At 33.4% G+C, this 60,948-nt stretch overlaps 7 protein-coding genes and 1 non-coding gene across 13 annotated transcripts; 2 read left to right on the top strand and 6 right to left on the bottom strand.

The window, feature by feature from the left end:
• Positions 1-222: 222 nt before the first annotated feature.
• LOC120161835 (glycosyltransferase BC10-like) lies at positions 223-4,499 on the bottom strand. Of its 2 annotated transcripts, none has more exons than XM_039172041.1 (11): positions 4,325-4,499; positions 3,345-3,868; positions 3,045-3,143; positions 2,771-2,871; positions 2,610-2,681; positions 2,399-2,489; positions 1,948-2,028; positions 1,789-1,848; positions 1,576-1,698; positions 1,446-1,484; positions 223-451 (listed from the first exon to the last, which is right to left on the bottom strand). In XM_039172041.1, exons 2-11 carry the CDS (start codon positions 3,726-3,728, stop codon positions 320-322), a joined length of 1,182 nt encoding a protein of 393 aa, XP_039027972.1. In that variant the 5' UTR covers positions 3,729-3,868; positions 4,325-4,499; the 3' UTR covers positions 223-319. The 2 variants fall into 2 exon arrangements, with proteins under 2 accessions (XP_039027972.1, XP_039027973.1); XM_039172042.1 differs by having other exon boundaries at positions 3,345-3,830.
• A 2,183-nt stretch (positions 4,500-6,682) lies between these two features.
• On the bottom strand, positions 6,683-8,513 carry LOC120161605. The gene is made up of 2 exons (XM_039171829.1): positions 8,300-8,513; positions 6,683-7,323 (listed from the first exon to the last, which is right to left on the bottom strand). The coding sequence occupies exons 1-2, from the start codon at positions 8,465-8,467 to the stop codon at positions 6,796-6,798; spliced, it is 696 nt and encodes a 231-aa protein (XP_039027760.1). The 5' UTR covers positions 8,468-8,513; the 3' UTR covers positions 6,683-6,795.
• Positions 8,514-12,780: 4,267 nt separating this feature from the next.
• LOC120162574 lies at positions 12,781-12,911 on the bottom strand. The gene has a single exon (XR_005519557.1). It is a non-coding gene; the product is annotated as a small nucleolar RNA snoR77 (small nucleolar RNA).
• A 3,699-nt stretch (positions 12,912-16,610) lies between these two features.
• LOC120161808 (proteasome subunit beta type-6-like) lies at positions 16,611-38,070 on the bottom strand. Of its 2 annotated transcripts, XM_039172019.1 has the most exons (10): positions 38,064-38,070; positions 21,748-21,752; positions 20,132-20,274; positions 19,951-20,027; positions 19,773-19,828; positions 19,386-19,458; positions 18,962-19,073; positions 17,214-17,287; positions 17,037-17,111; positions 16,611-16,945 (listed from the first exon to the last, which is right to left on the bottom strand). In XM_039172019.1, exons 3-10 carry the CDS (start codon positions 20,238-20,240, stop codon positions 16,811-16,813), a joined length of 711 nt encoding a protein of 236 aa, XP_039027950.1. In that variant the 5' UTR covers positions 20,241-20,274; positions 21,748-21,752; positions 38,064-38,070; the 3' UTR covers positions 16,611-16,810. The 2 variants fall into 2 exon arrangements, with proteins under 2 accessions (XP_039027950.1, XP_039027949.1); XM_039172018.1 differs by lacking the exons at positions 21,748-21,752; positions 38,064-38,070 and having other exon boundaries at positions 20,132-20,320.
• Positions 20,502-23,280, top strand: LOC120162175 (probable U3 small nucleolar RNA-associated protein 11). Its single transcript, XM_039172352.1, has 7 exons — positions 20,502-20,513; positions 20,587-20,691; positions 20,808-20,899; positions 21,017-21,110; positions 21,188-21,267; positions 21,921-22,004; positions 22,901-23,280. The coding sequence occupies exons 1-7, from the start codon at positions 20,502-20,504 to the stop codon at positions 23,004-23,006; spliced, it is 573 nt and encodes a 190-aa protein (XP_039028283.1). The 3' UTR covers positions 23,007-23,280.
• Positions 25,030-25,909, bottom strand: LOC120162167. Its single transcript, XM_039172340.1, has 4 exons — positions 25,829-25,909; positions 25,355-25,575; positions 25,285-25,289; positions 25,030-25,220 (listed from the first exon to the last, which is right to left on the bottom strand). The coding sequence occupies exons 1-4, from the start codon at positions 25,907-25,909 to the stop codon at positions 25,030-25,032; spliced, it is 498 nt and encodes a 165-aa protein (XP_039028271.1).
• Positions 26,291-30,604, bottom strand: LOC120161807 (uncharacterized protein At2g24330-like). 2 transcript variants are annotated; one of them, XM_039172017.1, is made up of 6 exons: positions 30,474-30,604; positions 30,052-30,326; positions 29,502-29,646; positions 27,919-28,028; positions 26,901-27,324; positions 26,291-26,759 (listed from the first exon to the last, which is right to left on the bottom strand). In XM_039172017.1, the coding sequence occupies exons 2-6, from the start codon at positions 30,310-30,312 to the stop codon at positions 26,491-26,493; spliced, it is 1,209 nt and encodes a 402-aa protein (XP_039027948.1). In that variant the 5' UTR covers positions 30,313-30,326; positions 30,474-30,604; the 3' UTR covers positions 26,291-26,490. The 2 variants fall into 2 exon arrangements, with proteins under 2 accessions (XP_039027948.1, XP_039027947.1); XM_039172016.1 differs by having other exon boundaries at positions 30,052-30,352; positions 30,474-30,603.
• Positions 38,071-47,790: 9,720 nt separating the features above from the next.
• On the top strand, positions 47,791-56,843 carry LOC120161723 (ubiquitin carboxyl-terminal hydrolase 26-like). Of its 3 annotated transcripts, none has more exons than XM_039171937.1 (15): positions 47,791-47,966; positions 48,326-48,422; positions 48,546-49,142; positions 49,923-50,178; positions 50,387-51,114; positions 51,292-51,421; positions 51,951-52,129; positions 52,334-52,618; positions 52,704-52,908; positions 53,380-53,451; positions 53,651-53,869; positions 54,634-54,894; positions 55,667-55,808; positions 55,953-56,135; positions 56,496-56,843. In XM_039171937.1, the coding sequence occupies exons 2-14, from the start codon at positions 48,343-48,345 to the stop codon at positions 56,045-56,047; spliced, it is 3,249 nt and encodes a 1,082-aa protein (XP_039027868.1). In that variant the 5' UTR covers positions 47,791-47,966; positions 48,326-48,342; the 3' UTR covers positions 56,048-56,135; positions 56,496-56,843. The 3 variants fall into 3 exon arrangements, with proteins under 3 accessions (XP_039027868.1, XP_039027867.1, XP_039027869.1); XM_039171936.1 differs by having other exon boundaries at positions 55,953-56,147; positions 56,514-56,839; XM_039171938.1 differs by having other exon boundaries at positions 47,792-47,966; positions 51,313-51,421; positions 55,953-56,147; positions 56,514-56,833.
• The last annotated feature ends 4,105 nt before the right edge of the window (positions 56,844-60,948 follow it).

Raw genomic sequence — 60,948 nt, 5'->3', positions numbered from 1 at the left:
GATCGGTGACTACTCTTACCCATTTATTCACATCGAAACTCAATTCCGAACCCAACCGAAAAACGATCGCGATACTAATTTAAATAAGGTTGATAATATAAGGAACTTTTAATAAATAAGCCAAAAATTTACAGTCGGAATGAATATATATTAGTGAATTAAATGTCACGTCACGCATGCCATAATTGATGAATAAAAGACTTCAAAAACAAAAGCCCCTTTCAATCAAAATTCGTGATCCTATTATCGTTGATCTGAGTCTGCTCATCCAATCAAAGAATAATAATATTTAATTAGAGCAGCAGAGAAAGAGGAAAGGCTACAAAGACGGCGTCGTATAATTAGAGAAATGGTTCATCAACTTCCCCAAAGTTTCCGGATAAAACTTTCTGGCGAATAAATAACAAGGTCGCTTTATTCCATTCCACATGCAAGGTCCGGTAAGCACCCTCTGCACCCACATCCAAACCTCAATTAAACACAAACTTTTTTGTGCCATAGATACATATATTCACGTATTTTCTATATGTTCATTCGTTAATTTTGAGCTGCCATTAAACGTTAAAATTAACGGTTACACTGATGAAAGAAGTTAATCGATACGATCCGAGCTGACATTCAGAACCAAAACTAACAGTTACACTGATAGGAGTTAATCGATACAATAGGAACGAAACTAGGATGAAGCTTAAGGGGATAAATAGAAATGATAACAAAATGGGATCAACGTGTAATTATTAAACTACCAATATAAAATTTGAAATTAACAAGGATCTAAATAGTATTTAAACCAAAAAAGATCTGACTTAATTTGCCTAATAAATAGGGACCTAATTAGCATTTAAACCGAAAAGATATTAATTTTTCTTGTTTCAAAACTAAAAAAAATGGCTGTCCTTTGTTCTCATATGTAATGGGATAAGGGGGAGATAAGATAGTAGGCTACCTCCAACGCTAGGTTGAGAGCAGCTTCCGTAGAAGACCTCCAAATTATGAAATATCCTCTATGGGACTCGATCCCACGACCTCAAGGTTAAGAACTTTGTGCTCTACCAACTGAGCTGGATGGTCATTTCTTGTTTCAAAACTATGAGAGACCTTAAAAGTAATTGGACCTAAAAATCGAGGAGAATACTTAATTTTCTTAGTTTCAAAAATATGGGACCTCAAAAAAAATTGACCATAAATTTCTTTTGTGTTTTTGTTTTTTTTTTTTTTTGGGGGGGGGGGGGTTCGCAGCCCCTCCCACACATAAGGTTGCATCGTCCCGGGATACGATACTACTACTTTGAAGTTTATGACTAAGTTAGAATATGAACCATATTTTAAGGATATATAATGCAATTAGTCCATTAATTTGTTTATTTTCCTTCTCTATATACGGCCCTAGAAAATTAGAATATTCTGAGACGGTTAAAGAAAACCAAAATAAATAACATCTTTACCTTTGAATCACTTGTGATATGTACGATGTCGTCAATGACCTGCAAAAACACACGATGAGTTTCTTCCTTAAATCTATACTACCACCACATCGGCGGATCATATATGTACCGTAAATCCGTAATAATGTACCGTAAGGTTCTTGAGGAACTCCAATGTAATATCCTCAGGCTTAAACGATTTCGGATGCCATTTCCGTTCTGACCAGTCCACATATGTTACCGACCAATTCGCTATTCCACCGGGATCAATCATCTGTATGTAAGCATGCACACATAAATCATACATCAGAATCAAGGCAAGTATTATTGATACAGGCAGAGTAAACAAGTTTGATGTACCGACATTAAAAAAAGTCGGCAAGTAATGCTCGTCTGCGTAGCAGTTGCGGCCTTCCATGTTCGGCTGTCGTGACAAACATAACATGTACGTTAATATAACATGCATCAGTTTTCCAAAACACCATATATGTAGCAGAAATGGTAACTCCAATAAGCAGATTACCTTGCAGTAATACTTAAACTTTGTGTAATATAGGCTGTCTGCCATGACTATTATAGCATGCTGCCGTTTCAACGAGAACCACTGAAATTAAATACGAACCGGAACCGATTTATTAGCATCAAAATACAGAAAAATTAGCACATTTATAATCACAGAAACGCTGATTGTTTCATTGATGCACAAAGCAAATCCCAGAATATTGTTGACCACAGTTATCTATTGTCTCAAACCTGGATGACCCAATGGAGGATCCAGGATTTCGATATATTGAGTACCGAGCTCCGAGTCATATTATCAATCGACAGATTTGACAGCGCTGTTCTAACGTATGCCAACTACAAGGACTGGTGATAGCTAAACATATATGCATACAAAAACTTACCCACAAGTTCTGAAATGAAATATCAATGCTATATGCTCAAAGCCACATTGTTACGGTAAAAGGATTTACCTGTGAGCCTTTCCGAAAATCCTTCCTTTCGACTTCGGGCATCATATGCTCTGAATACCTCCCAGATCCATGTGGACCAAGATCCACAAAACTGATGAGAGAAGATCAAACGCAGGAAAAGTAGATTACAACCTCGATATTTACAACAAATATAAAGGCTTCACAGTATGTTACATGACGGGATAAAACAGACGAGTTCAATGTCGGTTACCAGTCGATAAAGCTGACATTAGTGAGCGTCAAGTAGTTGTAGACGTAGTCAAAGTTCTGTAATGGTATGCAACTGTAGAAGAAGGTTTAAAGAAAGGGAAAACTTCAGATAACTAATTATCAAGAGAAATATTAAGAAATGAAATCCTATACCTCGATTACCTTTCTGACAGCAACACAAACTGCTGGTTATCAGGGTCTAAAAGTGCTTGCGCCAACAGTCTCCGCTCGGCATCAACCATGGAAATTTTCCCCCAAACCACCTGCATTTTTAAAGCTGTTTCTTTAGGTGATATTCAAGCAGAAATTACATGTGCAGACCCTCTCGGAGTAAGTTTCCATCACGAATATCTCGACATTTTGGATGCAAACTTTTCAGTAGCTTAATGTGATATTCCTAAATATAACGATGTATAAAATGATTAGTTCCACCTACCGATTCACTGTGAATGTCTCGACCCTTAAAATACTGACTTGTATGTACTGGCTTTTCTTTCGAAGCATGAACATAAACAGAAAATCTACCCTCATGGCCCTGCAGGAAATAAAATTAAATAAATGTGATTTTCAATACAATTTAGTGTAGTGTGTATAATCCAATCCCCTGGCAAAGGCATATATCGGTATATCCACGTTTTGATATAACTGGTTTGCCTACTGAAAACTAAGGCACCCACATAGATTGGAAATACTTACTAAAACATAGCCGAATGATGAGCGAGGAAAGAAGTCTTACCTGAAAGAACTTAGCCCACAATGCCTCAAAAGGGAGTGTCCCTGGAGTCAAAAACAGGAAAGCTATTTTTGGATTGTTGGATTCAACAGGAGGTGTCCTTAGGATTTCACTAATTACAACCTGAGAGATTGTCTCGCCGTCAGTTAATTCCCTAGCAGGAACTTTTGGAGCCGGCGGCTGCTTGCGGAAAGTCAAAGTACAGTCCGTGGAAGAAAACACGAAGCAGGCGACTGAAGTCGTCGGAGGGTAAACGTACGCAGCAATCAGGAACAAGATCACGAAATTCACCAATACAATAATCCACACAGGCCTCTTTCTTGAACCAGACATGATGGGAATATCCTTTACATTTAGCTGCCAGTGCCACGCAGGAGTTGCCTTCATCTATATTGAAGGCAACATGATCAGCATCTCAAAGCATCACTCACTCCCCTTAACTTCGCCATCTTATTGCTCCCGAACCGTTGACTTTAAAGAGACCTTTTACTGCATGCAATTAAAGTTTTTTTTTTTGGAATCAGACCCTAATCAGAAAAGGGCAAATGGTGGACAAAGACAGCATCGAATTAATGGATACAAGACAACAAACAAGTATGCTCAACCAACCTTAAAAAGCACGTTTCAAATGTAATACAGGGACCCTACTGTTATTTTGAGTAACACACAGACATACACATAAATCATGTTAACAAATGCAAAGATTAAGCAGAGATTTGATGCATTGGTTCGTACAGCAGAATCCTGCAAGTCAACTTCAGCAATCTAATAAGCTGATTGAAGTGAGGGAAGCAAATAGAACAAATTGAGGGTTTGCAGATGTGATTCAAATGCAATAGGATTGAACAATAAATACTGAAAAAATGAACAAATGGGGTAAAAAAAAAGGGATAAATTATTACTATAAACTCAGGAAAATGAATGAAACTGGTGAAAAAAGAATGAACCCACAACAATGAAGTGATCAAGAGGAGCACAAGTACCTTTTGGGCAAGGGATTGGTTGAAAATGCAGTGTAATGAGAAGATATGGGAGAAAGAGTTCCAGATCCAGATCCAGATCCAGCTCCAGTAGTAGCTATGGAAATCTGAAAAAAGTCTTGAGGAACTAAAGAAAACAGAAAAAAATTATTTTTTATTTGAAAAAAAAAATGACTTTCTTTTGTATCTTTCTGTTTTGCAAGATTCGCACTTTGTCCAATTCAAAGTTTCCAACTTGGAGAAAATAAATCATTCAATCACTATCTACAGTTTTACATATACTTTATTGGCCATGTGGTTTGATTATGCGTTATTGCTGATAAAAGAAAAAGAAAGCAGAGTCAGACAGTTCAGTCCTAAATACATCTCATCCGTTGATCTCTGAGATGTGATTGAATACAGAAAGACATCAACTTTGTTTCTGTTACAAAAGAGTTTACAGAGAGGGTAACCTAGATATCCATCACATTAATGTATGTCATGTCTTAGAGATGTATGAGAACATTAACCTCATGTAAAAAAAAGTAAGAATTTTGAAAACTGGAGTAATATACATCTTATCAAACATGACATTAATGGATGAGATACTTTAAGATTAATGGAGACAAATGAAAAAAAGAATGACATGGGCTTTCCATAAGAAAAAGAAATGGGTTTAAAGTGGAGTCAAAATGAAGAATAATGCACTTTGTGCCATATACGCAAGCCTTGGCCATTGGCCATGCCGGAGGACAAGGGTGTTGAAAAACAAAAACAACTATGGTGGAGGCATAGCAGAGCAGAGATCTTTATAGATTTTTAGAAACACAAGGCATGCCTTGTCTCAATTATGTCCTCCATTTCTCCCAAGCTCTTTAGTGATTTGATGACGCAAAACGATGCAAGAACCCTTGTCCTATGCTATGTAGAGGAACATCTGTGGTGTTGGTGGGTCATTTTCGCCGCACGAGTGGAGCCATCCAGAGTTGTAGTTGAATCAAGGTAAGAGGACATCAAAATTTAGAATTCCACGTTAAATTAAAAAAGAGTAAATTACTTCTTTAGTCACCCACTTCTTACTTCATTTCTGTTTTAGTCATTTGACTATTATTATTATTTTCTAAAATCACTTAATGTTATGTTTATTTCTGTTTTGGTCTTTATAGTTAAAAAATTAACAGCGATGCTGACATAATATTTTTTTATTCTCATATATTTATTCTTTTATTACGTAATAACTTTTTTATATATTCATTAGATTGTTAAACGTAGTAAAAATAAATAATTTACAAGTGAATTGGTTTATTTTTGTTTACTCTTACAATTCAATTCTTTTTTTTAATATTTATTATTAGATGCTCAACTTCTATGTTTGTCCTCTTGCCATCATAATCTCATAAATGGATCTAACAATTCATATAATACATGTTCACGATATGGCGGCTTAACCGTTGAGCTGTGGAATAAGTCCGAATCATATAAGTTATAGCACGAGGAGTAATTGTTGGTGAAATTGTATCCATGTAAATGCCAGTTTACTAGTGATAGGCATGCGTGGTGTTATTAGGATAAGCATTTGATATAAACTCCGCGTACCCTAATCCGATGTTATAAAGTTATGGGTTTTTTAGAAAGCATTGAGCTTGAATTAATTATTTTAAAGGATAAAATTTAATTAAGATTTAAGATAAGAAATATCTAATATACTATAATGTTGAATGAATATTCTTTTGAAAAGACTATCTTTCATCCCAATTCCATAATGAATTAGTATTAGATTTAATTATTAATAAAACAATAAAAAAGAGGATGATTTTAAATCTTTGTTATTAATGATAATAATGTGTTATGTGTCGGCTATAAATAATTCATTCCCTTTGATTTGGACGAGAGACTGTAACTATAGTTTATAGTGATGGAAGTGAAAGAGGATCGATGAAAAAGAAATGTACAGAAGAAGATGAACAATTTAAAAAGTTATCTCATTCTCTTTAGCATGAGGGTTTATATATTAATCCTTATTACGTGTTGATGTCATACTTATTGTCAATATTACTATTCGTAGGTATGCAGAGCAGACAAATAAATACAATCGTCTTGAGAATAAATTTGACCCTAATAGAACTCATAGGTCTATCAGTAGTTTTGTAAAAGGATTATGATTAATTAGAGGATATGAAACTCTAAAAACTTCAATTAATAGAAGGATTTTTTTCATAAACTTTGATAGATAGAGTTGTTGCTCACATAGAAATATTTACAAGGAAGGATAACAAAACTATTATTATTTCATGATTTTTACAAATATATACAATCATAATGACCCTTATTATTATTTATAATATCCAATATAATATAAATAATTAAGATTTTTGTCGATGAAACACTTCACTTATAATTACACGAGAGTGTAACTATTAAAATAATACACTTTCATATAATATCACACGCACCACAAAGCAAGAAGGCATTAGCTTATATCTATCTTAGTATAATTACACTGATTCACAGTCACATCCAACCTCCATTGGCTTGTTTCTCCTAAACACAAAGTCAAGATTGTAAAGCAAAGAGAGCATAGTGACGGAGCAGAAGAAAACAAGCACAGGCCCAAAGATCCATAGCAGGAGGGGAAGTGCAGCGTAGAAGAGCCTGTTGCCGACAGTGTTCAAGATGAACCCTTTTTCAAGCAGCTCCGACAGGTAGTCGGGGCCGACGACGGAGGCGGGGTCTTGGGAAGTGTTGATAAGGATGTTCACCTGGTTTATGAACCTGATGGACAAAGAGTGGCACAAAAACGAGAAGAGGAAAATGGTTAGGATCGTCACGTACTTGATTGCCACCATCACCTCCCCGTGGGCACCGAATATGGAATCGTCAAGCGGCTTCTTGACGCTGTAAGTGCTGCTGATGACGGATGCTAGCCCAGCGCATAGCAGGATCGATGTTGTGGCCATTAGGGTCGATCCCATTATGGAGTTTCGAAGCGTTTGGACCGCCAGGATGTTCTTTTTCTCGTTGTCCTGCATGCATGTCACTATCATATTATTGAATATATTATAATAATTTTTAAAGTTGCTATGGTACTTAATCATATCTATAATTTTTAAGAAACTAACTACGTCCACAACAATCGATATATATTAATTAACGTTTGTAATATTTATAATGGCAATATCATGACTACATCCATGACAAACACCGCAAGTATAATCTAATATTATAATCATTATCTCGTACTCTTGTTCTTCTTGGAAGTGGCAATAGGCAATGCATTTAAATCAAGTAGTGCTACTGATATTTTTTTTAATATAATTAATTAGAGGAGAGAATTAAGATGCTAATTGTTTGAGCCTTTTGATTTATTTAATTGTGCTTTGTGAATGGACTTAAAGATTAAAGCCACGACAAAACCACTAACTCTTGTCGGTAATAATAAAACACACCATTTGTCTCATATTGTCAAATTAAAAAAATGATATCACTCATCAATACTGTACTTTTTATTAGAGTTTATGGTTTAAAATTCATGTTATGATTTAAAAAATATGTGATACGATTTTTTAGTGAATAAATAATTTGAAGAAAATGAGAATTTATATTCATACAAATATATATATATATATATAAGGTTTAAAGAATTATTATATAATTTTCACGGTATTAAATTTTCTTAAATATTTATATTTTTTTATTTTTACGTAAATTTATGTATTTTTATATTTATTTATTATCGGTTTGTGATAGTTTACTCATCTTTATCAATAATATTTTTATACAACGTTTAAATTATTCAAATCATCTAAATTCTTAAACAGAGAGATAATATACATTTAAACATGTTTTAAATTACTTTTTAATGAACAATAGAACAATAACAATATTAACTTACCTAAAATTGAATCGACATTTCATGCAAATTTAGCAACGCTTCTCTTTAAGGATGATAGGTTAGATGATCAGATATAATGCATGAATAAAAATGATGGGGATGAATACCTTGATGATGTCAGAGACCCAGAATCGTCGTCCGGCAGCGTTTGTTCCGATGATGGTGGTGAGAGGGTGAGTCCGAACCTTAAGCCATAACCAGCAATGATAAGCAATGGTGAGGAGAATGCTTAGTGGCACCAAAATCACATCCAAATAGCATTGCCTCCACTCCATCTCTCAACACTCACTCTTGCTTAATTAGGTTAATTCTCCAAACCATCTGGCACTTTTATAGCAATTGCAGGGGTTCATTTTCATGCACTTGGACTTGTTGGAACGCTCCATTCAGACTCAACTCAACACCTACTCCACAAATTTAAAGTTTTCTCTTCTTTCTTTTTTTAAAGAGGAATCCTCCTTTAAAATAATTTAAAAGCAAATCCCACTTCTCTCTTTAAAAGTTATATTTTCCTATATTTTTTATAAATTAATATATTATTAAAATAAAATTAAATAAATTTATTTTCCATATATTTAAATATATTATCATTTGAGTCAAGATATATTAAATATTATTATTTTATATCATATATTTATATATGCGTGATGACACATTTGTCATTTACTAGCTGCGAGAGCCATATTCATAGTCATTCTCCACTATCATATTTTTATCTCCTTTAGAGCAAAACGATTTTCCTACTTTTGCTTGCACTGCACGCATCTATTCTCTGCTCATGTTTAGTCCTTTCTCGACATACCTTTATATACATAGAGAAATAATGTAAAGATTTTAGTTGTATACTTCTACAATTTAAGTAAAAATTAATAATTGAGATTATTTTTTTTAATTTTTTTTGTAAAAGTTTCTTATTTATTTTTATTAATTTTAATTATTTAACAATTCTAAAAACATATAATAAGAAATAAATTTATATTATGTAAACGAATCTTAATTTCTCTGTATTGTCAAATGTTTTGATGTATTTTTTACTAATACATGGAATGTTGTCTGAATATGGATATGTAGTATAATTACTAGAGGTAAAGGATAATATAAAGTGCGAAATTGCATGAGCTGTGTCCATTATAACAACAGTATGTTGTAGGAGTTGGAGAGGGTGGGGGAGTGGGTTCCAACTTTGAACTTACAACAACGGCCCTTTGTTTGCCTTTTGCTTTGCATTTAGGTTTTTAGTTAGTGCTTTAATTGAGATGAGGTAGCCACGAATTATTTGAGTTTGATAACATTTAAATTAAATGGACTTGATTCAAGTTTGAACTTGAAGCGAGTTCTTAATGAATTGAATTGAACTACTTGATACCCGACTTGAAAAGCTCACGAGTAACTCGAAAAATATTAACATTTGTAATTTTAAAATTAAATTATTAATAATATTAACATTTATATGTTGTTTTTTTTTTAAGGTTTAGGTTTGAACTCGAGTTTAAGTTTCAATTGAGTTAAGTATGAGAATGTTTTGAGTTCAAGTTTTTTCAAGCTTGAATAGAGCTTCAATTTTTTTATTTCGATTCGAGCTCGAAAATTTTAAACTCATGAACTTTCGAATCAAGTCAATCACAACTTTAAAATTTTCAGATTGAATCGAGTTCAACAATACTCGAACAACACTCGATTTGTTTACAGCCCTAGTTTTAGTATTGGTTACGAAATGAATTCCACATAGGACCAACTTCATTTGTGTTAACATTTATACTGCTGCCCCTGCTGTGTTGGTGCTTATGCATAATTTTCCAAGATAAACTCTCCACAATATATACACTTAATTGAATCAAGTGACTAATCTTCTTTTAATATCTTAACATAATCTGAATTCTTTTAAGGGTAAACTACACGTTTAGTATCTAATTATTATTTTTGTTTTATTTTAGAACTTAAACTTTATTTATTTTCCAACACCATATCTAACATTTAGTTTAGGTTTCATTTTGGTACATCGCCATTAAAAAATTAACATAACTACTGATGTGACATTTTTTATTTTTTCAATGATGGCATGACATTACCTTATCATGATACGTTAACATTATTGTTAAGTTTTTAATGGAATGGTACCAAAATGAAACTTAAACTAAACCTTAGGTATGATTTTGGAAGAAAAAAAATTGATACCAAAACGAAAGAAGAGTTTAGATACTAAATGTGTAATTTATCTTTTTTAATCGAGTCAAAGTAAATAAATTTTAAATAAAATTGAGTTTTAAAAAAAGTTTATTAATTAGATTAAAAATAATAAACAAGTTAAATTTAAACCTCTTTAATAATATGATTAACTTTGGAGTTAGAGAAGACAAATTTGAAAGAAGGATTATTATCTCATGCATAGGCAGCAGGAAAAAAATATCTTGCAAGCAGCCTTCTAATGTTATTGTTGTGTTAGGTGGCATTTAAATAGGTCGTTTGTCAAATATTTTATTTCATTATCTGTACATGAAATAATAACCCTTGGAACAATGTATATTTGAAAACTCTTTTAATACAAAACAAGAGAAAATCAAGATATTTTTAATACCATAAGTTTAATTTTGAAATTATATTATAATATTTGTATATGATTTTTTAATAAAATTTGAAAATTATTTTTATTTATAATTTTTTAAATTTTTATGAGTAAGATCAAATTAGTCATTTTCAAAATTGATAAGAGTCAAAGTGTATTTACATCAATTTTTATTAAATTTATTCAAATTATTGAAATTCCTCAAAAAATAAATTACTTATTCAAATTGATTAAAAATTAAATAATATAGTCTAATTGATTCAAAATTCATTTTTTTATTTTTAAATCAAATCAGATTTTGCTATTATTTATTATCAACTTATCATCAGTTTTTTTATTTATTAATGGAAGTTACTTTATAAGAAAATAAATACACATAAAGATAACAACAGTGATCTACATGATCATGCTTCGCTAAAGCTAAAAAAAACACTTGCCCAAATTTAGTTTAAAGAAGCCCTAACAAAAAGAGTACTCTGACCGTCAAAAGAAAAGAAAAGAAAAGAAAAAACCAAAACCAAAGAGATTATGTAAGCGATGGATCGTCGAACCAACAAACGAAAGTATCATTAATTGAACTAAAAAAAATCCCCGTTTAAAGTACTCTAGCAAATAAAACTTTCCCCTTTTAAAGAAATATTAAAGATTGGACCTCCCACTTCAGATTTGGAGACCATCAGGTCGACTGCAAGGGATATTGAACATCAAGGTGACGTTGATTGATAGCTCGAAGAGGAGCATGCCATTGTATCTTCAAATGGGATCATCGGCGATTGGGTACAAGCATTTAATGGGCAAACAAGAGTACCTAATTTCCAGCACGACAAAAAGCAACGACGGTGAAAACCCTAGTCCTTTGCCTGGTTCATTTAGTAAACCGAAGCTCCGAAACCGAGAGCGACTAGAGTTCAGTTTTTCCTTCCGTTCTGTAGTCTAAGATACCCACAAAGGGTTCCTCGATTATCAACGGTGGGTCAGTCGTTAATGGCGGCGACGACAGGGGGTCCATGATTTCTAGGGGAGACTCCATGATAAATTTCCCCATCGGGAAACTTAATCACTGATTGGGTCATACACCTAGGCTCCAAGAAGAACAATTGGGGTGAAAGCTTGGATTGATTAAGAAATAGGTTGATCGCCGTTAGAAGTGTCAGCATCTATGGCAAAAAAGATGCACCGAAACAGATTCGATGATTGCGAGAGTTCCATATTAGGGTGGAGTTTAAACGATAAAAGCATCAAAGGGCTTCGATTAAAGTTGGAACAGTGGAGAACTAAACTGACGTCGATTCACGATCGGAGCAACGACGGTTCTAGTTTTTGGTCTAGGTCTAGCATTCCCAACTTCGAACGGAAAAGACATGCTAGAAGACACTCCGACAATGGCAGATTGTTTACATGCTTTGGTAACATTTGTGTGTGCCAGAAATTCATTACTTGTGACGGTGGCGTCTAACAAGCCACCAATAATAGGAGAAATATTAGATGTTAATGAGTTTATCGAACGATCCCTTAAATCTAAATTTCCACGTGTAATGGTGATATATAGATAATAGAAACACATGTGAAATTTTAAAAAATGGAAAATAATTCTACACTAGTAGTGCCGTTAAGTTTTTCTTTAAATTTTTAAGTTTTCAGTTAAATTTTTAAAGATGAGGATTATATTAAAACTTAAACTAAATATCAAATATATTTTTTTTAAAATAAAATCTAAATGTAAAAATAAAACAAAAGTAATAATTTAAATACTAAAAAGTAGTTTATACTAATATTATTTTGTAAATCGTAGATATAATCTATCTTCTATTAGTTTGTTCCCTCTGTAATTTCGATTGAATGGTTCGTATGTTCATCTCCAGTTTCACTAATTGAATTCTCTTAATTTGTTCCTTCTGTTTTTTCAATAAGATAGTTTTTTTTTGAATCTCCAAATTTCTTTTCGATAAACAATAATTAATCATTATCATCTCAAAATTCACTTTCATAAAGAACACCACTGAATAGAAATCAACGATAAGAGATAATGTGCTTAAAGCTTACTAGTCCAGCTTCATCAATAAATCTCAGCAAGACTGAAGATGAAAAGCAATATTCAGTATCCGAGCAGTTTAACACCTTTATTGCCATGATGATTTGAGGCAATAAGGCTGCCTGAATTACTACTCGAGAATCATTTTTACTTTCAAGAGAGAGAGAGAGAGAGAGAGAGAGAGAGAGATGTACCAGCGTTGCCCGATAAAATCCACCAGATGTATATCCATCGTAGAGGAATTTGGGATGGAGGCTGAAAGATGTTGATCTAAGGCGCTGCATTCATCTTCATGACACAGTTTTGATTTAGTGAAGGAGCCAAACTCCAGCCCTGTTTTTAAATTACAAAAAAAAAAACAGTCTCGATTCTATCCATGAATCGGCAAAAAATGAAGAAACTTGTAAAAAGAAAACTGAAGGCTGATAATTGAAAACCCTAATGCGGCTTAAAGATGTGTGACAAAGAGAATGATATATATATATATAGGCTGCTAGCAAAGTAAAACCCTATTTCCTTTTAGTCCATTAAGTCCCATAAGTCCACAGTCTCGTTGTATTTAAAGAATGGATGTGACCTGGGTCCACTAAAACAAAATGGCTGCTGGATCGTGGCTCGGCAACTCGACATCACATGTAACCTGTAGACACTCAATTTTCGCCCGAAATTATTTTATTTTTATTTTATTTTATTTTATTTTTTATATATATTGTATATAGTTTGAAAACATTTTTAAAAAAACACACATATAATATATAATTTTGAAAATATGTTTAAAAATATTTATATATAATTTTTAAAATATTTTAAAAATAAATATAATATATATTTTTTAAAACATTTTTGAAAAAATATATATATTATATAGTTTTTTTTAAACATTTTGTAAATATATATAGTTTTAAAAAAATATTTTGAAAACATATATATATTATATAATTTTGAAATCATTTTGAAAAATTATATAGTATATAGTTTTAAAAATATTTTTGAAAACTATATAATTTTGAAAACATTTTTTAAAAATATATAATATATAATTTTAAAATACTTTTGAAAATATATATTATATAGACTTTTGGAAAATATTTATATATATATATATATATTATTGTTTATTTATTTACTTTTTTATTTTTATTATTATTAATTTTATTTTTCATTTTCATTTTGTTACAGGGTCCAATAAGTCCAATGGGTCTGACTTGTTTGGGGCTTGAACTAGCTCGGGATAGTTAAGGGTTTGCAAACCTCTAGTCAGGCAAGTCAGCGCCGCACAGGAGGGATTCAAGGGGTCAAGCAAGCAACGCCGAACAGCCAGATTTTCCGGCCGAGATTCCCGATACTGACCCATCCCGGGATAGCCGGCCAACCACGTTAACGTTGAGGGGAACGAGCCCCTTATTTCGGAACCAGAACGGCCAACACCGAGGCTATAAAAGCCCCCAGTGAGGCCATGCAAAAGGGGACCGAGAACAAGAAACCCACAGTGGAACAGAAAACCATCATCACAACAACAGAACCAAAGGGGCCAACATCAAATACAAAGCATCATAAGAAAATATAACCATCACAACAAAACCACAACAAGAATAGTAACCAAAAAAACAAAGCAAGATCATCGAGAAACACAAACCCAAGAGTCAACACAGAAAATCGAGCAAGCCAATACATAACAAAAAAACAGAGACGAAGCATCAACCACAAAGCCAAAAGCCTCGAAGAGCGGTCGTCGGAGAACGAACGGTCTCGCGAAAAAAGGTAAAAAAAACTCGAGGTTTATTTCCTAGATCTACGTCGGAGGAGGCGTTTGTAGGGGATTTGCGGCTCGGTTTCGGTCTAAGGGTGAGGAGGTTAACGTTTTGGGGGTTTCAATTTTTCCGGCCGCCCGGTTCTCCACCGGTGGAGCTCTCTCTAGAGAGAGGCGAGAGATATATTAGCTTAGAGAGAGAGGAAATAGATAAGTGAGGAAGAATGGGAGGATTTGTGCATAATGGGGGTATTTATCCCCAAAACGACGCACGCACGGGTGAACTCCGTTCATGGTCCCTGTAAATTTTGTTCTCTACATTTTGGTCACTAAATCCAATTTTCAGTATTTCAATTTGGACTTTGAATTTATTATTTTTTCATTATAATCCCTAATTCATATTTTATCCGAAATGGCCTAGATATCTTTTTGCAGGTTTCGATTTAGCCATTATTCTTTTTTGTTTTATGATTCAGCCACTGTTTGTTAAAATTTCGCATTCTGATCATTTTTACTTATTTTTTTCGATTTCTTTGTTAATATTTATTTACGTTTTTTTATTTTCATTTTTTTAATATTTAATTTATTTCTTTATTATTATTATTATTCTTTTTTATTAAATTGTATTTTTTTGTTTCTTTATTTTCTCTCTCTTTAATGTTATTTAATTTTATTTTTTAACTTTTTCTTTATTTACTTTTTTCCCTTTTGATTTCTTTTTTCTTCTTTGACTTTTTTTATATTTATTTTTATTACTATTATTATTATTATTTTTCTTCTAACATTTTTTATTTCTGTTTTAGTAAGTAATTCAAAACAACTCAAAGGTAAGCAATTTGAATAAGATAATTTAAATTTAAATTTAAATTATAATTATAATTTTCTCAATCAAAGACAACCGACAAATTAATTGGTATCGAGAGGGCGGTTCCAGGGTGCTAATCCTTCCTTGATCGTAATCGACTTCCGAACCCAACACGTTTCTGGTACAACGTAGATCAGATAAGATGGTGTCCGACCCACCTAAATTCGTTTTAAAGTGGTCGGTGGTGACTCTAACCCAATTAATTACGTCGAAGCCCAATTCGGGGCCCAACCGAAAGACGGTTCCGACATAACCAAATACCAATTAACTTATGGAACCAAATATGGAATCTCAAAAGTCAAAATCCCTTTTAATAGTCATGTGGAAACTGTGCTCTAACGGGATGAAAATGGCGCATGGCTGGCAGGTTTCATGATAAGAATTGGGAGATCAAGAAGTGACCTGGCGGAATTATGGGGAGCTCGACAGGGAATGCTTCTAGCGAAATCGTTAGGTGAGAAAAAAACAATCTTAAAAATGGAAACCAAATGGGTGGTCAATGCCTTGATTACTGAAGAGTATATGGTCAATGTACTTATGAGCAATTGCATAAAACTCGTTAAAGAAGATTGGATCTGCGAAATTACACACGTGGAGAAAAGAGAATAAATGCACAGATCACCTGGTAAACATGGCTTTTGATCAAGAAGAGGAACTCACCATATTAGCTGATCCCCTAGATCCTTTTATTACCATTGTTAGCAGCTGATGCCAGGGGGATGGTATTAGGTTATGGAACATCACAAACCATCGTCCGTCTCTATGATATATCTCCTTGAGAATTATACACCCTTCAGTCAGAATCCGATCTAATAAGAGAAACATACACACACCGCTCAAATCCAACCCGGTGAGTATTTTTCCTCTAACCAAAATTTTTGGATAAAAACTTACATCCAATCCAATCCAACCCAAATATATAAAAATAAATCAATTTTATTCGATAAAATAGAAACCTAGTTAATAAACTATAAGAAAAGAGAATATTATAGCTATTATCCTTAAATTTATAGGGGGGAAATTATACTATTTCCTCATGTTAACTAGGAGATTTTTCACCTCACACTCAAACTCAACTTGATCTAAATTAGATTTTTTATATAAAAAAAAATCTATCAGGTCAAATCAAATCCGTTGGTATCGATTAAATTATTATTCCCAGACATTCAGCATATCACCCATAACATGACATCCAAAATCAGAAATCATAACACCAATCATTTTAGTGAGCATTTCAATGAAACTGAATTTCCATCGGTCTCAAAGCCACAACAGAAAGAGAAACATATATCATGATTTTAACTCCAACTAAACATAAAACTTCCAGTTTTAGAAACAAAAAAATAAAAATAGAAAAGCCTGCAGCTGAAGACAGCCTAAAACTAAAATTGTAGATGGCTCCCATTGATTAAATATTCATTGGTTCAGGACTGGGAGGAGCGTTCAGTATGTCCAGTAACGAATTCTGCGGCTCCAATTCGTCATGCCACAGTTGAAGTTTGTCACCAGGGTAGAAGTTCCTGGTCACTCCTTCAGAGTTGATCTGCAACACCAAAAATAGAAAACCAAGGTTAAACACTGAATTCAAACTACACATGCAAGAAACATTTATTACTAATTGTAACATATCTTACAATGACTGTGCGAACAACACCTCCACTAGCACCATCACGAGCAATGGCAAGTGACACTGCCTTAACCACTAGTCGCTGCAATGAATTTCAATAAAAACAATTAACAACAAATCTTAGGTCAAGTAACCAATTAACATTTTTTAAAAGAATAAAATCATATCATTAAAACAAATGTACCTCAGCCTCATCCTTTGTCATTCCTTCCTTCCACGCCTGATCAAGAAACCCATATAGATAACTGGAGCCAGATCCTGCGCAATTTATGTCAAATCAACTCAGAACTATTTTTCTGCATAAGTATTACTATAGCACTCAAAATTAGGTGCTATTGACCTTTAAGGGAGAATAGTTACATTTAGTTTCATCAATTAACCAGAAAAGATGAAAGAGGTTTGGATCTTTATTTTGCCCCCACGGTCGGATAATTGATGCTTTTATAAACAAAATCGAAATTGATTCAGTTTGGGTTCATTCGTTTTGCAACAATCGAAGAAGCAAGAAAAGCAATCTCAGAAATGAATGGTTTTTATATTGACGGCAGTAAAATTAATGTTTCTTTGGCTAAATTTAAGCCTCAACGGTCTTTTTGGATAAATACCTCGACAACTATTCACAGCAAGGCGGAGATGGAAGTTGTTTCGAGATATAATCATTGTGAAGTTGAAGGTGTTATGGACGAGGAAAAACTTCACGTGTTGAGTAAATGTATAGTGGGGTGGTGCAAACACTTTATCAAAATCGGTAATCTCGATAGTCAAATGCAAGCCAAAGGCCTCACTGGTTTCTCGTTAAGGAGAGCTGTTGGAAATGCAGTACTAATGATTTTTGAAGACTCTGCTTCATTGAGTAGTGTTAAGAATGATAAATCAGAGACTCTCGCAAAGTGGTTCTCCAGAATTGAAGCTTGGTCAGAGAGTTCAGTGGTGGAATGTCGTCGAGTGTGGTTAGTTTGCGAGGGAGTTCCTTTTCACGCTTGGAATTGGGATACTTTCAAAAACATTGCAGATAAGTGGGGTAATTTATTAGCAATCGACGAAAGTTGTCAGTCACCATCATCTTTTGATAGGGCAAACATTCAAATTCTTACAAATGCTCATTTAAGAATTGATGAGTCGTTAGAGTTGAAGGTCGGTGCTAACTCGTTCAAAATCATGGTGCATGAAATTGCGTCTTCCTTCAAACCAAATTATTGGGTCCCATACGAAGTCGATACTCCTTAGATCTTGTTTCTTCAATTGGGGATTTGATTTAGTTTAAATGGTTGCAGGTGTTGGCTTTCTTTTGTGTTATGTTCTTTTGCGTTGTTTTTTCCCCTTTTACTGGATGTGTAATTTAGAAACAGGGTGATTGTCGATTGGGTTTTCTGGTAGACGATGTGGGAGTTTTAGGTGTATCTGGTTTGTTTTAATGGTGTATTTCTCCATATGAGGATATTATGTGTTTCCATATGTATTCGATATTATTATTAATAAATTATGAGGTACTCTTTTCTTCTTCCAATGTTCGTTAACATACTTCTTAATATGTGGACGAATACGAAGTGAGTTTTTAATGAGACCTCCAACTTTTATCAAAAAGTTTCACCAATTAACTAATCACGTGTTTTGCTTTGCTCTCAAATTATGGGTGCAATCTTACCAGTCCAAAAATTCTTGAGGTTACATGAAAGCATTGAACGACTTAATGCCAGATTTATAGGCTGAATTAAGGCAAGAAAGAGGAAAATCAACAGTCTGAGGCAATACGAAGATAAATGGGTAGGACTAAACAAGCCTATATAGATGTCAACTCTGCATAAACATGCATGTATGGGGATGTATCTACTACAACATCTAACAATGTATGTTAGCTTTTCTATAGCATAACACTTCGTATAAAGTACCATAACATCATAAAACATAAAGCTAAAGATGAGCCCCACATACCTCCAATAGCAAAAGGCTGTTCAATCAATGTTCCACCAAGAGGAATTCCATATATTTTACCACCTTCGTATTTGTCCCACCCTCCAACAATAAGGCCAGTTTGAAGCATGTTCTGATCATAAGACTAAACTTAGTCCAGAATATGACATGAATTACAGAGGGAAAAGGATCACTTTATCCTAGAAATATAAATCATACAAACAAATGGGGCAAACTAAAACATAAGCTCAATAAGTCTACATACTGATTGAAATGCATTCCAAAATAGATGGTTATTAACCAGAAACATTTGCTATAAAGGAAGAAGATGATAACGGATTTCTAAAATTCAAATTGTACATAGATCTGAAAACGGCACACGTTCCCTAAGAAAAATAAGAAAGAGACAAAACTGTGAGGCAAGTATCTCAATGTCAAACTCAAACTTATTACTGTAGGATAGTAGCCTGATAAGGTTTGCAGCTACTTTGACAGTTGCAGGCTGCCCAACCTGTATTCTGAAGAAAAAAAAAAGGGGGTATAAAATGTTGTCAGACAATGAACTAATCATATTGAAAAATTCAAAGGAGCTTCATGAGGCGTGGCAATAAGAACTGACCATGAAAGACAAAATTCAAAGCAATTTCATGAAATGAGGCAATAAAAAATTCAAAGAAACTCCATGAAATGAAGCAATAATAACTTTCCATAGAACAATACATTCAAGAAAGCACTGATCACGTGAAGGAATTCTTTTATCAATGATCATTCCAACACATCTAAACTATCAAAGTTAGAATAGAAAAGAGAAAAAGAAAAAAAAAGCACTGACGTATGTTGATGAAGGAAATAACGGACATAGTCGGAAACAATCTGAGAATCAGCAGCCTGCAAACAGGACAATCATTATTTCATCATATCCTGATTAAACGAAATTAAAAAAATAAACCAAAAATAAAGTAGGCGAAAATTAATTATATAGTGAGTTTGAGTTAAGAAGTAGGAATTACGGATCCAGAACGGCAAACGTAGACGTTATCAGTGAGCTGTGTAATTTTGTCAGATGCCCGGTTAGCAACATACATCCCTAATCAATAAATTAAACAAAAACAGGAAAACGTTATCTAGAAATTCAGATCCCTAATAAAAATAATAATAAACAACGAAAAGAAAGAGGGAGGGAGAGAATACCGGTGCTGGTACGAGAGTCGGCGCCGAGGACGACACCGCCGTTGTAGGTGACTCCGATGATTGTTGTGCCCATAGAATGAGGAGCGTTCACGTTCATATTCAGATCCATTTTTGTTTTGATTTCCTTCCCCTTCGAAAAAAAATCCAAAATTTGAGATCTTTCTTCCACTACAACACAATACTAGACGAGAAAGAAATCCTTTTCCTTGATATTAAGTATTTACCCAACCTCACTAACTGACTTGTTTCTCAAGTATTTTTGCGCTTTTGTTTCTCTCTTTTTGCCCTAAGGGCCAGTTTGGTTTACGGATTAAAGCATTCTTAGGAGGAAATATATTTTTCGGGTAAAGATACCCACGTTTGGATGGTTATGGGAATGTTAGTTCCCTATCTCTTTTAGATATTTGTTGATTCCCGTCTTCTGTTGGCTTAAATACCCCTCCCCTCCCCGTTAGCTTGCTTTGGCTGAAAGAAAATATTGTTCTTCTTCGATTTGGCGAGACTTGTTGCGAGGAGTTGTCCATGCAAAAGCATTCCACAAGAAGGAAGAGACCTTACGGGTAATTTTATTTTGTTGATTGCATCCAATTTCTTACTTCTTTGACTGTAATAAGAGTGTTGACTATAATTTCATCCATTTTTTTACAATGTGCACTTTTGTTGATTTTCTCTACAGAAACTCAAGGAGAAAGTTGCCTTCAGAAATCCAGATGAATTCTACTTTCAGATGATAAAAACAAGAATTGTGGATGGAGTTCATAAACCAGAGTATAATATGGCTTTCATGTTTATGTTGTTTTCTACTTGGGCTTGCAAATCTATAGAAAGTTTATCTAGTATTTTTTATTTTCTTTTCTTTTCTTCCCAAATTCTTTGTTATTATAGGAATCAAGTTAACAAATACACTCAAGAAGAACCCATGCTAATGAAGACCCAAGACATAGGATATATATTGCAGAAGTTGCAAAGTGAAAGAAAGGTATAATGAGTGATTTTTGGTTTACCAAGAGCTATATAATAATTTCCTATTATTTATACTATTATATTCTGCTGCAGAAAGTTGAGAAGCGAACTGCAGTGTTGCATTCCGTTGATAATCGTCCCTCTAACAGACACATTTACTATGCTGAGGACATGTTTGATTTCTTAATATCACCTTTCTTTCCCCATTTCTCAGCATTTCTTTAAGTGAAAGTGTGATTTATTTTTATTTTGCTCTCTTTTAAGCTCAACCCAAAAAGCACCTACTTATCTTCTGTTGTCTGCCACATCTTTTTGAATGGTATCCATCATGAATTTGATTGTTTATGCTCTTTGATTCAATTTGGTGAAATTTATCATATTAATTTGTGAAATACAGTTTAATGCATCCAATATTAACAATTCATATAACCAGTATTCAAAATTCAAAACCTTGCGGGATTCAATTGTCAGCTAAATCATCCCCATGCACATGCACCCCTTAATTTCAACTGTTAACATTTGTTCAGTAAATACAGTTGAAATTGCTTGCTTTTGCTTTCGTTGATTATAACAATTACTCTGATTTTTCATCTCTGTTTAATACACATTGACGTTGTTGTTGGACTGGTAAAACTAGTTGGAATATAGTTCTTAATCCCTAAGATATAGAGCAGTATAGTATTATATGTTCTCTTCATCTTTACAAACAGAGAAAAAATAAAACAAAATGATTTTCGGATGAATCATAGTAAATTTTGTAATTGTTGATATTATATATTGTTGTGAAATATAAAAAATATGTATGAATGTATATTTTGTTTTACAGGGAAGAAGCTAGAGAATTACTATCACAAGCTTCTGAAACCATTGTTACTCCCCTTTCTGGTGATATCCCTTATCATATTAAAAGGTTAGTTAATTGACTTTTACTTGGGGTTTGATAAATAACTGGATTGGTCATTCCAAATTGGAAAAGGTTATCATCGAAGCAATCACTCTTTATTCAATTTGCTGATTTTGGTAATGAGATGCTTTTTAGTTTTGACCAAAAAATCTAATAAAGTCATATTTGGAACTTTATTGGAAGATATTTATGATTTGAGATGAAACTTCTTCGACTCATCCTCTTCTAAAGTGATTTTACTATATGGATGGGCTATATGCATGTTGATCACCAAGTGCTGCTTTATTCAGTTAAGTGAATTAGTCTTCTTGGTTTTATACATATGTATATCTTGGGATTGTTGGTTGCTGGTGGACCGAGTATTTTAAAATTTCTTTTAGTTCAATTTGTTTTTATCTTTGATCAAGTTAAGAGTTATAGATTTCATTGTATTTTTAAGATAGTACACATATTAATTGATGCATTTCTGGAACTTATCATGTAAAGCTCTTAATTGTCAGATCACATTAGGTTTCTTTTGAAAAATCTTCTTTAATAGAGAAAATGCATCTATCAATGTGTTTACCATCTTAAAAATGAATATATCTATATATGTCTGTAAACTATTTTGATTAATAGAGAAAAGGTAATGATCTTAAATACAATCTTAAAAACGGCCTATGGGTTTTTTTTTCACTTGCCCTATTTCATTTAATTTCAGCCCTTAAAAGTCCAATACTTTCCATTAATCAACCATCAAATCACTTTCAAAGCATTATGTTCTTGCTTTTTAATATGTAAGCCACGATTGCTAGTAATATTATAGATGTTTCCTATCTTATGCTAACTCATCACTGCCCAAGTTGTCTTCATCTTTTTGCCATTTTTACACATCTTTATACTTTTTGTCCCTTCATGTGTAGAAAGACAACTGCTTCGTTCAGGGAATTAGAGGCTAGGAAGAGTAGAGTGAATCAGTTGGATAAACTATACATGGAAATGTCCCTGAAGAAGGAATTACATGTATGAGAAATATTTTAGTGTTAATTGCATTAGAAATCCTCGGGACTATAGTCCAGATTCTGAATGAGTCCTAACTTTATAACGTTTTAACTGAGTTCTCAAAGTATCAGTATCGCACTAAGCAGATCTATCTTTTAGTTCGATTATTGGCTTATGTGTTAAATGATAGTTTTGATTTGATGTTGAGTATGTTTATAATATGTGGATCAAATTTCAAACATGTGTACGTATTGTATTGATAGCTTTGGTCTGATGTATTATTCACCAGTTCAGATTTTTGACATGTTATATCCAAGTTATTCATGCAATAGATATACACATTTGAGTTCTCATTTGGGGGTTAGCACCCTTCCCTTATTCCAAATTGAATTTGGGGTTGAGAGACTGGTCATTGATAGTTGTTCTTTTTATTCTTTTTAATAGACTTCTCAATTATCGAACTTTATGCTAAACGAGTTCATATCCTTTGAGTTCTCATGGCATTAATTTCAGGTTGGGTAATTTACCATGGCCTAATTTGATCAACTATAGTTCAGTAAAATAGCTATGAACTAATTTTACTCTTGCGTTATTCGTTTAGGGATGAGATTCTTTGAAGAATTGGATAGAGATGGTGATGGACAAGTAACCTTAGATGATCTTGAAGTTGCTATGAGAAAAAGAAATTGCCACCTAGATATGCTCGAGAATTCATGTGTTGCTCGGGAATTTAATGGAAAATTGTAGGACAAATAGTTTTTAACTTGTACTATGTAGAGTTGATCAAATTCTATGTACTTTTGACATCTTCAAGTAATTAGATGTCAAGCCTCGTAATAAGGCTAGAAAAGCAAGATATAGGGGCCTTAATTTTTTTTCACATTGATGGTTTGGTTGCGGTGAAAGAAGAAAATTAAGATGATATGTTATCTAAGAATCACTTGAATTAAGTTTTGATTTTTTTTTGAATAATTATTAAAATTACTAATTAATTTTGTTAAATGTGTAAGTAATACATAAATATTAATTATGTACCAAAAGAAATACATAAATATTAATTTATATTTTATATAATATATATATATATATAATTTTGATTTTTGTTTAATTGTATATATAAAATTTTAATTTAATTATGCACATTTAAAAAGTAAATGCATTCATTTATAATAAAATCATCTTTGTACATTTTGGTAGGAGTAGAATGGTTCATCTATTAAAATGTTCATATGCTTATTTAGTTAAATGTTGATGTAAAATTTTAATATATTTTTAGATAAATTATGTACAATTTAATATTAATTAAAATTAAAATAATATGTGATATATTTACTCTTTTATTCTACCCATTTATCTTTTAAATTTTATAATATATATATATATATATATATATATATATATATATAAATTTTATTGAAAAGTATATATATATATATATATATATTAAAAATAAGAAAGTAATATATTCTAGATGAATTTTTATATAAATATTTTCATTTAAATATTTAGAATTCCACTTGTTAAAAAATATTGAACAAAGACAATTTCGTAAAATATATATTCCAATAATATTTTATTCATTCAATCAAACACTATAATCTTATATTCCTGCTAAACAAACCAAACATAGTAATGTAACATTCCCAATAATGTGTTAATTAATGTTACATTCCTTCGTGCTTGTAAAATATAAAAATAAAAGGTTTAATACATGTTTTAGTCCCTATAATTTAGTAAACTTTTCTTTTTAACCCATTGCTATATTTTCAGCTCTCAGTTTTCAATCTCATACTCTCTGTCTCAATTATTTTATTTTCATTTTTTCTATTTTTAAATAGGTCCATTTAAAATGTTATTTTTTAAAAATAATAATAAACAAAAACCTTTTATATTTTTTTTACCCTTCAGATTTTTAAAAATTTAATTTTATAAGAGGATTTTTGTGATTTTAACCCTTTTATATGACGTGATATTTTATTAAATTTGGGTAAACTCGAACAATACTTTTTACTGAAGTTGTATACGTAGTACAAGTTATCCTACTTAGTACTTACCAATAGATTGCCAGAATTGAAGAAATTTGTCTGATATGGAAGCCAAAACCATAGACAAAGCTGAAGAACTGGCTAGCAGTGACGACAACCAAGGACGCAATAATGAAGAAGCGATACCTATGACTGGTGATCGATAACTGTTTCCTGATCCTGATATATATCTCCATTGTAACATCTTGAAAGAGTCCTTAGAATCTTAGTATCTATAACTCGCAAGTCAACAGGAACAACACACACAAGGAGAAGCACGCCCGTCCTGTAAACCCGTGACCCCAACACCAACGCGAACGCAATGGAGTTCAAAGTGAAGCCGGTGCTAACATTATATCTTCACTGTGGAGTGTGGAGAAGAAAATGACCTTATGAATGATTTCAACGAAGAAAGATGGTACAAGTATGCATGCAAGGTAACAGAACGCCTTGTCCGGCTCTCGTCTGTATCCATCCACTCTCACGAACATCGAATATTCTTGCAAGGCGTCGAGAAACAAGATCTGCCTCAACCCGTATTTTGTAAAGAAGCAGATTAAGGTTAAAATGCCCTAGAAAGCTAAGGCTGACTCAAGGAATTGAATCAGGAGGTGGAAGGATGTGCTTTCCATGGGAAATGCAGAGGATGGGAATTGGAACCAGAACCAGAGGGCACTAGCAATAGGAACGAAAATGGCGAGAAAAACGAATACGTGATACGATAAGGATTTGCCTATGCATGAGTGATCTAGTGCACACCAACGAAGGCTTATTCTGAAGCCGCTTAACTTGTCGCCCATCACGGAACAAGGACGTCTATCTTACATATGACAGTTGGAGTAACAAGGGTTCTTTGAAAATGTCGGTATCATCGCCATGGCCAACATCGAAGTTGTAGCTGTTCATGATGTCCCCACAGTTGGAGAAGGGATATTCGATATCATCGAGTTAGCAACTTTTTTTGTTCATTTATTTTCACTCATTGGGAATTAGTTACATTATAGAGGTTAACAGGGGCAGCAGGGTGAGGGTAAACCTCAAACTCAAGGAAGCGACTTGTTTAAAAATAGCGTTACACCAGCTGGACCGATTCCTTCCCACAATTTCATTTCGAGTGCTATCTATGCATCCGCCTGTCCGGAATTCATTCACTCATTTTTTTTCCTTACACGTGCTGGTTGATGATATAATAAAAGATTTAGCTGTTCTCAACAAGATTAGAAAATAAAAATGTATTCATTTCTTCAACAAAGATTTTGGTCTATCATACTTTTAGAGTAAAATGTAACAAATATCTATCATCTATATCGTGTATGATAACCATAAGGTCCTAGTAAGGCATCTCAATGTTTTAGTCAAACAACAATAACCAAAGGCACTGCAAAAACCCAGAGATCAGAAGTTCCTATACATTACCTACAGGACACAAATGAGATCAAAGCAGAGAGAACACCTTTAGCAAATTTCATTGTCCTGGGGTATGCGTTTTATCCAACCGGATCGCTCGACAATAATTTTTCAGTCACTTCCTCAATCTCGGAACTAGATCTCACAGAGCCTTGGTTCATGAGTGCACCCTCATCCATGCTAACACTGGAATTTTCTACTGCACCGCCAGCTCCTTCTGGTTTAAAGGGGTTCATCGGAGGGGAGCTGGATCTAGAAATTTGCTCCACCGATTGTTTTGGCTTATTCAGGGCACGGCAGTGTGGGCAGTAATAAGTTATATATGGGAAATCCTCCTTCCTAGCAAGTCCTGAACAAAATCACCAAAAAAGAAATACAGTTTGAAGTTCAACATTCCTCTTCAAGAATACTAGAACTCTGCAGTGTACATGTATACAATTGTGTTGAATTAAGGATTCATAATATAACAGAAAAACTAAACACCACTAACCGTTGTGCATGTGGCAATTGCCACATATAAGTGCATATGATTGTGTTGGATCTTCACCAACAAGCAAGGCCGCAAAACGAGAAAGCCATCCCCCGTCCTGTGCAGAAGGTCCCTGTGGATTGTAATGATTAACAACTACTTGACCTTGCTCAGAAGCTCGGGGACCCTCATTCCCTGAAGAAGAATGAGGTGTTGTTTCATCATCAGAATGAACCGAAGGAGTGCATGCCGTACTATTGGGTCTACTGGGCTTTCTTTTTCGAAGTCCACTTGATGGCACTACCTCAACATCGTTGCTCTTCCCCCCCAGGACATTAAGATTAGATCCATCTTCAACATGGAATTTCAGACCTGAATCTGCACCCAACTTAGATGCAAGGACAGTTGCAGCAGCAGCCTTTGCTGCTGGATCAGGATCATATCTCTGCATCAAAGTGATTTATGATATAGTGATTTAAATAAGGTTGATTTGCAAATAATATTACGCATTCAAAGAAATACTCAATCATCTAGCTCATGAGCAAAACAGTTTTTCCATTTTCTTTATTTCAGATAGAGAAAATGGAACAGACAATCTTAATTTATTACTTGACATTCTATTTGATCACATAAGATTTTTTTAAAACAGGCTTCTGCCTATTATTTACTTAAGTGGCAACCTTTTCAAGATGATAACCGAAAGTATCTACACCTTCCTCAAGTGTTCTGTGCAATGCACATAAGCAATGAATTGTCCCAAAGTGATTACGCAAGCAATGCCAGTAATAGTTTCTTTCCCTGATTATTCAACATAATACAAGGTTCTATATAATACCTTTAACCTAGTTAAATAGCTCTTCTTCTAACAATCCAAAAGGAGGCTTACACTAGTAAATATTTTTTGCATCAATATGTACCAGGAAGGTTTTACCTTATGCTTTCTGTTTCACAGTAGTAATAACAGATGAAAATTCAGGTAAAATTCAGCCACAGGACTTAAGGTCATTTGATGAAACCAATTACTAGTTTTCTAAATTACCTGAATAAGCTGTTGTGTAATGTAATAATTTGTCTTCTCCTTAAGTTCATCAATTTTTGTTTGCCTTTCAGCACGAAGTCTTTCTAGAGTTTTCTTGTCCCTCTCATCACCTATAAGATAAAATCGCAAATAAACAAGATTGCCCATATTTTAGGGAACCGAAAATTGGTTGGAACTTGTTATATCAAAATCATAATATATTTATAATACAGTATCATCTACGCTGCTTAACTTCCAGGGTACAGAATTCTTTTATAAAATGCAAACCAATGTAAAGAAGTATGTAAAAGATAGAAAGTATTTTGAATAGTAATAAGGATAACAATGGAAAGGCTGCTCATGCTGTTTGCATTTCCATCAGAGAGAGCTTTGCCTAAAATGACAAACTCAGCAACAGAATTAAGAACTGTCAAATCACCTAAAGACTAAAGATGGCATGAGAGAGACCTTGATCATCAAAAGATAGATAAAACAATGAAGGGTTGCATTCTGAAACGACTTACAATGGTGAAACAATAAATCAAGGCTAGAAATTCATCACACAAATCACATGAAAATGCACTGAGAATTCTGGATCAAATCTTCCTGATGCAGGAGCTACTACTATTAAGCTACTTTACCATAATGTTATTTTAATTCTGGATCAAGTCAGACTAATTGCTTGAGATTGCAAACGATGTTAATGTTCAACACAATACCTTTTTTTCCTTCAGCCTTTACTCTGTTTAATAATTATAATAACCAACAGACAAAAGGTTAAAGAAGAGGGAAAAACTGGTCTGGAAAATCTTTGAAGAGTAAACGGAGTGAAATAAGTACAAGAGTGGTGAATAAGGAAGTCACAAAGCTATAAGAGGGATAGGAAACACTCATCCAATCATTTATTCTATACAACTTAACATTATATATCAATCAATAAACATATCGATTTAAGGTTTCAAATTGCCAATTGGATCAATCCTGTACTTATCAATTTTAATTTCGTCAAATCATATCGATGGCTGAACCAACAAGTCTAGTTAGGAAGACAATTAATATTTAACAATTTTAGGATTTTTAACTTTTATCAGATATACCTCACTAATCACTTTTCAAAGAAGTTAAAACCTCCTGAGGCAAGCCTCATGCATCAATTAACATGATGCAAATATACTAGATAAAAAATAAGTTATAATTTGTATGAACAAGAATTAAAGCCATATCCATCAGCAAGTGTAAAGCATGATAACAGAAAAATATATAGCTAACTGTCGACTGTCCTACACAGTATTATTGGCAATGCTATAATATAGCCAACAAAACATTAATTCACAATATCGTATCAGCCATGATATGCAACAAATCAGCAGCAAGTTTCTATACCCTTCTGTTTCTCTTCGGTGTGTGGGAGGAGGGAGGGAATCTTGTATTTTCTAATTTAGGCATAATGTTAGTGGATGCTCACAAAATCTATTAAGAGGATTCAGCCCAGTTGTAAATATCCAATACCTACTACCATTTATCAACATAAACAACAAAAAATAGACAACTAGTCAGGCGTTTAACAACAACAGGAAAATTCTCTAAGATATTGAGTAACTTACACATCTTTCTGATGCTTGCAAATGCAGAATAAGCAATGGAAGAAAAGGCAGGCAAAAGGAACATTGGCAAAACCCCAAATGCCCTCATTTTCCAATCTAAATCCACGGATCTTGTTGTCATGATGGCATAAGAAATTGCAATAACCTGTAAATTGACAGGAAAATTCCCATTTAGGGCATCCAAAAGGGGGGGGGGATTTCGGCAGCAGTTCTGATAGAGAACCAAATCTTGTATCAACTTCTTCTCTGGAAAGAAGTTGATAGTACAATGATTGGATTCAACTGTAAACAGCACATACATAAACCATATATGGATGAAAAAAACTCAAAGTTAACGAGCTAGCTAATAAAAGATGATGGATTCAGAGTGTGAAGAAAATCACTAATGATATCTTTCATGAGCTTTTGCATATAAAAGATAGATAATAGACACATGCCAAATGAAAGTTGCATATGATTACAAAGACAAGTACTACTTAGTAGCACTGTGTGAGAAATGTGGAGTAGTGAGTTGCATACAATAGAGAGAAAGTGATGAGATGATGAGTACCTCCAAAACGACGGAAAATACTATGAGATGCCTGATTATTCCCCTCCAAACCTGGGATCTTCTTTTCATTCGCGCGAGAACAGCAGTCTCTTCCTTGGTAATAATATATTCAAGTCTCTTCTCAAAGTTGTCCCCCCCGGTCCTGAAGATTGTACTCCAGATGCGGGAGAAGACTCCCTTGGGTTTCTTCTTGACTGCCGGCAACGGGGGACTGGATTCTTTGCTTTTTTCACCATCGGAAATGCCTTTGTCCTCCGCCATCACTCGCTTATTGCCTTTCCAAACACAAATCGAGATCAATTTATTGTCATAATCAAATCAATCATTTCTTACACAAATAATTAACGTTTAATCATAATACGAAGTTGAAAAATCGGAGGACCATTTTCAAGAAGTAGGTGCAAGAAAGTAAAGAAAAATACCTGCAATTCTCCTCTCCTTCCCTTTTTCTCGTGTTGTTTTCTTATTATAAGATCAAAGTTCATCAACAATAAATGAGATAGAAGTCTCAGATCTGGTCGTCCTTTTCTCTTACCCCCTCTTCCCCTCTTCTTCTCTCTCAATTGATTTTAATTCTATATTATTTATTTATTCATTTCTTACAAAGTAATAATAAATTACAATATATTTATTAGCTAAAATATAGCACATGTCACTTTTGTTTGGTTTCCTTCTTATTTTGATCATCAAACTTTGAAAAATTATAATTCGATTAATAGTGAACATTCGATCAAATCGATTTGAATGAAAAAATTTGAGTTTAAATTATTATTTTATGATTCATTTTTTCTAAAAAATTAAGGTACAATCTTATTCTAATTTAAATCAAATATTAGTTTTTTGTGTTTATATTCAAATTAAATACAATCATTTATAATATTAGGATAAAGATTTATTTTAATTTAAACAAGTATATCACATTTGTAAAAATATATAAATATACATTATATGATTAGAGAGTTATTTAAATTAGAACCAAAATTTTATAATATTATAAGTAATTATATTTAAATTTAAATAATATCTTAAATAAAATAGATCTAAATTCACTTAACTCTATTTAAAAAATTTTAAATGAATTTTAAATAATAAAATAATACTTAAAAATTATCTAATTTAATTTTAATATTACACCCTATAATAAATTAGCCATTGAAGTTGACCCACTACTATAGAAAAATAGTCCAAAAAGATTGGGTGCGAAAACACGTGGCCCAGCATATCCAACTCCTTCACACTTTTCGCATCTCAGTGCAACGTCTTAACTTATACCTTAAGATAATGAGCTGGTAATTGTTTGTTCAGCAGTCGCAACCCTCTCTGTAGCCAGCGACCCTAATTATGTCATTTACATAAATGAGATATAATATATTTTTTTGAGAAAAATAAAAATAACCAAATTTATTAGGAAAGGAAATATTTAAAATTATAATTAAAATTTATAATTAAAATCATAAACTAAACACATAATTAGGATATTCTCCTACAGCCATTAATATAAAGAAATTAACTACTTAAGATCATATAATGATCATACAAGGAAAATGTGAAAAATGCATCCAAAAAAACTCGAACAAAATATAGATAAAAATATATTTGAATGCTACAGTAAATGAATCACGGTAGATGATTAAACTATTTAAAGATCATCGAAAAGCGCAAACTAGAGTCAAGCATCGTGAGAAACTATCTATGAACGCAAACTACATATTCAAATCTAATTCGATTGTCCAAAGCAGGAAATATCAATGGGATAATAAATGAGTATCATCTTAATCAATTCATGTGACATCAAATTCAATCTTAATAAAAACAAATAACAAGAACAATTAAACAACTGAAAAACCAAACATGTACCAAATGGCATAAAAAGTGCGACATAAAGACATATTTTATTAGAAACAAAATACAAGTAAAAACGTGAGATGAGGAAATAAAGAAAAACATAAATAAATAAATAAATAAATAATTACCAATAATGACATTCAACACCAAGATTAATATTGTCGCATGCCAATAAAAAAATATATCTATATCCAAAGTATTTTGAGAGTGGATTTGTTTGATTTATAAATAAAGAAGATATTTTTTTAAGAATACCAAAATAGATAACAGTTTAAATAAAACTAAATGGGAACCATCTTTGGAGGGTCGGTCAACATCAATCAATTCGCGCAGTCACATGAGGCACTTCAAAAGTATAAAGTCCAACTAGAAGGGACTACGTTATCTTCATCATTTCGTCAGCTACTGTGATCCTTTATTATGTCACATAAGCAGATTCTAATCTCTTTGTAGTAAATTGACCATGTGCGGCACCATTGATGATATCATGTCCATCTTTTGATCCTGTGAGAGCAAGTTAAATATCCCATTGTTATTCATCTCGATAATAATGTTTCGTTTCTCGAGCTCCCATTCCACCTCCAGTTCAACAAGAACCCCTCATATCTCGGCATCCAGCACCGAACAACATCCCAAAACGTATCCCACTTGCCATTCACCCTTGTGGTCCCTCAGCACTACCACAGGTTGTCGCACCAGATTCTAACTTTCTTGCGCCATTGGGGTTTAGTTTGGACCAACCATTCGGGGGAAGGCACCATCTTTGTTGGTCTGTTCGTCTTGTTTCTAATTCCATTGGTCATACATTACATAAATTCAGTGCAAGGGAGGCTTCCAACTGTAGTATTTTGCTATATCTCACCACTCTCTTGGTTTCTAAGACTTCAGGTTTAAATATGTATTTGTTATTTCTTATCCAAACACACCAAAAGATTGATCCAAAGAGAACATCATATTCATCCGCGCACCGTGGGAAGTAGCTCGGCTGTTGTAAGTTTTTTTGTATCCAATCAGTCATGCTCATGGATAGGAATTAGTCCAGTTTTTCTGTTGTTATTAGTTCAAGCCGAACTAGTTTCACGTCCGTGCATTCTCTTGTCTGGTTTTGATGTTTTTTAGCATCATTATCTCAATGTTTGAGATATCTTTTAATTTTCATAGCTAATTTATTAGTGACAAGGGTTCATATCTTTGATATGAAAAAGTCATATTTAACCTAAAAAACATATCGATTAAGAGGCTAATGGTATCAGAAAGTATTATATTTGAAATACACATCAGAGAGTCATAATAAAAAACAAATGTGCAGAAATAGATAAGGTAAACTAAGTTAAGGTGTGGGTGGCATTGTTTACGGATCGACAAACACCAAAGAACCGAAAGTCTTTTTCATAAAAGGAATACGATATTTTTATAAGAATTATAAAAGAAAGACTTTTTAAGGTTTTTATTTATAATTCTTATAAAAGTATCGTATTTTTTTAATATATCGACTAAAAGATTTTTTTCATATCGAAGATCTGAACCTTCGTCACCAATAAATTAGTTATAGAAATTAAAAGATCTCTCAAACATTGAGATAGTGAAGAAAAAAAATCGAAACCAAACAAGAGAGATCAATTCTTTGAAACAGCAAGACTGACCAAGAATACTCAATACACTCATGAAAATAAGTTAACAAGATAGATAGATCAACCCAGAGAAACAATCAAGCTAAGAATCATGTTGAACTTGATAACTAATAGAGTGAGTTAAACTGTTGGTAATGCTCAATCTCACATAGAGTTAGAAACATTATTGGGAATGAGTATTTAATGCTTGCATTCTTCATTCCCTTGTTGAATGGTAGAGAATAAGGGGGATTTTCGCGCATCGTTGCCGCTATCGTCCGTCCGTCCGACTCGGCTCAGCTTGTGGTTGTATTAATATGTGTCTTCAACATGTTCAAGTGGATATTATCTTTTTAGAGAAAATTAGTGTGAAATTTTATCTGAAAGAACAAATGAAAATGTGAAAGATTTCATATGATATTTATAGGCTGTTGAGGTTTGTTTAACATCTGATTAATTAGCTGTCTGAAATTAAATAAATTTAATAGTTGTTTTCCTAAATTAAATCATAATGTTAAGATGTATATAGATTGATTTCCAGTTGTTAATATCAGGAGTTTAACAATTATTTAAGTTGTTAATATCAGGAGATACATGATTTAATTTAAGGAGTTATAACAACTGAGTATTAATGCAATGAACCTGGACTATTTTTTAGTCAAATTTATCATGTCGTTTCAGCACTTATAATAGGGTTTAATTCCATAATTAAAATCAGATATTAATATGATTTTTTATTGGACGATTATATCCCTATTTCTAACTTATAAATAAAGAGTTGAATTCAACTTCTCAACTCACTCCATAGTTCACTATTCACTCCCTTAAGGGGTGTTTGGATGGAGGAATGTGGGATTCCCATGAGAATGAAATCCACATTCTCTCGTTTAGTTAGCCCGAGAATCTCATTCCTGGTAATGTAAGATTACCAATAGTGGATTTTTTGGGATATATTACCGGAAATGTCATTACCTCCATTTCCTTAGGTATTGTTGGATTCCCGAAGTTTTGGACTAAAATGCCCTTAATTTTTTTTAAATATCATTTTTCTGTCATTGAATAATAAAAATTCTACGAATGTTAAATTACAAATTTATCCTTAAACTATTTTAGATTTACAAAAAAAGTCTATAATTAAAATTTTATATGAAGTTCAGGGGTTAAAATAAAATTTTACCCTTTCATTAAACATTTTTATATTTTTTATTTTGTAAAACAAATTATATAAATTTTATGAATTTAATTTTTTTAAAGAAAATATATAAATATTTTCCAACTTGTTAAAAAACAAATATATAATAAGGACAATTTGGTCAAATATACACTCCAATAATCTTTTATTCTTTTAACCAAACACGATAATCTTACATTCTTGCTAAGCCAACCAAACACAAAATACAACATTCCCAGTAATCATATTCCCTGGTAATATTACATTCCCACTGGTAATCTTCTATTCCGTGAACCAAACGCACCCTTAGTGTTTATAAAGTTGTTCACTCTATACTTTCCGATCAGAAGTGTTACACTGCCAGCAGTCCACTCCAATTTTGGATGTAGGAAATTTGGAGCGATCGTGTTAACCTCGGGAGACGATCCATCTATTTGAGCAATTACACACATCCGCGCAAATTCGTTTCTAAGGCAGTGGTTTTTAACCACGACATGATTTACGATTACAAATTTTGAATTATTATTTATTTTTCCAGTCTGTGGTAGCGGTGAGATTTTACAGTCCATATTCCCAACAATTTATAAACGAATTCATATATATGATATCACCTTTAAGTAAGTTGATTCTCGATCTTTCCAAGCTCGATGCACTTTATGGAAGAAAAAAAATATCAAATATGGTCCCAACGAATTTTGATATTTTTCGAGTAACTTGACCTTGATTATGTGCTGCCCACGCCACCACCTACCATACCGCTAACCGTAATCGCCAAAAATGATACGGATACGATTCTAAACGATGCCTCCTTAGCTGTTGTTGCAGCTACCATCGGTATCAATGAGAGATACGAGAAAGATAATAAAACGGTGCGAAGACACCTACTTAGCCACATGTCAAACAAATTGTTTGATATGTTCATTAGAGAAAGAAGTGTCGAGGCAATTTGGGAAACTCTTGAGAAGAAGTATGGTGCTGACGATGCAGGCATCAAGAAGTATGTCGTCGATGAATGATTTAAATTCCATATGACAGATAGCAAGCCGATAATAGATAAAGTCCATGACTACGAGAACTTGCTCCCTGATATCATCGCTGAAGGAATGCATATGTGTGAGGTGCTTCAAGCCAATATCCTCGTCGAGAACTTTCCCAAGTCCTGGTCTGACAACTGCAATTCTCTCAAGTATAAGAAGAGAGATATTTCACTTGAAGAGATGGTGGGTCATATGAAAATTAAATAAGCCAATCAGTTAAAAGATAAGGTTGTTAAGTCCCTTAGTAATTTATCTTTTAAAGCTAACTTGGTTGAGTCCAGATTCAAGAAGATCATGAAACGATGGAATAAAGACAAAAGGACTAAACCTCAGAAGGATACCAACTTCAAGGAATCTGGAAAGGCCAAACCTAAAGAAAAGACACTCAAGTGGTATGTCTACGGTCTAGCCGGCCACAAAGCTTATAAATATCAACACCGCTCAGACCACTATAATGACAACAAGCCACATATGCACATTGTGGAAAAAGATGATGACATCATTATTGCGGTGGTTTCAGAAGTCAATCTGGTAGAGAACAGTTCTGAATGGGTGGTTGATATTGGCTCTTTAAAGCACTTCTGCGCAAGGAATGGCTTTTTTACCGAGTTCGAGGATGAGAACGAAGGTGAACGTGTGTACATGGGGAACTCTAACAACTCTGAAATTCTAGGAAAATGCAAGGTTTTACTTAAAGCTAACTTCTGGTAAAACTCTGGCCTTGAATAATGTTTTGTATGTACCTGTCTTACGTAGAAATTTGATAAGTGGCGGCCTTCTGAATAAGGCATGCATATAAACTTGTACTTTCTTGAAATGGTGATTATGTGGGGAAATGTTTTTTAAACGGTGGTTTATTTGTCATAAAAACTCAACTTAATGAAAATAAAACTATTACTTCTTCTTACATTGTTGAATATGTTGATATGTGGCATGCTAGATTAGGGCATGTAAATATTTATACTTTAAAGAAATTGATGAATATGAATGTTCTGCCTAAACTAGGCATAACTAGCTTTAACAAATGTGAAATTTGTGTAGAAACCAAGCATGCTAAACCTCACTTTAAGATTATTTCTAATAAAAAGACTGAATTGTTAGAGCTCATCCATACTGATCTAGCAGACTTTAGAAACACTGAAAGTAAAGGAGGAAAACACTGTTATATAACTTTTGTATGTGATTATTCAAGATACACAAAAGTTTATCTCTTTATAACTAAAGATGAGGCTGAAAACTTCTTTCTTATAAGGCAGAAGTTGAGAATCAGTTAGATAAGAGAATTAAACAGGTTAGATCTGATAGAGGCGGTGAATATGGATCTAATTTCTTAAAAGAGGTTTGTGAGAAGAATGACATAATTCATGAAACTTCAACCCCTTATTTTCCTTAACAAAACGGTATAGCTGAAAGGAAAATAAAACTTTAAAATAGATGATGACTTTCATTATTAATAAGTTATAAGTTATCTGATAATATGTGAGGAAAACCATTCTATTGGCAAATCATATATTGAACAGAGTTCCTCATAAGAAATTAGACTATACCTCATACGAGTTATGGAAATGATACGCTTATAATCTGTTGATATGTGGCATGCTAGATTAGAGCATGTAAATATTCATACTTTAAAGAATTTGATGAATATGAATGTTCTGCCTAAACTAGGAATAACTAGCTTTAACAAATGTGAAATTTGTGTAGAAGCCAAGCATGCTAAACCTCACTTTAAGATTATTTCTAATAGAAAGACTGAATTGTTAGAACTCATCCATACTGATCTAGCAGACTTTAGAAACACTGAAAGTAAAGGAAGAAAACATTGTTATATAACTTTTGTATATGATCATTCAAGATACACAAAAGTTTATCTCTTTATAACTAAAGATGAGACTAAAAGCTTCTTTCTTATAAGGTAGAAGTTGAGAATCAGTTAGATAGGAAAATTAAACGGGTTAGATCTAATAGAGGTGGTGAATATTGATCTAATTTCTTAAAAGAGGTTTGTGAGAAGAATGACATAATTCATGAAACTTCAGTCCCTTATTTTCCTTAACAAAACGATATAGCTGAAAGGAAAAATAAAACTTTAAAAGAGATGATGACTTTCATTATTGATAAGTTATGAGTTATCTGATAACATGTGAGGGAAACCATTCTATTGACAAATTATATCTTGAATAGAGTTCCTCATAAGAAATTAGACTATACCTCATACGAGTTGTGGAAATGATACGCTTATAATCTGTTGATATGTGGCATGCTAGATTAGGGCATGCAAATATTCATACTTTAAAGAATTTGATGAATATGAATGTTCTGCTTAAACTAGGAATAACTAGCTTTAACAAATGTGAAATTTTTGTAGAAGCCAAGCATGCTAAACCTCACTTTAAGATTATTTCTAATAGAAAGACTGAATTGTTAGAACTCATCCATTCTGATCTAGCAGACTTTAGAAACACTGAAAGTAAAGGAAAAAACATTGTTATATAACTTTTGTATATGATTATTCAAGATACACAAAAGTTTATCTATTTATAACTAATGATGAGGCTAAAAGCTTCTTTCTTATAAGGTAGAAGTTAAGAATAAGTTAGATAGGAAAATTAAACGGGTTAGATATGATAGAGGTGGTGAATATGGATCTAATTTCTTAAAAGAGGTTTGTGAGAAGAATGACATAATTCATGAAACTTCAGTCTCTTATTTTCCTTAACAAAACGATATAGTTGAAAGGAAAAATAAAACTTTAAAAGAGATGATGACTTTCATTATTGATAAGTTATGAGTTATCTGATAACATGTGAGGGAAACCATTCTATTGACAAATCATATCTTGAATAGAGTTCCTCATAAGAAATTAAACTATACCTCATACGAGTTGTGGAAATGATGCGCTTCTAATCTAGAATACCTAAAAGTGTGGGGGTGTCCGGCCAAAGTGGGTTTGTCAAAATTTAAGAAATCCACTATCGGACCTAAATCGTTGATATAATGTTTATAGGGTATGCTACAAATAGTGTTGTATACAGATTCATGATTCTACAAGATTATTCTATTTATGAGTCAAGGGATGTTGTTTTATTTGAAAATATTTTTCCTTTAAAGAAATCAAGACTAAATGTCGAAAAACAAATAGAAAATATTCCAACCACTTCTTCTAGTATACTTGTTAGGTCTTCTCAAAAAAATGTTTTTGAGCTTAAAATAATTAAAATGCAAAGAGTTGAAACCTCTTTTGGACAAGATTTTATTACTTTATTTATTTATTATATAAATGATTTAGACTCTCTTTATGATCATATAGCTCAAATATTTCTGTTACATGAGGATCCTAAAACTTATGAAGAAGTTATAAGGTCTATCGATGCTAGTTTCTGGAAAAGCATTATCAATGATGAACTATAATCGATAATGTCTAGTCATACTTGGGAATTAGTTGACTTGCTTAGGGGATTCAAACCAATCTGTAACAAATAGGTCTTCTGGAAGAAACTGAGGCCAGATGGTTCGATCCAAAAGTACAAGGGAATGTTAGTCATTAAAGGGCTCACTCAAAAGTTTGGTTTAGACTACTTTGATACTTACTCTCCCATTACGAAAATCTCAGCGATCCGTGCATTATTTGCATTAGCCTCTATTTACAAATTACAGGTATATCAAATGGATGTTAAGACTGTATTTCTGAATGAGATCTAGATGAGGAGATCTACATGGAGTAACCACTAGGTTTCGAATCACCTAGTATGGAAGGCAAAGTATTTAGACTTAAAAAGTCACTCTATGGACTTAAATAGGCTTCTAAACAGTGATACGAGAAATTTCATAAAACTATACTTAGTTTTGGTTTTGTTGTGAATGGTTCGGATGTTTGTGCGTATTTGAGGATGTTTGACACTGATTGTGTCATCATAAGTTTGTATGTTGGTGACATGTTGATTTTCAGTTCTAACATTGAGTCTGTTAACAAAATAAAAAGTTTCTTTTCCACTAAGTTTGAGATGACAAATTTGAGAGAAATCGATGTAATCTTAGGAGTTAAAGTTACCAAAACTTAAAATGATTTTTCTTTAAATAAAACACATTGTATTGAGAAACTGTTAAAGAATTTTGACAGTTTTGACGTCGTCCCTGTTCGATCTCCTTATGACTCTAACATACATCTCTTTAAAAATAAAATAAGTAACATTTCCCAAATAGAATATGCTAAATTGATCGGAAACTTAATGTTCTTAATGAACTATACTCGACCTGATATTGCTTATGTTGTGAGCAGATTAAGTATATATACTCATAATATGAGTGGTGAACATTGGATTGCTCTTAGACTCTTACTGAAGTATCTTAAGGGTACTATGGATTGGAAACTTGAGTTTGTTGGCTATCCTGCGATATTGGAATGATATTTTGATGGCAACTGGGTTTCTGATAATGATGAGGTATATATACTCATAAACTGAGTGGTGAACATCAGAGGGTATATTTTTACTTTCGGTGGAACAACAATCTCGTCGAAATTAACAAAGCAAACTTGTATTGCTCGTTCTACCATGGAGTCAGAGTTTATAGCTCTTGACCTAGGTGGGAAAGAAGTCGACTGACTCAGAAGTTTGTTAGAAAAAATTCTATTATAGGGAAGACCAACTCATCCAGTTTCTTTGTTGTGTGATTCACAAGCTGTGATATATGTGGCAAAGAACCAAGCTTACAATGGTAAGAAAATACATATTCACATAAGAAATGAATCAATTAGACACTTAATAAAGAATAGAGTGCTCTTTTTAGAGTATGTGAAGTCGAAATTGAACCTAACAGATTCTCTTACCAAAGGGTTAAGTAGAAAATTGGTCCTAGATTCGTCGATAGGGATGGGTCTAAAGCCCATTGGTTGAGGAATTCATGGTGGATACCTAACTTAGTTATCTAAGTTCAATGTGGTCAAACAAAACCATGGAAATACTCATAGTATACATTCCTTCCTACCCATCCCTATGATGAATAATGTACATGATGAGGATGAGTTTAATTGCTCTTAATAAATTCATAGCCTATGTTTTGGGTGGTCTTAGTGAGAAAGACATGATGATTTTACTGACTTTGGCTGAATATATATTCTTAATAAGGGGTTGTTTGTTAAAGCTGAATGGTTTAACACTGAATGATTTAACAGTCTGAATGATTAAGAGGCTCTATATGATATAGTTATGAATAGAAAATTTGTTTGATAATACATCTGAATGGCCTGTCTAAATGACAAAAAATGACCATATTACCCTTCTGTATGATTTTGTGCCAAAATAAAATATATTTGTTTCTACTTTGTGAATAAATGCTAAAAAATATTTTACTTTTTGATGTTTATAAAAACACTTTTTTGTCAAAATTATCAACAATCATAACAAAATATAAAATCAAGTAACTTAAAAACACATTTTTAGACAATTTATCAACATTCATAATAAACAAATCTACTGACATGAAATGACATAAAAGAGTGGTTTATATTTTTGATGAAACAAAATACATAACAAGCATTTTTTTTGTTCTAGACAAATCAACCCAAAAAAAAGATATTAATTTGAAGCATTTAAAAACAACTGATTAGCAATGTGATCACGTAGATTAGCCATATACTCATTGCCTTGAGGACCCCATTCAAATCCATTTATCTCGTCTTGTTTGTTTCCATTATCTTGTTCTTCAGAAGCAAACATGTTGTTCTCGTCGAAATCCATAAATAATTGATCATAAACTTTGCATTTTCTTATAAAATTATGGACCGTAAAACATGCAATCACTATGTCTCGTTGTATTGGAAAAGGATAAGGAGCCATTTGCTTTAGGATTGGGAATCTTGCTTTCAGAACTCCGTAGGCACGCTCTATAACATTTCTAAGTTGTGCATGAGCATGATTGAACCTTTCCTCCTTGGTTACGACACATTGACGTCGAAAATATACTAGCCAATACCTCATATTACGATATGGAGTCATAAAGCCACGTGTGTTGGTATATGCAGCATCACAAAGGTAATACTTATATGTTATTTATATATAAACATTAAAATTTTGTTACAAAAAACTATAAATAAATGTAATGAATTAAAACATTTTAATACGATAGAAAGAAATGATATATACCTTGTGGAGGAAAAGGAAAACCTGAGTTTGGATTAAATGCAACTTCTATCAAAACTCTAGAATCATGTGTTATGCCCTCCCATCCAGCCCACAAAAATGTGAATATCATATCAAAATCACAAATTGTCAAGACATTTTGATAACATTCACCTTTTCCTCTTCATCTATAACGAGATTATTGATCGATAGGTACTACTGCATGTACGAGTGTTCCATATAGTGCACCTACTGCACCCTTTATTGAAGAACATAAATGATAAGAAACTGAAACATTATTTTTTGGGTGATAACAAAAAATATATAAAAAAACATACCGAAAATATTTCTCGTAGGTGTTTTTGTCTTTGCGTCATATTCAGTGTTGTTTCTTGTGATGTTGGAACTATTATTTCTCTTGCGAATTTTATCATTGCACGACGTACCTCATGAAAGCATTTATGAATGGTTTGTGTGGAGTGTTGGAATCTCCTTTTAACCATTCGAAAACGTTCATTATGGCATATAATTGTTATAAATATAACCATTTTCTCTTCCACGGTTATCATCCTACTATTTTGCAACCAATTTCTTTGTTTAAAATGGTTACATAACAGTATATATGCATCACGAGATAGACACATTAATTCATGACATTATGTATTCGACCCAAATAACAATTCTTGTGTATATGCATGTCCAGTCAATGTTGAATTATTGTCTCGAATTCTTTCAACTCTTGGTGATGTACTTACCATCCAAAACCACCATATAATGATTAGAAACACCTCCTCGTCATTTAAATCCATATAGCACCTAGTCGAAACAAAATATAAAAGACATCATCAAAAAAACACATATCTAATATATCAATTGGTGAACTAACAACATATACAACTTGATTCTATTGTTTTTTCTTATATTTAGAGGACCATAACTCCATATATCCATTGGTCTATTAATTCTATGGTCTAATAACATATTTAGGCTATTAATTTATAGTCTAAAAAACTGACGCTTTAGTCAATTGGTTACTACACTGGAATAAAATTAGTTATTAACGAGCAGACAAATTTATTCACTGAACCTAAAATTCCAGGATTATACCAATTTTTCTCCCTTATTTTGCAATGGAACTTATTGCACTCACAATATATATGTCCTTTTTACATATAAGTTTGATATCTTTCCCTTGGCTTATATCAACGGCATTTGGTACAAAACAATGCTTAATATCAAAAGAAGGAGAGAAATCCATGTGTACCTAAACACCAGTAGCAATGAGCATTGAGCAGAAAAACGGAAGCAAAGGCCAAAGGGCAGTAGTTGTAGCAACCGACAGTTGGCAGAAATGAGCGGAAGGAGAGCAAATGACCAACAAATGGTTGAAGTTGGCCGCAAGCAAACGACAGCTATGTCATTCAAGTTGCATAAATTAATAAACCCAAAATTGAAATATAAAAGATAACATTCAACATAGTACCGGATTGAACTTTGATAAACTAATTAGCAGGGAGGAGCAATCAGTTTAATCAATTAGTTCAGTCGATTTTTTCATGTAAATTGACTTAACTGACATTACTAATAGATAACTGACCAGATCAAAATCATTTATCTAAAGCAATCAAATCGAAGCGATATAACTTGGGCGTGTTATTTCAGTTACCGAAGTTTTTTTTTTTAAATGGATTTTCTTGCTACTGATGGAATTTATTACAGTATGCATGATAAAAAAACCCGACAATTCATCAAAACTAAGCATTTATACAAATAGAGAGATCCCAAATTCATCAAACCCATTTCTTCATATCTAGCATGTTTGAACTTCTACCAATACAAAGGTGTTGAGGATAGTGCTGGTTCTAGACTTCTAGTGACTAGGATAGGGGTATTCTCCAATCTCTTTTAGGATTTTTCTCTCTACAACAAGCATGGTTCAAGATGTTATTTATCAGAGCAACTTGTTGCGTGAATGGAATAACATTCGAAGGGGAAAAGAATGATGCTAATCAAAAGTTAATGAAGTATTTGAAAACGAGAAAGTATACAAAAATATCATTTGTTGAGGTACAAAATGAGTTTAAATATCACCCAATCAGCTGAGAATGAGAGAGATGCAAAACAGTGAAGGTAAGTTGTCCAAAATGTGAGAATAGAGGGAGCTTTACTAATTCACCATTGTTCCAAATGTAGGGAAGCATAGAAGCATGCAATTAAGAATTGATAGGAAACTTCTGAAGTTTATAACAGAGGAAAGGCTTTTGTTTGGAGGGTATTTCGAGTGCAAAATGTATAGGGATGATCGAAGATGAAGGTAAATTCCCTTATTCATGTAGAAGATATGTAAACTTCAAAGTTATATTCTTTATATGGTCTATTAAGGTACGAGAAATATTCAATTATATAATTATATCACGCAAATAGCAATGCCGAGAACAGAGACCAATCACAAGATTTGTTGGACATGTACCGGCGTCAATGTCTCAACTAAGAGAAAATGATCAGTCTTTAGTTAAAGTTCATTTTTTCCTTTCAAGAAGAATTCAAGAGACTAAAGAGAACATTACCTTAGAAACGGGATTGTTGAGAACCAGCGACAAGCAAAGGGATTGTCAAAACATGAACTAAACCAAATCCCTAAAAAGAAAAGGGGAAAAATAGTCAAACAGAGTAGCCAAAGAAATATATCAAACAATGGAAAATTCAGCTCAAAATTTCAGAACGGAAGAAGAGAGAAAAACCAATGACTGAGACGATTAAAAACAAAGTCCAAAAGGAAAGCATAGTTCATATTACCTCGAGAAAGAGTGGGAAGATTAACTGTTGCTGATGAGCGAATGTAAACGATAAAGAGAGAGAGGGAGAAAAAGGGTATTAGCGATCATCTGAATGATTAAGCATAATTTTAGACTCTGAACCGGTCAGTAACTCTAAATCATTCAGACCCATAATTTTATGCGAACCAAACGCGCTGAATCGGACCGATTCAGCGTTCAGATCTGAACGATTCAATTAAGAACCAAACAAACACAACCTAAGTTCATAACCCAGAGAAAGTGGGTAGTCCTAAATGAGAAGGACAAAATGAACTTACTGACATACAAGTTGAGTTTATCAAACTCTTAATAAATTCAAATCCAATAATTTGATGGTCCTAGTGAGAAACACTTATTGAATTTACCAATTTATGAGGTTGAATGTTTATTCTTAATGACTTCTTATCCCAAAGTTTGGATGATTCATTAATAATAAACTTGAAGAAAGTCACCATACCCTTTATGAGGTTGAGTTATTATAAAAGCTCTTAATTATTTTATAGCCATGTTAAAAGTGGTTTATTTCGAGATAAACATGATGAAATAACCTATGTAAGTGAGAAGGGTTAGCCGCTTTCTATGAAAAATGTTGGGTTGTTTTACTAGCACACTTACTAGAATCATGATGTAAGATAGTCAAATATATACTTTTGTATATATATCTTACACATCGAGGACTCAGGTGGATGAAGTGATTAGTTGTGTGTTATGAGTTTACCCTTATCTTAGAAAGTTCAAGACTAGTTTCACTTAACTAAGAGAATGATTACTCATCATCTCTATGTACTAGTTCAAGATACATTCACTAGTTCTTAAACAACTAATCTCGATATTGCTATTCTGGAATGATAGTTTTCGAGTTTCAGAAGAATTATTTCGCATTAGTGGGGGAATGTTGGTAATGCTCAATCTCAGATAGAGTTGGAAACACTATTATGAATAGGTATTTAAGGCTTGCATTCTCCACTCCCTTGTTGAGTGATAGAGAACAAGAAGAACTCTCGTGCACTGCCGCCACCGCCATCCATCTGTCTCGTCTTGGCTCGGTCCGTGAGAATACTATATTTTTAGAGAAAATTCATGTGGAATTTTTCTCTGAAGGAACAAATGAAAATGTGAAAGATTTCATATGATATTTATAAGATGTTGAGGACTGATTAATTAACTGAGAGACAAGATGTTAATATAAGGAGTTACATGATTTAATTTCAGGAGATTCATCAGGACGTTTCATTAGTTATAATAGGATTTAATTCCATAATTAAAATAAGATAATAATATGATTTTTTGTTGGACAATTATACTCTTATTTCTAGCTTATAAATAGAGAGTTGGATTCAACTTTTCAACTCACTTCATAACTCACTATTTACTCCCTTAGTGTTTTTAAAGTTGTTCTCTCTATACTTTCCAATCAAAAGTGTTATACCGCCAACAGTCCACTCCAATTTCGGGTGTACGAAATTTGGAGTGATCGTGTTAATCTCGGAGAACGATCCGCCTATTAGAGCGATTACACACATCGACGCGAATTCGTTTCTAAGGCAGTGATTTTTTTTATCACAACACGGTTTTCAATTACGAATTTTGAATTATTATTTATTTTTTTCAAACAGTGCTAACGATGTGATTTTACAGTCCATATTTCCATCACAAACCACACCAAAACTAGACACTAGATGCAAATCCAACATCCTTGACCATTATGAATCATCGATATTAGAAGATAAATAAACACAAACGAAAAAAATATATAAAAATGAAAAGAATAAGGATGTTTTGAAATCTTTATCTATGAAAGGTAAATATTGTCTCCGACATAAATGACTCTCAAGAAGAATTTAACTGACGTTGACGAGAGAAAATTTAATAGAACAATCCAAAAAATCTACCTAAAATGGTCAAAATAAGATGGTGAATAAAAAAAAGAACTCTAAAAAAATGAAAAGGTAAACAAGTGAATAAATGAAAATGGACAGGGTCGAGCAATGTTCATTGATACTCAACTTATTAAGATAAGAGGTCTTGATATTGCAAAATAACATAAAACTAAAAGATATAAAATAGAAAGAAAATTTAAATTTTTGGTTACAAAGGGAGTTACTGAAAAGAGCAGAGCTTGGGACATTTTGAAGCCTCTAGAGAAAAAAATTCTTTTCGTATCAGCGTTCGAAAAGAGAAGAATTTTTGAAGACGGTAAATTAAAAACAAAAAACTCCTTATCAGATTGTATTTTACTTTTGAGGGGTTGTTTGGTTCGGGGGCTGTTTGGTTCGGGGAATGTGGAATTTCCATAGGAACAGAATCCACATTCTCCCGTTTGGTTGGCCGGGAATCTCATTCCCGATAATGTTTTATTACCAATAGTAGATTGTTTTGGGTATATTACTGAGAATGTTATTACCCATTTCCCTTATGTATTGTTGGATTACCGACGTATTGGACTAAAATGCCCTTAATTTTTTTTTCAAAAATATATTTCTTCGGTCATTGAATAATAAAAATTCTACGAATGTTAAATTATAAATTTATCCTTAAATTATTTTAGATTTATAAAAAAATCTATAATTAAAATTTTATATGAAATTCAGGGGTTAAAATAAAATTTTACCCTTTCATTCAACTTTTTTATATTTTTAATTTTGTAAAAAAATTATATAAATTTTATGAATTTAATTTTTTTTAAAGAAAATATATAAAATTTTTTTCAATTTGTTAAAAAAATAAATATATAATAAAGATAATTTAATTAAATATACATTCTAATAATCTTTTATTACTTTAACCAAACACGATAATTTTACATTCCTGCTAAACCAACTAAACACAAAATACAACATTCATAGTAATCTTATTCCATGTAATCTTTTATTCCCACTGATAATCTTAAATTCTGTAAACCAAACGAATTTTCTTTTAACCACATGTTTTCAAACTTCGTATGTATGCACAAATATCGAATTTCACTCATTTAGGATATGTATTAAACGATTCATAACAGAGAAAAATATTTAATCTTAAACAAAAAATATAAATTTAATTTTCATGATATTATTATTTTATCAAAATAATAATATTATAAATTAAACATCATTTTTTAAAGAAAAAACTCCAACGGATGTGTGGAAATAATTCTAGTTTCCTTGAAAATTTCCCGACCGACTCTCTTTACATCCCCGCCAAAGAAGCCTCTCACCGCCGCTCTGTCCCAATTTCGTCTTTCTTTTTACCTTACTCCTCCTCTCATCCCTAACCATAGCCTTCTATCGCATTGAGGTTTCCGGCAGACCAAACCAAAGAACAGAAAGTTAAACGAGGTAATTTTCAAAACCCTAAACATGTAGTTTTCCACTTGATTCATGGGATTTTGAGTTGTGACTCGGTTGTATTATCCGGTTTATGTCTCCGCATCACTCTGATATATTTGATTTTTTAGTTACACTGTCATCTGCGGCCGTGATCCGCCGCTATTGACGTGGAATTTGTTCATATCGCTATAGATGTCTTTAGCGGTGGCGGATGATGAAATAGCGGCCGCGAAACTGTTCCTTATTTTGCTAATAAATGTTCTGCTGGCTGCTTCTAAATATCGGCTCTTGACATTTAAACTTGCAAATTTGCCTTTTTCCGTCAACATCATTATATGACAAATGTCTCTTTGCTGTGTCCACATCAGGGTCGGTCAATGATAAAATGAGCCGACCAGCAACCCGAAGTAAAAATAAAAGACAGAGACAGGTGGAGAATGATGATACAACTACTGAAATATTAAGGTACTAGCTGTTATCTATTCAAGAGTAAGCATTATTTTACTTATTTTCCCCCCACAGGGGCGTGTGAGGAGTTGCTAAGCTTTAAATTGGTGTTCTTTTTGAATTGTTGTTCACCTTGTGCAGGAAAATTCATCTGACTGGTGAAATAACTGATGATGATGTAAATCAACTGTACATGATCACAAAACCGGTTTGTCAGGGCTGTCGTGTGAATACTAAGGACAACCCTAATTGTTTTTGTGGGTTGACTCCACCTCCAAATGGAAGTAGGAAAACTGGCTTATGGCAGAAAATGTCAGATATTATCCAAACTCTTGGTCCAGATCCATGTAAAGATCTCCGTGCTTCTGCTCATTCACCTGCAGGTCTTACAAATCTGGGTGCAACATGCTATGCTAACAGCATTCTACAGTGCCTGTACATGAACAAATCATTTCGACAAGGTGTTTTCTCTGTTGAGCCTGATGTTTTGATTCAACACCCTGTCGTAGATCAACTTGCACGACTTTTTGCGCAACTGCATGCTAGTAGAATGGCTTTCATCGACTCTGCCCCATTTATAAAAACACTTGAGTTAGATAATGGAGTTCAACAAGATAGTCATGAATTTCTGACCTTACTTTTTTCTTTGCTTGAGCGATGTCTAAGTGATTCTAAAGTTCTAAAGGCAAGGACAATTGTTCAAGATCTCTTTCGAGGAAGTGTATCACATGTTACAACGTAAGATTGGTTTCATCATTGCTAGTTTGCAAATTACAATTTTCTATATCCCTCTGGCATTGTTGTTACTTTTCTTCCTTTCACTTGGTTTGATATGTTTTGGAGGCTTGTATGATCCTCATATATGAGAGGTTAAGAAAACCCACTCTTCAATATGGGGAAAGACTTTAGTTTGCACTATATGTATGACGTTTTTAAGAGATATTGTATGCCATTTAATACTTTTACTCGCATACATTTGTGCATTAGGTAGACTCTGCCTCCATGTGAGTTTTAGATCAAACTGATTTTATGCTGTTTGAGAATCCCTGTTCTAAAATATAATTAAGGTTTATTTAAGTTTCTATAAATGCTCTTGTTGTTACTTTATTTCAAAAAATTATTTCAATGTGAACTTGCTTTAATCTAAGTCTTTGTCATGCTTGGGTTAGCAGTTTATATGAGGTCCATGAATCAGCAATCTTTATCAATCATGTACTATTTACAACCTCCCTTTATTATAGCAGTTACCTTCTAAACATTTCATTAATGTAGTTGCATTCACTTTCCATAGTGAGGTTATTTGTTTATGTCTTGGTTGTTTCGGTGTTAATAATTTGTATTGAGGTATGCATTTTACCTTAATCAGTCATTTATTTTCTTACACCTTTGAATGAATATATATATGGTCTTCCTGCCTATGGCATTTGATACTGTAAGCTTGTGATTAATCTTATGGATGTATCTAAATCTGAGGTAGACAAATTTGTTTCATGTATTGGTATTGTCCTGCTTTGATAGGTGCTCAAAATGTGGCAAAGATTCTGAAGCTTCTTTAAATATGGAAGATTTTTATGAGCTTGAGTTGAATGTCAAGGGCCTGAAAACACTAGACGAGAGTTTAACCGATTACCTGAGCATCGAAGAGCTGCATGGCGATAACCAATATTTTTGTGAGTCATGTAACACAAGAGTTGATGCTTCTCGCAGTATCAAGCTGCGTACACTGCCTGATGTGCTTAATTTCCAACTTAAGCGCTATGATTTCCTTCAAAAGGTAATTGATGGTGTATTTGGTATCAGTTTGCTCTTTACTTTAACATTTTATAATTATAGATTAGTAGATCCTCTTCTTTTTATTGTAACCTTTGAATGCACAGACAATTCCATTTTGTGTTGTCTGTAGTAGAAGCTCCTGTCAATAACATGCTTCATCAAACAGTCATAACACTTATAATATTTTCTGTGCTTCAATGTGTCAGTAGACTACATCAAAGAAGAAGATCACTTCTGTGTTCTCTTTTCCTGGAAAGCTAGATATGCGGGAGAGGTTGTCAAAGCCTTCTCGAGTGGAGTTAATATACGACTTGTCAGCAGTTCTTATTCACAAAGGAACTGCCACAAACAGCGGCCACTACATAGCTCATATTAAGGATGAGAATACAGGGAAGTGGTGGGAGTTTGATGATGAAAATGTCTCAAACTTGGGTCATCATCCATTTGGAGAAGGCTCTTCAACTTCCAATACTAAATCTGATCGAACCGGTCCAGTTCATTCGTCTTGCATAGGAGTGGATGGCACTGCCAATGGAAATCATTTGGATCCCGTTAAGCCGCAACATGAAGAATTTAGTGGTGGGAGCCATGTAGAGATGTTTTCATCTACCGATGCCTACATGCTAATGTACAATCTTAGTTGTGCTAAGAAGAATGGTGGCAGCACCATGGAAAGAGAAGGTGATGCAGTTGTCTTACATGATGGAATTTCGCTTCCATCTCATCTTTGTGAGGAGATAGCAAACTTGAATTCATTATATGTTGATGCTTGTGAACAATTCAAATTGAAAAAGAAAAGAGAACTAGAACACTTAACAGCAAGTAGAGAGGAAGTGAGATCAGTGCTATATGAAGCTCCTGTTCATTCTGTTGAAGAACCATTCTATTGGATTTCCACAGATTGGCTTCATCAATGGGCTGATAATATTTCTCCACCGTAAGTATAGTGCTGCGTTTTATTTGAATCTGGCCTTATAATTTGCTCATGCATGGGTGGATTTAAATAATTGTCCTCTAAGGTGTGGACAAATGTGTACTAGTGATCTTACTTAAGTTTGTAATTTTATTTCTGAATTTAGTTTTCTTTGCTGATATTTTGTAATTTTATAATTTGCTGGTTGTTGATGTCGTGCAGTGTTATAAATAATGCATCTATCCAATGTTCTCATGGAAAATTACCAATCTCCAAAGCTGGCTCTGTGAAGCGGTTGTCAACTGAAGCCTGGACGAAATTGTTCTCTAAGGTAGCTTCATTGTAATCATCTTAACTTTTTTGCTTAAGCCGTCAACTGTTATTTACTTTTAATTGTTGATTACACATTGATACCTGCCTTTTTTTTCTTTGTTGTTTGGTTAAATTTCTGATAAAATGGAGTCTAGTTTATTCATAGAAGTTCTTATTTCAATACCTTCATTTTTAGTTAGATTGCCAATTAACTTATATTATGTATTTTGATATTCATAACGATCCTGTAATTGATGCTTTCCGTGATATACAATTTACTGGAAGAGCAGAAAATTGATGCAAGCTTTGCATGCTTTTCTAGTGCCCTCCATTGCTATATAGCGATTATAATAATAACTATCTCCTGTTATTGCTGCAAATGTAACTTATAATTTTATCTTTTGTCAAATTGTAAAATTAATAATTGTTATGCAATCATTTTTGTACATACGTAGATACTATTGGTTTCCCATTTTGATCTCTTGATTGCCTCTAAGGTGTGATGTCAATCACATATGATTCATTTTGATGGTGCTTGTGCAAAGCAGTACAATGGGGGACCAACATTTTCCAAAGACGACTACTGCATGGACTGCCTTATTGATGTGGCACATACAGTTGTTTGTGCTGACGGCTATAGGGATCGAAGAAAATTGATGAAAGAGATTGCAGACGATGTACTTTCAGCCAAGTGCGAAGATGGAGCCTACTATGTTTCTAAGGCATGGTATGACTACAGCCATTTCCATTTTATTTCCACTTTAAATAATCTTTGCCGCTCTGATTACCTAGCCTGGCTGCATTAGATTATCATGGGTTAGTGTCCTGTTCTTCTTATCCTTCATCTGATGGTTGTAGGAAAAAGAAAAACTCTACCTTTTAGCTTTTTGGTTTCACTTTTATAGTGATGCTGAACATTTTGTACTTGTAGGTTGCAACAGTGGGTGAAAAGAAAAAATCTTGATGCGCCTAGTGAAGCTGATGCTGGACCAACGATGTCTATTAGGTGTTCTCATGGGCACCTGATGCCAGAGCAAGCTGCTGGTGCCAAACGCTTGTTGGTTCCTGAGAAGTTATGGCTCTTCTTTTATGAGGATGCAGTTACAGTCAAACCTGATGATCGATCAGGTTGTCCAACATTTCCTTCCGACGCTGAAGATTGTCCTGAGTGCAGCAATGCACTTTCAGAAGTTGCATGCTTGGAGGATTTTAGAAGGTTATCTGAACTGAGTTCTCATTTGTAATTCGTTGCTATTTGCTAATATGCTCATGGTTGATTGACTTCGTTGTTCATGCTGCAGAGAAATGAAGCTTAAACAGCGTCAAAACCATGAAAAATTAGCCATGGGCAAGAGCATTCCGCTGTCTTCAAACTGCAAGTACTATTTGCTGCCTTCTTCTTGGCTCTCAAAATGGAGGAGCTACATCTCTACAAGCAGCAAACATAATTCATCAATGGAATCTGAAATTCTTGATGGCATCATTAATTTGCTTAAATGTGAAAAGGTCACTCGCAACTTTTCTATTAACTCTTTAGATATAGTCTAGCGCCATCAGCGATTAATTTTTTTCCTGCCTAGGAGTAGGGTCGGTTTTTATTTACCATTGTAGTTCGAGCCTCCTCTCATCTCATGCTTAATTTTTAGCCAACCCCGAATATATTGGGATTAAACAGTGTTGGTTTGGTTTGGTGGGGGAAGTAACCAACCTTTCTTGATGTGCATTCTGCTGCTTTCTGTTTATTTGATAATGATACTTTTCTGCAGTAGTTAGTTAAAGAATATTTCTGAAATATTGAACTAATGAATGGGCCAACAACCACTTCATAACTAAAATTGACTTTTAGCCCTTATGGTGAGGAATTTGCTGTCAGAAGTTAAAATTTTGGTCTGTAGATTATGGCTTGTATTGCTTTCAGCTTGTGGTCTTTTCATTTGTTTTATTTTATTAATCCTTCTTATTCGTTTGTTTCACCAGCATTTACGCCTTCTGGAGAGGTCACCTAAAGTGGCTTACAAACGTGGTTCCTTTTTCCAGAAGGATTCTTCTGTAAGCATATATATATATTTGGAACACAATCATTTGGTTGATTCTGAAGATAATGATACCTGCTAGTGCTATTTACTATTTCATTATTATAATTGATTTTAATTTTATACATATACTTACATATATATATTGCAGTATCCAATTTACTTCATCTAAAATATTAGTTCAAAATTTCAAGTTTCTCATCTTTGGATTTTAGACAGATAGGTTGACCATTATAACTGAGCATGACTGGGAATGCTTTTGTGAAGAATGGGGTGGTACTAAGGAGAATGGTATATCTGCTATGATTGAGCACAGTAATGATTTGGCTGGATGCTGTGGGGACATGCCAACTTGTGAGCAGCAGCTTAATCTTTCAAATGAAGTCAATAATGAGATTGAGTCGAAACAACCAGTAATTAGGACCTGCCCGGAGGTAATACTGAAATTTTCTTCCTGTTCTGTGATTCATGTAGCTTATTTTGTTTTAGAACTTATGAACATTGTTTTTTTTTTCTTTTCTGGGAGTTAAATTGATTATATTTAGCGAATAATATAGTTGACACGGAAATAGTTACTTTTCTTGTGTTGGTGGCTATAAGTGTTTGTTGCTGGTGTTGTTAACTTTCTGTACTGAAATGTGATGTGAACATCCTGAGCTATGCAGGATCGATTTTCTTTCTTCATGGAAGAAAGATGCAAATTTGAAGAACTCGAAAAAACTATAGGAAGAGACAATGCTATGTATATTAATCATTTATTTTTCTTTGAATAAACAGGTTAGTTTTTTTTGTAGAGACATTAGAGAATACAATTATAGATGGTGGAGGAAGGAAATATTTGCTTTTTCATCTTCCGGTTATAGGTTACTCATAATTTCAAGGGCAAGAATGATTTGTTGCTCATAGGAATTGAACATTCAGAGGGATCTCTGAAGTTATGGAACTTGAGATTTGGGAGGACTTCGCAACCTCATTTTTTTTGTATGATAACTTGCCCCTGTGGGTGGGGCAAGTTATGATATGCTGGTCCTGGTTGGCAAGACATTTTCACAGAAAGGAATGTACATAGTGCTTAAAGATTTTTCATATTTACTTGCATCAAATCTGGGGAATGATTTATTGTCCTAAACATGGTTGCATTTTCGGCCACCAGAACTTATATTTGTAAGTTTGAATGACTTGTCTTGATATTTTCCAGGTGTGTGAGGAGTGCATTGGAGAAAGAGAGAGCTGTGAGCTGATGGAAAAGCTTCACTATGCTGATGAAGAAATTTATGTTTATCTCGTACGTGGAAAAGAAGCTCCAAAATCAATCTTACAAGCATCCCAGTCCTCTGAGCCTGATCGACGAGCCTCCAAGCGCTCTCGGAGGAAAAACAGTGAAAATCTAGTAAATTTAAAAGTTTCTGCAACTACATCATTATACCAGTTGAAAATGATGATATGGGAATCACTTGGGGTAAGCAATGATAAGTTTGTGGTATTTAACTATAAGGTTTTTCTAAAACTTGTCCTTGTTTTTTGTTCTTTTCCTTAACTAATTAGCATCTTTATATTGCAGAACTATGAACATGTATTCCTCTTTTTCTGTCTAGAACTTCATGTCTCACGATTCAGACTTCTTTATTTGGGGCTGACAATCTTGTCTCTGCCTATGAACCATTTTTTCCCTACAGTTTTCTTGCGTAACACGTTACTTTTGATGAAGTATTGTTGTTGAGTTGAATAAAATATTAATTATTGATTTATACAAACCATTTATATCATTGCATTTATCTCAAATTCTTGCCACTCTTAGTACGGTATGTTTTTTACTTATAAGTTATTAGAAGGTTATCTTTCAAAGCAACATTAATTTCCTGAATTGCTCAATCATTATGAATTAGTTTTGTGGAATTTTAAATCACTTACATGGAAAATTATGATTAAATGTGGAAAATAAAGTTTTTCCTGGAGTTTGTTACATATGCTTTGGCTTGACCCTGCCACTAATTTGGGTTTAATACCAATCTTTGTTTTTCTTTGGACCAAATATCAATCTTCGTATGAAAGTGTGGCTGTAGAAAATTTCTTATTTATATCCATTTTGACAAGGTTTGCTTGATTGTCTTCCTGATTGAGATATTGCTGCTGTTGTCTTTTTTTTTTGTTGCATTTGCAATGAGCATTTGTTGTCGTAGGAAAATAGGTTTTATTTCAGTAGCAGCTTTATTGACAATCACTATATTTAGGTTGTTAAGGAAAATCAAATACTTCACAAAGGATCTCGAATAATTGATCAGGAAACTGCTACTCTTGCTGACATGAATATATTTCCTGGAGATAAGCTTTGGGTGAAAGATTCTGAAATCCATGAAGATCGAGATATTGCTGGTAACTTCAATTTTCGTTTTTGCCCGGTTGGATGTGATTTGGAAGTAATTAGTGAAACTGATTTCTGTTTTAATGCTTTTAGCTTTATCACCCAAGTATTCTTTTAATGGATTCATTGTTTGCTTATCCTTTTGGGGTGATCAGATGAGCTTTCTGACCAGAAAATGAATGTTGAAAATATGGAAGAAGGATTTCGGGGAACACTACTGACGTCAAATATTTCATCTCAAGTTGTTTGAATGAAATACACTTCTGCTTTTTCCCTACAAGATCTAAATTTTTTTAGATATTGATGCTGGAAGAAGAAATCATGGAATGTTTTGATTTGCACATTAGGAGGTAAGTTGCCTTTGCTCTATTTATATGTGCAAACTTTTGGGTGTTTATATTTTCTATATGCATCTCTTTTAGCCTTCTCGTTTTGATGTATTACTTAAGCTATTAAAAAGCTATTGTGCCAGTAAGGTGCCATGGTTGGTAAGCATGAATAAATGTTCAACTGTGAATAATGTCATCTGATGACATAACCGGTAGTGTTCATATATCCATGAATTCCATTCATTGAGTTTCTGAATCTCATTTGCTGTTCTATACTAGCAGCATTGTCATTCGGGGGCTTCTAATTGGTTACCTTTGGAACTTCTTGTCTGGCTTTTACGATGTAAGAAATCAACGATTTGAATAATGTTGAATTTGTGTAAGCAGATAGTTGGAAAGGTTGCTGCTTGGAGGAATTATATAATGTGATGCAATGCCCCTTCCCCAGCCCAATTTTGTGCCTGTGATAATTTCCAGAAAGCCCTAGGACCTAGGCAACCATGGCAGACTATGATAACAAACTTGTGGTCATCACGGAAGCAGCAATAGAAGAAAGCAAAAAAAAAAAAAATGGAACTTTTATTTATATATATATTAGTAGAGACGGATATGAACGTATATAGTATTCTTGCTTGCATGTAGGGGGCTGGACGGGGGTTACGGATGGTTTATGTATTGATGGCGGTGGACTTGTATGTTTTGCATGTACATATATGAGTTGCTGCCATACCTTATGAATTAGAGGTTATCAAATATTAGGATTGCATGGAATAATGCGTATTGCAGTTAATATTTCAGTATACATATTCTATGGCATTAATATTTTGGTAAAACAATACGACTTTATGCTGCAATTACATCAGCCGGTGTTCATTTTTTAATTTGTACAAAAAGTTCCTTTTATAGAATAAGATGATGATCTCATGTTAAGATGTAGATTTTGGTGAATGTTAAACACATTTATATAATGGGTAAATTATAAATTTAGTAACTTAACTATCATCTCTCCCATATTCTACTTTTAATTTTTTTAATATACTTACTGAATTTCATGCATATAATTTTATTATTATTTTCATGTGACGTAAATTTTATTAACTACATCAAATTATAATAAAAAATAAATTTAAAAATATGAAATTATACCTTCAAATTTCAACCCAAATTATAATTCTCAAATCATATATCAAACCCTAAATCTCACATTATAATCCCATCACACTTTACTCGCGACAGCTTGTTGCAATGCCAGTCACTGCCAGCAAAACAAAGCATGCAACCGAAGTATATAAGGAAATGTGTGAAATCAGTGTTTCTCCCGATATGACTACTTATGAGACTTTAACACGAGGTAACGAAACAACCATGAAAAGAGAAAAAACTGCTGCAGGTTATGGAGGAGAATAACCATGGAAAGTGGAAGAACAGTCACTGGAATGCGACTGGCATACAATCGTTTGCTAACCATGGAAAGTGGAAGAACAGTCACTGGAATGCGACTGGCACACAATCGTTTTATCAAACGAAGTTGGAAGACTTACAAAAAAATGTAGATCGAGAGGAAAGAGGGCAGAGCCATTGTCTACATGCATTTGTAAATATTGAAACGCGAAGGTTTTTCTTTTTTCTTTAATAGCGTGGCTCTGCTTGTTATCTATCATTGCAATCTTGAATTTTGAAGTTTAATATTCCGTCATCTTGAATTTTCCGATTGCGGAGGTTAAGGGTGGGGGTTGTAATTTGGAATTTAGGGTTTTGGTTTATGATTTGAGGATTATAGTTTGTGTTTAAATTACAAGAGTAAAGTTTAATATTTTTAAATTTATTTTTATTATAATCGTATATATCATTAAACTATTAAACTTTGTTACATCATATTAAAATAATAATAAACTTTACTCTTGTAATTTAAACACAAACTATAATCCTATATGATGTAGCTTAAGTTACTAAATTATTATAATCCTATATGATCTAACAAAGTTTATTAGTATTTTAATGATATATAGGATCATACAGGATTATAGTTGTAGTCAAATTATATATAATATAAGGGTAAATTACAAATTTAGTAACTAAATTATCTTGTCTCTCCTATTTTATTCAACTTAAGCAGCTTAAGTAGTGGATTTTGTGAGTTTATATATATATATATATATATATATATATATATATATATATATATATATATCATGCTATAGATATATTTCACTATATAGACACGTGGTTGTTTATGTATTCCACACTTATCCCATGAACTTAATGGGGGGTATATAAAACTATTCTAAATAGACCCTTGGGAGGCGTTTTTCTCGATATATCACCTATATCTTATATATTTTCTTGTCAGACGCCTTTCAGACTATATTTCTCAATCTAATACCATTTGCAGTAAGGCGTACCCCTGCAGCGCGTTTTACGTTGATCTGGCGTCACACGAGGTAAGGTGTGCCCCTGCAGCGCGCTTTATGCTGAGTTGATACACGTGCCTAAAGCGGCCCCTGGGGCGCGTCTTACGTCACGTAGGGTTATCGCGCGGGACAGGGGCCGCGCTTTTCAATTATCACATGCTCAATTATCAGACATGCATAATGCAAGGCGCGGTGCAGGGATCGCGCCTTGCATAATTTACCCGAACTTTTCGGGTTTAAAACATCATCTCTCGGCTATAAATAGTCCTTTCCCCGTAAACTCTCTCACAATTCCCTCTCAACCGAGAAATTAATACAACAATCCTTTCAACCAGTAAATAACACCCGACAATCCTCTTATATTTGATTCAGAAGTTCGTTCGATCTTTCGTTATAAGATAATTTTGTTATAATATTTTTTTTTATTATACTTATTGTTTATATTTGAAAAATATTATACTAATTGTTTTTAATTAATTTGTGTGCCAGTTCAAGGGGAAAGCAGGAGCATACGTCGAAATATTTTTGCGGTACAGGTAATAATATAAAATTATATTATTTAAATTATTTACGTTTATGTGTAAAAATTTTATTGTGTTATATTTTCGTTCATATATTATTTATTTAATCAGGTTTGTTTCAGTTGTTTTTTTTGCAGATATAATATTGTCGCACTTTTAAACTCTAAGAATGGCGCGACTTTCAGCTATTGTTTATTATGATGGAGAAATTCGAGAAGATAAAACCGGCGTCGTTTTCGTATCAAATTAGCGTGTTAAAATATCATTCAAGAGAAACATAACTCTTGAGGAGCTGATAACGAAGATTTCAAGGAAGGTTCATGTTGGAAGTAGTAAAAGAATGTCGTCGTTGCAGTACAGATTTCCAACATCATTGTTGTCATTAACTTATACAGCGTTCGAACTATCGAACAATGATGATGTTGAAATGATGGTTGATTCTCAAAGTAATTATTAAGACGTTGATATTGAGATGTGTGCAAAGTTTGTTCAAGTGAATGTTGTTCGGGGTCAGTCATTAAGCTCCCACTATGGGCTGGCTGAGCAAGTTGATCAAGTTGACAGCCCGACTACAGTAATGTATAATGATTTTAATGCCATAATGGAAATCCGCATCATGGTGTCGTCACATCAACTTCAATGGGGAGACATTCATCCGCAACTCCTTACGATATGTACCGTGGTGGATCCACGAACAATCTGTATGGCAACATCGCGTCCAATTCAAGTGAAAGGCATTCATCTGCAAATTTCTTTGACCTTAATATAGAGATACCATCGACGTAACAATCTGTGTAGTTTCCATTTGACACGACGGCTTCAAGCTCTAGGGGAGGCATTCAACTGCGAGCTTTTTCGATCTCAATGTCGATATGCCTTCTAGTTCAGGGGGAAGACGTGCAAGTAGTAGGTTCTTCGACCTAAATGTGGAGAGCATGAAGGAACCATCATCTCCACCAGAAGAACCGCTTCGTGAGCTTGGTGCGGATGGTGCTGAGACTAGACTATTCATTCACCCAGAATCATCGCAATTCAACTCCGATGATGATGATAATGTAGATGAAGTTCCATCAAATGTGGCACAAACTGACCCTCCAGCACACATGTATGAAGCTGATTATGGTGCAATATACGGGCCAGAATTTGCGGATATGCCTCATCTCGGTAACTATGGATATTACTCATCAATAAATAATGGTGAGTTATCTGCGCGATTTGTCCGACATCAACAACCCTCCTATCAGTTGCAGTATGCATGCCCGTGCATACATTTTAACTTCATCATCAGAGGCGTCCTCGCTCAACTCCCGAAAATTGACATCTAACCAATTTAACGGTATCTGATCACCGTTAAAACTTTTCGGGACACATCCTAGATACTCCCGGCACAAAGCAGTCCAGGAACCGTGCGCCATCCCCGATATCACATCTCCATCCACCGGAAGCCCCAGGTGCATAGAAACATCCTCAAGTGTAATCGTGCACTCTCCGCACAGAAGATGGAATGTGTGGGTCTCTGGCCTCCACCGCTCCACTAAGGCAACAATAAGGTCTGGTTCTATCTTACAGTGACCCTCATATCTACCTATGTGACTGAATCCAGCCTCTACTAAATACGGCAAGACACAACTAGATATCACTAACTTAAGGTTCCTAATAAAAGGATCTAATACACGGTCCCTCTCCTAAAATTAAATAATTACAAAAATTAATTTTTAAACTAATAATCATGCATTAAATAAATAAATAAATTATTACTAATAATTTAAATTAAAACGTTAAAATGTTATTGTATCAGCAAAATGTCGAGATATATCATTTTCATCCAAGCGAAGTAGATCGCCTTCCATTTTATATCTATAAAAAAATAATTAAATAAAATATTATAAA

The sequence above is a fragment of the Hibiscus syriacus genome, unplaced genomic scaffold (assembly GCF_006381635.1).
Source record: "Hibiscus syriacus cultivar Baekdansim isolate YM2019G1 unplaced genomic scaffold, ASM638163v2 tig00111402_pilon, whole genome shotgun sequence".
Taxonomy (NCBI): Eukaryota; Viridiplantae; Streptophyta; class Magnoliopsida; order Malvales; family Malvaceae; genus Hibiscus; species Hibiscus syriacus.
This window is presented reverse-complemented; position numbering and strand designations above follow the sequence as displayed.

What these genes read in the sequence shown, in the direction of transcription:
- LOC120161835 (XM_039172041.1), bottom strand. Translation starts at nt 3,728, where the DNA reads ATGAAGGCAACTCCTGCGTGGCACTGGCAGCTAAATGTAAAGGATATT. An exon ending in AATGTCAGCTTTATCGACTG is followed by an intron (nt 2,490 to 2,609) that starts GTAACCGACATT and finishes TTCTCTCATCAG; the next exon opens with TTTTGTGGATCTTGGTCCAC. An exon ending in ACTTGCCGACTTTTTTTAAT is followed by an intron (nt 1,699 to 1,788) that starts GTCGGTACATCA and finishes GCTTACATACAG; the next exon opens with ATGATTGATCCCGGTGGAAT.
- LOC120161605 (XM_039171829.1), bottom strand. Translation starts at nt 8,467, where the DNA reads ATGGAGTGGAGGCAATGCTATTTGGATGTGATTTTGGTGCCACTAAGC. An exon ending in GGGTCTCTGACATCATCAAG is followed by an intron (nt 7,324 to 8,299) that starts GTATTCATCCCC and finishes ACATGCATGCAG; the next exon opens with GACAACGAGAAAAAGAACAT.
- LOC120161808 (XM_039172019.1), bottom strand. Translation starts at nt 20,240, where the DNA reads ATGGATCTGAATATGAACGTGAACGCTCCTCATTCTATGGGCACAACA. An exon ending in TACTATCCTACAGTAATAAG is followed by an intron (nt 19,074 to 19,385) that starts TTTGAGTTTGAC and finishes TCTTATGATCAG; the next exon opens with AACATGCTTCAAACTGGCCT. An exon ending in TGACAAAGGATGAGGCTGAG is followed by an intron (nt 17,112 to 17,213) that starts GTACATTTGTTT and finishes AATTCATTGCAG; the next exon opens with CGACTAGTGGTTAAGGCAGT.
- LOC120162175 (XM_039172352.1), top strand. An exon ending in AGAAGGAAGAGACCTTACGG is followed by an intron (nt 20,692 to 20,807) that starts GTAATTTTATTT and finishes TTTTCTCTACAG; the next exon opens with AAACTCAAGGAGAAAGTTGC. An exon ending in ATTTACTATGCTGAGGACAT is followed by an intron (nt 21,268 to 21,920) that starts GTTTGATTTCTT and finishes TTTGTTTTACAG; the next exon opens with GGAAGAAGCTAGAGAATTAC.
- LOC120162167 (XM_039172340.1), bottom strand. Translation starts at nt 25,909, where the DNA reads ATGAACAGCTACAACTTCGATGTTGGCCATGGCGATGATACCGACATT. An exon ending in TGTTACTCCAACTGTCATAT is followed by an intron (nt 25,576 to 25,828) that starts GTAAGATAGACG and finishes TTAGCTTTCTAG; the next exon opens with GGCATTTTAACCTTAATCTG.
- LOC120161807 (XM_039172017.1), bottom strand. Translation starts at nt 30,312, where the DNA reads ATGGCGGAGGACAAAGGCATTTCCGATGGTGAAAAAAGCAAAGAATCC. An exon ending in TTACACAACAGCTTATTCAG is followed by an intron (nt 27,325 to 27,918) that starts GTAATTTAGAAA and finishes ACTTTGATGCAG; the next exon opens with AGATATGATCCTGATCCAGC. An exon ending in CAATTGCCACATGCACAACG is followed by an intron (nt 26,760 to 26,900) that starts GTTAGTGGTGTT and finishes GATTTTGTTCAG; the next exon opens with GACTTGCTAGGAAGGAGGAT.
- LOC120161723 (XM_039171937.1), top strand. Translation starts at nt 48,343, where the DNA reads ATGAGCCGACCAGCAACCCGAAGTAAAAATAAAAGACAGAGACAGGTG. An exon ending in TTTTCCAGAAGGATTCTTCT is followed by an intron (nt 53,452 to 53,650) that starts GTAAGCATATAT and finishes TTTGGATTTTAG; the next exon opens with ACAGATAGGTTGACCATTAT. An exon ending in TGATATGGGAATCACTTGGG is followed by an intron (nt 54,895 to 55,666) that starts GTAAGCAATGAT and finishes CACTATATTTAG; the next exon opens with GTTGTTAAGGAAAATCAAAT.